We start from the raw sequence: 60,948 nt of genomic DNA on the forward strand, positions 1-60,948 counted from the left end.
AAGATCTGTGAAATTTTGTCTTTACTTTGTCCTTCCAAATCGGGGGGGTGGGGAAGTGACTTGCCTTTGCCTTTAATTTAGTTGTTTTTTCAAAGGAATTAGCTGAGACTGGAGCTCTTTCCTTGTAAAGACAGTCATCAAGGGGCAGATGTCTCCGGAAAAGCAAATGGTTCCCATTGTCCTTCCTGAAGGAATAACAAAATGGGGATAATTCCTTTTCTATGTCCTTGCCACGGGAGAGGAGTGGGAAAGGAAAAAAAAAAAAAAAAAATCTATCAGTTCGGATTCCTAAGTGGAAGAGCTACAGAGGAAACGTCATTTGATTTTCTTACATTTTACAGCAAATTTGGGGCTCTGGATTTAGAATTAGCTCACGGTGCAGGAGGAGAGGAGAGGAGAGGAGAGGAGAGGAGAGGAGAGGAGAGGAGAGGAGAGGAGAGGAGAGGAGAGGAGAGGAGAGGAGAGGAGAGGAGAGGAGAGGAGAGGAGAGGAGAGGAGAGGAGAGGAGAGGAGAGGAGAGGAGAGGAGAGGAGAGGAGAGGAGAGGAGAGGAGAGGAGAGGAGAGGAGAGGAGAGGAGAGGAGAGGAGAGGAGAGGAGAGGAGAGGAGAGGAGAGGAGAGGAGAGGAGAGGAGAGGTTGCCATGGCAGCGCGGATGCTTTCCCTTTCACCAGCATCTCATCTCTCGCAGCGCTCTGCCCTTACAGCCCCGCGGACGCGGAGCTCTCCACGCTTGCTGGAAGGAGGACCTGCGGTTCCACCCTGCAATTCCTTTCTACCCCTCTGGATTAATTTTTTGTGGGGCTGAACCAGGCAGGATGCAGTGTCCTCCTCACCGTTTGGGCGCACGGTGCAGCTGCAGGGCTGTGCAAGGAGCCGGCTGCGGTGCCGGCGGGATGCGGAGGTGCGGGGGATGCGCGGAGCGGCCGCGGCCCCGCTCCCGGAGCGCCGCTGCTCCCGGTCCCGGCGGCTTTCCCGAGCCGATGCCGCCCTCTCGCGGGCTCCGGGCCCGGCTCTGACAGCTCCAGGCACCCCTGCTCCTGTAGGGAATGAAAAAAACAAATTAATCCGGGCTGCCCGCCGCTCTCCAGGCGAACCCCGACCTTTCCAAAGGCAGGGCGTTCGCGGGTAGAATTGGCAGGAACAGCGCTCCCCAGTTTTTTATCTCTTTTCTCCATTTTGCATTCGCTGGTGTGTTTACAGACCTGCTTGAACGTGGTTCCCAAGGCAGGTGGGTGAGTACCAGATAACTGCTCGCACAGAAAGCTCCTGCCGGGCAATTAGCACAAGCAAACCAGCCCTGGGTCTGCTCTGCTGGTTAATTAGGGATCTGATGAAGACAACCCAAGGCACTGGGTTTTCCAGGCAGCTCTGCTGAAGAAAGCACTTTGTCTCTAGTTTCACACACCAAAAAGCCCTGCCAAAGCTGTCCTGCAGACCCAAATTGCACGTGATGTTCAGCAATTCTCAGGAGAAAGAAATTATCCCTCTGGCAGCAAGTCTCCAGGGAAGAGAAGCTGCAGCCAGTCTGAGATTTCAGACACTGGTTTAAATCTTGTGACCTCATCTGGTCAGAGCTGGAAAGGCTGAGGGTGTCCCTGCCGTGACAAAGGTTTTTCCTGTTGCCTTAGGCAAGGTTCCTGTTGTTGGGACTTTGCCTGAGTGCCAGGACAACTCTGGGATGCTGAACTGGGGGCCAGCAGCAAGAAGGATGTTTGCACCTCACCTGGCCACAGACTGCAGGGGACTAAGCAGCCTGGAGAGGCTAGAGGAGTGGGCAGCATTTTTCTCCACTAAATTAATCTCTCCATGGAAAAGGAGTGCAGGAGCTCCTAAGATTTCATCTCAAGGGCAAATCCTATTTGCTTGCTGTTATCCACAGTCCCCTTGGATCAGTAAGACCCAGCTTTCCAGCACATCTGTGCAGCTGTTCCTTGGAGCTTGGAGCAGTTTGGGCATGAGGAAACAGCACTGCAGAGCTACTGGTCTTGGAAGGATGATACCCCAAAATTAATGAGCATTGGTACAAAAGTCTGGAGGATTTAACCATGGCACTAGAGGGACCTGTGAGCATTTTACACTGAATTATTTTTCTGTGAGTGTAAAGGGTAAGAAGGCACCACAGAAACAGCTCCAATACAAACACTGACTTGTCAGTGCAGGAAGCTTTCCCTAAGTGCAGAGGCTCTTCCCAAGGACTTTATTGCATATCAGAGGAAATAACAATTTATTTCAGTGTCTTCACTGTTAGATATAATAGCCAAACAGAGGTATGAAAGACCCCAGCTGACACTCTGGTTAAAATATATTGCTTTGTTTAATCACTGTACAGCTGAACAACAAATCACCAGTGAGGCTATAAATTGTGCATTTGCATAAATAAATAGATGTGGTTTTGTGCAGCCAGGTTTCCCATTGCATAATGTAGTTTCTCTAAGACCCTTTTGGGGCTTCTGAGTATTGCCTCTCAAGCTCCCAGTTCTTCAGCTCATCAGGAATGTCAGTTTTCCTTCTGGTTGAAAAGCACCAACACTTTGTTTTACCTGCTCCAGAGAACATCTGTGTGCATTTGGGCTGATTCATTTTAAAGAAGGGGATTCAAATTGTGCATAAGAGGAAGGGTTTGGGACAAAAAAAAAAAAAAGTCCTGGACATTTGTGGCCATGAAATAATCACTCTCCTTACAAATTTAGGAGGACTCACCACACTCTTCTGCCTCCTCCTACCTCCAAACTAAAATCTCCCCTGCAGCTTTTCTGTGCTGCAAGGTTAAAAAGTTCCTGCTTTCCAGCCCACTGTGGATGTAATTATTGCTGTGTATTCTCATTTTAGCACAGTGTGGTATGTTTGGGAAACAAAAGTCAGGAAATGTATGTGGTGATTATGCACAGAGTTCATATTTTCTGGAGAAGCAGAGGGAGCAGTGAGCTCCTGATCACCTCTGTGTGAACCTTTACATTCTGTTTGCTCTGTCTCAGTCTCTTTGGTGTTCATTATTGCTTTTCCTCTTTCCTGCTTGATACGATGAAGTAGACCTGGATATTTTGTGTTTCCTGTAATAGGCTCAGTGCAGCAAAGTGCTTTCAGCTCACACATGCTTTTTTTGATTTCGGGGAAGGAAAAGAAAAGTTAAGGGCATTTTCATTAGTGGCTGTTTGCTGACTCAGTCTTTCCTCCAAATCCTTATAAGAATTTATTTAATAGTTTTTAATGTAGCTTTATAATCATGTTCTCACCTTAAAAATTGTCCTTTGCTACAGCGTGTATCTGCAGAGGGTGAATCTGCTTTTCCCCACATTTAGTGCCAGAATCTGCATTTTTTGGTGTAAATATAGAACAACAGAGAAAAACAGGATTGGGAGGTCACCATGAGAAAGATAGTAGGACAAAGGGATGAAAGACTTGGCAAACCTAAATCCCTTTTTTATTATTATTTAATATTTTAAATCTGATCATCTTGACTCTGTTTAGGTGTATGTGTGCATACAGATGATCTGTTTTCTCATATTGTTCACAACATTAAACATCAATTGCCAAATATCCATCCAAAATAATGAAATTTGACATTTAAAAGACATCTCATTTATTACTCTATTTCTGTGGACACCATATGGCCCAAAAAATAGACTCAATTTGTCTTCCTAGTTTAGAAATGGGTTTTTCAGACTGTCCAGCCCTCTGATCTGTGCCTGTTGTTCCAGCTACTGCCAGGAGTTACAAGTCACAAAAGACCTGATGACCTTCAAAGCCAGGATTGAGGAAAGTAAGTGAGTGTGTTGCTTGTCCCATGTTAAAGACATTTTTGTGTGCTAAGCCTTGGATGAAGTGATGGAAATTTCAGAAGTAAAAGCAATTTTCAACGGTTATTATTTAGATTTCCTACATAATTTACCTGAGCAAGTTTTTCCATAGAGCTCTGGGTAGGTGCTGCCTTGCACAAGTGTGACAAATCCTACAGCAAAATCCTACCTCACTCTGAACAGGGGGCATCAACAGCATCCTCTGCAGAGCTTGTGGCAATTAAAATACCAAAGCAATAATTTGTCCAGTCATTGGTAAAAGCCAAAATAAGGTCTCAGGTCAGCATCTCAGCTTCATCACATTGTGCCTTCCTGATGATCCTCTCCAAGGCCATTTGCTTGACCTATTCTTTCAGGTCTCTTTGCCAGCACTGGAGAGGTAGGATTCTGATCTCATTTTAATTGCCCAGTATATTTTCTCATAACACAGAAAAACCTCATCCTGTTTCTTCTTATTTCAGAAAAGGACTCCACTGGGAGCTGTATCAGAGCATGCCTTCTTTCAACCTGTCTTATTTTGCCTTTATTTTCACCCTGTGTCCACTAGATGTGGTCTGATGCTGGTTTAAGGAAGTCATTCTGTCACAGTCCAGTTTATGAATTCCAGCAGAAAAAACTCAGGAATTAATGCCAAACAAATTCTGCATGAGCTAGCCATGTGTCTAGAGCTCCTGCTGCCCTTAAACTCTGACATGTCCTCATTTCTCCACTCACAACTCCTTCCAATGGAGGCCACTCACCAAACAACACTGACCAACCTTCAGTCCATGTCCTCACAGGAGATCACCTGCAATAAACAAACTGGCCAACAAAAAGCACCTCCACACTTACAGATGTTGATGTAGTTTGTGTTGGGATTTTGAGTCATTCCATTGCTCAACTAAACAAGGAATATCCATCATTAATACTTTTGCTTGTATATAAGCCTCAGCTTGGCTACAGCTGTGGAATACTTTATTGACCCCTAAATTCTTTTGGCACACAGACATTTTTGCTTTGGGGAAAGTCAAAGGCTTGGTGCAAAGTCAGAGGCTTTGGGTTTTTTTCTATATTACTCCCTTTTCTTGGTAGTCCAAGTCATGCATGAGAAAAGGGTTTCAGCATAATTGCATGCCTAATGAAGCTTGAAATGATTGGTGATGTCCACTGATGAATGAATAGTAGAAATTGACCCAAATCATGGAGTTTAAGCCTTTTTGGTTCAGTTATTCATTAGCAGCAATTAGCACAGAGCGTGTGGAAGCCCAGGTGTTCTCCACAGCAGCAATCAGATAATTGTGATGCCAAACCCCTGTGCTTCTGCCAGACCCCTGGCCCAGGGAGCAGCTCTGCAGCACAGCTGGGCCTGGTCCTGGGTGAGCCCAGACCAAGGAGCTGAGGAGGAGAGAAACTGCAAGAACCTGATCCTGCACTGATGCCATTGATGCCTGTGCTCAGTGATGAGACTGCATCTAGCCCAGGCATCCTGGGCCTGTCCTTCCTTGCTCTGTTTTTTACCTTGGGCTCAACTGAGTGAGGAAGTGACCCCACAGACATCCTAAGGTGTTCAGTGTGGGGGCTCAGTGCAGCTGCCTGGCTGTGCTTTGATCTGCAGCAGATGTGTTCCCCCACACTCACAGGTCAGCACAGCATCATTTCCATGCCCACTGCCAAAGCCAAGAAAATGAGAGGACTCATCTTTTCTTTAGTTTAACAGGTATGAGAGCAACTGTTTCACAAAATATTTTGACAGTGCTGAAGCATTTGAGATGTGCACACCAAGTGATGTGCCAGTGCTTTTTCTAATCTCTTTCCCAGCAGGCTCTTGCCCTTTAACCAACCTCTATGAATCTTGCTGTCCTCTTACATGAGCAGCTTGCCCTGTTGGAAATGTATACCTGAATTTTGTTTCACGGAATAATTCTCAGTTAGCTAATGGCTTGGTCCATCATGGCCTGGCAAATGCCCATTTGTAATGTTTACACCATGTTTATCCCAATTAGAGCTCTTCCCACAAAGCTAACATTACCAAGAACCTCAAAAGAGCAGATTAGAGCAATTTAATTGACCGCACATGAAATACTGAAATCTGGGTTTGAAAAATAGTTCTTTGTTCCCTCCCCAGGGGAACCACTGATTTCTCTCAGCACTGAAAGATAACCAGCCAGAAATGGCCAGCCAGTTTCCTGGGCCTGCCCACAGCCCCCTTCTCCTTCCTCTTGTCTCCATTCACTCCTTGCACCCTGCAGCAGCTGGAGCTTGGCCATGCCAGATGCCTCCATCCAGATCCACACATTTTCCCTGCCAAGGGACGTGCTGAGGTTTAGGGACAGAGCCCAGCTCCAGCCAAACCCAGTTAATTGCTTCTTGTCTGCAGCATTCATTGTCCTGGAGTATCCACTAGTGGGAGTGTGCAAATCTCACAGCACATGCCTAAAAATACCCCCAGACAGTCTCTGTCAACATTAAACATTCTGCAGGTTTGTCTTAGAGCACATGAAATTTGTAAAATAATGTCCAACACAGAAACAACATTTCCTTTTTTAATCTAAAGGAACTAACTGCTCAATTAATTTGGAGTGGGGTTGAGTCAATTATATTGGAGGCTGGTCAGACCCAGCCTGTGAGAGAATATTTTGCCTCAGGGTGCTGCAGGTTATGGATGGGTGGGACTCTGGAGCAAGAAATGCCCCCAGAGCATTTCTGTCTCTATAGATTGTTGCCCAGTAGAAGCTTTGAAAATACAAGTTCCTAGAGACTGCCCAAGAGAGAAAAAATAATCAGATCTTTCAAAAGACATAAACACTTCTGAAGTTCTTGTTGCATTAATGATATCTTTTTAAGGAGATGGTGCAATTTTGTGTTTCAATACTTTTTATGTGATTTGGCTTTGAGCAAGAGCTGAACTGGGGAGTTCTAATATGTTAGTCTAACTGGAGGGCAGAGAAAAAAAAAGGGAGAAAAGAAATAAACATCATGTACATTAATGTCTAAAATATTAATTTGAGCTTGACATCCAGGAAAGTTGTTAAAGGTCCAGTACAGCTCTGGAGTTTTGATTTTCTGGTGCCAGCTAACCAGCAAGGAAGATGCTGGTGCCTTTATTGCATTTGAAAAGCCTCATTATAAAGTCCCATTCCTTATCCTTATCCAAAAACTGTCTGGTCCTGGGCTGGAGGACTTTTATCACAGTTGTGGAGTGACACATGAGGAAAGTAAATGCCTTGGCTTTTGACAGGCAGGCTGTCAGAGCTGGCATGGAGCTGGGTGACAGCCTGCTCAGTGGAACGTGGCTACCCCAGACCCAGCTCAGCTGTTTTCTCTGGAGAGGTTTTCCCCTGGTTTAGGGGCAGAGTGCCCAGGTCATCCCACAGGCTTCCTCCTATGAGGGTGTGTTGGATTGCAGCACAGGATGTGACCAGAAATGTGTATTCTGTCACCATCTGTTGAAGCTGGGTGGGGCAGTGATTTCCTTATCTCCATGGCACATATTACCTGCTAATGGACCACCTTTAAAACAGCTGGGGCAATCATCTTTATCTTTTCCACAACCCATCCTCCCTCCAGGAAGATATCATCTGCTGCTGGGCCATTGAGTCCCAGTGCATGACTGATAAAATTACATCATCCCACTGGGAAATGCTCCACCCAGGGGGAGGAGCCAAACATTTCCTACCTAGATAAAAACTGAGATTTGGAACACCAAGACAGCCTTTTCCACTGGATTCCAGAGGAAAGCCTGACCTTTTCACATCATCCCTGGACCTTCAGAGGCAAACTGCACCTTCTACAGGAGCACTGCTCCAGCTGAGCCACATCTGCCCCTGCAGGAGGATGCAGCCACCATTGAATGGGACTGTGCCACCACCCTGACTGACTGACAGGGTGTCAGGTTGGATTCTGACTCTGGCAGTGTTTTGGGTTTGTTCTTTGTAATACTGCATTTCTATTTTAATTTTTCTAGTAAAGAACTGTTATTCCTAATTCCTGTATCTTTGCCTGAGAGCCCCTTAATTTCAAAGTTATAATAACTTGGAGGAAGGGGGTTTACATTCTCCATTTCAAAGAGTCTTCTGCCTTTACTGGCAGACACCTGTCCCTCAAACCAGGACAGAGGGGCAGTGCCCTCCTTGCTCACAGCTTGCTCACCCCTCAACAACTGCATCCCTAAAGAGTCTGCTCAGGAGGGAGGGGTGGAGATGATCCAACCCATCCCTGATCCAGTTTGTGAAGACACAGACTGCCCAAAAATTAATCAGGAAATAGCCCCCACAAAATCAGCCTGACAAAAGGTGTGAGAGGAGGAGAGAGGAAGAGGAAAGAGGAAATTCCAAAGGAGCTGGCGCAGAGGAGTCAGTGAGTGTCAGGGAAGAGCAGTTGTCAGGGTGGGAAGGGGGAAGCTGCTGAGCAGCAGGGACAGCACTTACCCTGTTGAGAGGGTTTAAGTCGACTGCAAATCACAGACAACTTACATAAACTAGAAGGTAGCTCTGATAAATGGAGAGAGAGAGTCAGACAAGCTCTGAAGCTGGGGAAATCATCTAAAATACTCTATTTCATACCTCAAAGAGTGAAATGCTCAACAAATAATTTGTTCCTTTACTTTCCCAGAGTGCATTTTTTTTCCTTTTTGCTTTACTGCTTTTGAAAAGAAAGCACCTGACTTGAAAAAACAGGTGGCAGCTTTTACTCCTCCAGAGCTATTCAATGTTAACAAAGCTGGCATCTAGTTTGCACATCTATCCCTGGGCAAGCAGGGCAATCCCAGGATGGGATTGAGTACCCACCAAACTGGAGAATCACACTGTCCAGCCAGATCACAGAATTTTTGGTTGGAAGGGATCTTTACAAGCCATCCAGTACAATCCCCTTCAGTGAGAGGAAACATTTTTAATTAGATCATATTGCTCAGTTCCCTGTCCAACCTGACCTTGACTCTTTCCAGAGATGGGGGATCCACCACTTCTCTGGGCATCTGGCTCCAGTGTTTTCACCACCCTCATCATAAGAATTTCTTTCTTATAGCTAACCTGAATCTACCCTCTCTTAGTTTAAAACCATTTCCTCTTGTCCTATCACAACAAGCCCTGCTAGAAAAATCTGTCTCCATGAGTGGGAGTCAAGTACCAGAAGCTGGAGAGAAAGAGGCAGTGGAGTGACAGCCTGTTACTGTGTGATTTTATTTTCTAGCTTAGGCCAAGATATCTTCTTTACTTTTAATTGGCAGCTGGGGATTACCACCAAGTCTTTTATTTGTGTTTTGGAAGCAGGAGAATTAATTCAAGCCAGCTGTGTGGAACCACAGGAATGTTCTTTTTCTTAGCTAGTGAAATATCTGTAATCCACTGTTTGAGGTCTGTTACAAGGAGCACCCACAGCCCCTGATGTTAATTCTTTAGGTTAAGCTTAGCCAGCTTACAGCTTTATCTCTGAATATCTACATGTAAGCCACTGCTGTCTCAGCTGCAATGGTGGCTGTCACATCCTGCTCCCTTTCTCTGTCCAGATAAAATGGAGATTGTAAACTCCTTTGGGAAATGTGATCCAGCTACATCTTCATAGCTCCAGCCCTTTCTGGCATGGTTAAGGATATGAACTTTGTCACATTCCTGCTCATTGCCATGTTTTCAAAATGTCTCTGTGAAATGTCAGTGAAGTGAAGGAGTTGAACATCATTGTTTCAATTAACAAATTGTGCAGAGAACCAGCAATGGGCTGTGCTGCTGGTGAGATCAGCAGCCTCAGGAAGGTGATTCCATTGCTATGGCTCACAGTGTCTGATGAATTCCAACAGGAGCAGACATGGAGCTCCACCTCTGGCTCACTCTCCCCAGCATCTCCTCTCCTGTGCCTGGGCCACCACCTCTGCCCTGGACTCTGGAGCACACAGAGGAGGAGATGCTGGTGGCTGTGGGACTTTCCTCTGGTTTGTGAAGAGCTCTGAGGCTGGGGAAAAGCAGTCCCACACCAGAGTGGGATCAAACTCATGGCAGTAACACTTCATGCAGTAATATCAGTGTAGCTGGACCTGTCCAGGAGATGAATGTACAGGAGATAAATGAGCACAGTGACAAATTCAGTGCCCAGGGCAGCTGGATCTTGCTGGGAGACAGCCTGCTGTCTGTCAGGAAAGCAGCACCTGATTTATATCTTACAGTGCCAACACTGTGCCTTAACTGGATTTTGCACAAGTTATTTGCAAACATTGTACAAATGCTTCATATGTCACCCAGCCTGTGTTTTGGTGTGGAAATAAAAAGAGGAAAAGCATTTATTACAGGAGAGCATTAGTACAAGCAGTATGTAGGTGTGGAAGGAGATCTCTATACTTCTAATTGTCGTAAAACATCTTGTCTCCAGAAGCTTGTTCCTGAGGGTTTTTTACATAAATCATTATTCTTGGACAGAAATCATAAATACACTACTGGAAATGCTGTAAGTTTGTGCCAGCTGCCTCAGGCCTGACTGTAAAGAATCAAGAATAAAGAAAACAACCACTGAAAGCCCAGGATTTCTTTTCCTAGTCATGCCCAAAATTTCTCTGTTTTCTCTCAAAGTTACTACAACTGTTGGATTTTCCAACTGCCAATTCCTCTGCCTCCACCAAAAATCCCACTTGATGACACTTTGTCTTTAAAGCTTTGGATTGCGGGTCCTTAAGATTTATGGAAATCTTGGATTGTGCTGGTTTTAAAGGAGTGAGCTTCTGCTGTCCAGAGCTGCAGAGAAGAAACAGCACATGTAACTTCTCAAACACAGCAAAAGAAACAGCACAAATGTCTCTCTTTCATTTTATTCCTAACAATTCCTTTCTTTATTCATCTTTCGTTCCAAACAGTTTTAAGCCAATTTTTCTTTTTAACAGAGCCTGTCTGATGATGTTTGGCTATATGCCACCCCCAATCCTGGAAGCTCTGAGAATAAGACCATGTGTACCCTGTGATTTTGGGGTAACCCCTGCCCACATTGCTCCTTTCTGTCACCTGTCTCACCTCTGGTCATCAGACACAAACTGCTGCCTTCTAAATGGATTGCTGCTAGACAGTCAGAAAACACATTTGTTAACTACCTAAATATTCTTTTTGTTAATGCATTGGTTTATTTTTAATAGGTTTTTCCTTTTCTGAATTTGCATTTTCATTTTAAGGGCTTTGCCAGCTTCTGGTGTAATGGATTGTGGAAGTAGCCTTAGCATGTGAACTGTGTTTATCCTAAATTCCTGGTGAGGGGAGGCTGAGGTGTGCTTGAGATTCAAGGATTCTGTGTGCTCATGTTTGTACATTTATGTGAGAATTAAAAAAAAAAAAAATTATATGCACACAATTTGTTTGTTAAAGAATCTGGGAATGAGAAGGAGATTTTGGCTGCAGTCATCCCTGTCAAGAGCTCACTGCACACATTCCTGTCTGAGAGATTTTGTGCTGTGATTTTAGCAGATTGATGGCAACCATCAAAATGCAGGTCAAGCTAGAAGAATGAGAGCTGGAACATCACCTGAGCTGTCCACACGTCTCAAACTAAAACCCAGATGATCTTTTTTCATTTAGACAAACTCAGTGATGGGCTCAGGAGGAAATTTCCCAGAGGGAACAAATACAGTCAGCACATCTGTCTTGGGGGTTATAGAGTGGGAAATCTTTCTCTTGGGATCTCAACAACTCCCTTTGCAAATCTCAGCTATGCCAAAGAAGCACTGAAGTGCATAAAAACATAAGCAGGAGCCCTGATCCTGTCTCCTGTGCTCGTGCCTCTCATCATTCTGCATTCTGCAGTGAACCTGGGGACAGCAGCCCTGTGTGCTGTGCACGAGCTCATCTGCTCTGTGCCATTTCCTTTCCAGTTGCTGGTTTCTCCAAAGCAAAATTTTTATCTTTTTCTCCATTTTTTTATGTTTTTATATTGCCTACCACTGCCACACATTTACCTCTAAATGCAATTTAAGCAGAATGAGTTCTGCCTGTGGAACACACCCCACCTTCCCTGAGCTGTACTGACAAACTAAATTTCTTCTCATTAGGTGAGTCAAGAGAGTTGCATTGTGCTCAGAGCCACTCCCTGCTTGCTTGGCCTGACAATAAGGAATGCTTTTGGATATGGGTGTCCCAGAAATAGATTAGTAATGTGTTTTCATGTGCAGGAGGTTAAAGCCATGCAAGCAGAAGATCCAGCTTTTTTCTCCAGACTTGGAGAGGAAAATTCTGGAAGCCAACACATCCTGTGGGTCAGCACCTGCTCTGTTAGAAAGAAATAATTCTGTCACAACCTGCCTGCAACCTGCTTTTCTTGCCCTTGGTTACTACACTGTGGTTTTTTGTTTTTGTTTTTTTGGTTTTTTGTTTTTTTGGGTTTTTTTGTTGTCGTTGTTTTGCTTTTGTTTTTTGGGGGGGTTTGTTTGTTTGGTTTTTTTTTTGTCCCAGCAGAGGAAAAAGAAAAACTCCATGAAAACAAGCAAACAAAAATGTAGGTAATTGCATGGCATAACAGATGAACAGATATTTTTTCTTCTGTGGAAAATTAGATAAAAAGATCTAGCACAGTCCTCATAGAGGAATATTTAATAGGTGGGATTATTTCCCATGAGATTAGTCACTAAGAGATCTGGATGTGATCAGCACAACTCAGACATACCAGGATTCTGAGGAGATGGCAAAGATCCACTAGAAAAAAGGAGCTATTAAAATTACAATGAGCATGTGTCACAAGCTGGTGGTTTAAATAGGAATAGAAAATACACAGAAAACATAACAAAGTGTTCAGGGAGTGGTTCACACTAATACACATGTCCTAGCCCACAAATACACAGGAATTGTACACCTAATACTTTATTGTACCTTGGTTTATTCATTCTCTTTACACAAATCTCCCATTCATAGTCATTCCCTCACCACATAAAGGTTTTCTCAGAAAAAAAAAAAAAAAAATCTAGGTATTGTTTCTTTAGAAATATATTTGAATGCCATTCAAATTGCAGAAGAGGTGAAATTCTCCTTTCAAAGGACTCCATGATTCACCACTGTGTAAACTTCAATGCCTGCAAACACAAAACATGCTGCAGGTAAAAAGTTCAGAAAGATATGAAACCTCACATACAGGAGGCTCCCACAGTTCAGAAAGTGTACTTTCACACTGGAGAGCAAACACAATGAATTGTTTATTGCTGTAGGCTCCTTCTGATAGCTCTATGGCGTTCAAGATAGTAAAATTCAAACCTGCCAGAAGTCAAAATCCAAAGAGCACCAAATAAGATATTTGCTTACTTAAGCACTGTACAGTTGATACACAGAAATAATCTTTACACTGAGGCATTAGGCAAGGCAAGCACCCCCAGTTGCTATAGGCTGGGGAAGATGCAGGAACTTGTCTCAGGTGGCTCTGTCATGTAGAAAAGAGAAAAAAGTCCAGAAAGGGAAATCAGAGTACAGAAACTATGAAGTGAGATGCACAATCAGAGTTCTTGCTGGTGGTGCTTTCCCCTTGTGTCTTGGCTGAGCAGCTCAGCCTGTGCTGCATCCCCCAGGCTCTGCAGCAGGTGGAGAAGTCACAAGCTTCCTCAGGAAGGACAGAGAGTTTTGGAGACTGTGTCCTTCTGTCCCTTTTGAACACATTGCAGACACACAAGGAAAGCTGGATCACTCCTCACAGCCAGATGGCTCCACTCCCAAACCCCAGGGTAGAAATCCTGTCCCCTGGGCTGGCTGCTGGCCCCTGTCCCTGCTGCTCCCTGGCACTGCCTGCCCAGACTGGTGGGCACAGGGATTTCCTGGGCACAGCAGCTCTGTGGACTGTTGGATCACAGAAACCTGGGATTTGTGAGCTTTCTGTGCTTCCTGGCACTGACCCACAGGAGAACACTGCTTTTGACCTGAGGCCTTGGAGAAGCTTCCAAATTTGGGTGATGGAGATAAAGTCATGGGTGTGCAGTTAGAATAGAAGTGTGTGATTTCACACAGTGAAGGGTTTTAAATTTGAGGTTTTTATAATAAAGTAATAGGTATGGGACAAGATGGAGGGCTTCAGGTGTTTTCTCCTTTTGGTGTTCATCTTCCTTCTTCCTCATGGTTTCAGGCAGTAATTTATGGTTGGACAGTTAGTGCTGCATGAGGGTCACAGGAGTTTGGTTATTGGGTCAAAAGTATAAATAATATAGGTGGTAGTTCTTTATTGGGCTGTTTAAGAGACCTTGTAGCAGCTGGATTCTCCCTCCATTTTGCTCACTTTCAGCTGGTAGCTAGAAGTGTTGCAGAATTCTCTGTACTTTGGATAAAATATAATAAACAACCAAGCCTGAACACAAGAAAATCCATCTCCTTTGTGTTTTTAATCTTGACTTTGAGTGAAGACAGAAGAAACTGCAGACAGGCCTCTAATTAAGTGGTACAAATACCACCTTTACAGGGGACACTGATGGAGCTGTGCCTGTCAGGTGCCTTCTGTCCTGCCAACTCCATGTCAATGTGCACTCCCATGTGTGTTTTTCCCCTCAGCCCTCTTTTCACAGGTTTAAGGTGTGGTTTGAACTCATAATGACACTGTGGCTCATAATGCTGCTCACAAGATTGAAAACAACTTTTACAGTTCCTTCAGAAATATCTCCAAAAAATCAGGAAAATTGCACTGATCTCCCCATCTCTTAAATGACTCATTAAGAAGAGAGACAACAGACAATGCACTTTTCTAATGACTCAGGAGCACAGGTACCTGCAAGCCTGCCTGCTGCTGCTTCCCACACCCCCAGCTCTCTGGAGGAACAAGCAGCTCCATGGGCTGGTGACAGCAAGGACTTTGCCAACCTGTCTGGGCACCTGTGCTGGCACCAGAACTGCTCCTGCCCTGCAGTGTGTGCAAGGCACAGCACAGACACAGCTGCCTCCCTCTGCTGCAAATCTCACTTGGATCTGTGCTGGGGATTTTGGTTTGAGATAAATCACCAAGGCAAGGAGCAGGCAGCTCAGTCAGAGCAGCTCCCCTGCCCTCCCTCTCTGCCCTGGCTCTACAAATTGAGCTTTGATTGCTTTGCTCTGCTCCAGTTGTGGATAATCCTGCAAGGACCTGCAGACTCACCCTGCCTGCTCTCTGCAGGTGAATGCTGTATCCACACTTATTAATCAAGAAATTAATCAAGAAATTATGTGCAGGCAGGGATTTCCATTTCCCTTCTGGGACTGTATGGATTTTTTGTTTTGTTTTGTTTTGTTTTGTTTTTGTTTTTTAGTGGAAGCTGGCGGTGTCTGCTGCTAAACAGAGAAGCTGCATAAGGTGATGGTGGATTTCATCACAGGGTGCACTAGTTGTTTTACTTTTAGAGAAAGCACATTGGCAGACTTGATCAGAGATTATTTTTGGTTTGAGGGGTGTTTTAAATGCAGAACCAGATTAAGATATTTTTTCTCAGAACCAGTCAAAAAGTTTAATATGTTATTAAGTTGCATGAAGTAGAAGTAATCAATATTATTTTAGAGAATGTTTGACATCACCAGATAAGCAATAGTCACTATCTATTTATAAATACTGCTGAGACAGTATAGTTACACCACAGGTCGATGAAGTTACTAAAAATTCTCATTAATTTAATTTAACCAGTTTATTTACATTTTTTTTATTTATTTATGTAACTTTGCTTCAGCACTTCAGTTCTGAAGGTAGGAAATATGTGATATTAATTACCTTTAATCACAGCTGGCATTAATAGTGCTGGTAGAAAACCCACAGAAATAAGTACCATAATTATTTGTCTGAGAGCAGAAATACAAGTTTCTCTAGCTGTACACTTTTTAAACCCATTTTGCTGTAATTTAATGTAGTTATTGAATTTTCATTTTCTTCCAGATGCTAATCCCACACCTAGTTCAAATTATAAACCTAATTACAAAATCTGCTAGTTCATTGTTCTGTCCAATTTCTATAATTATTCATCCAAATTTGAGTGATTGTGTGAGGAAAAAGGATGCAGTTCCCTCTAAATCAGTTTTAGGAATAAGCACAATGTTGGGATCTGATATCCTCTATTTGGGTTTGCCAAAAGAAAAACAGCAATTAAATTGTTTATTTATTACAAATTATAATCATTATATGATTCCTTGGGTCACACTAGAAAGTGTCCTGTATCTATAGGGTAACATCCAGTGAAGGGCTTTAAAGGAGGGCTGAAAAAAAGCTCCGAAACCTCTGCACTAATTTGCTTCTCAGGAGGAGTGCTGAGGGTTTTAGGTGTTCAGTGAAGAAGTCAATTATCCAGGAGAGAGATGAAATTGTGCTCATGGCTCCAGTTCACTGCTTCCTATGCAGGATTTGCAGTGGAGAACAACTTATATTTCTTTTTGGATGTTTCTGTAGATTCCCAATGCTCTTTTACCTGATAGACAGTGAGAGGGCATGACAAATTTCTCTGATCTAGTTGTAGCAAAGCTTTTTGATGTTATTTTTTTATTTTGTTTTGTTTTGTTTTGTTGGCTGGGGTTTGATGCCTGTAAGTGGATTATTTATTCCTGATGTTTCTACCAGGCTTTTTTGCTCTCCCAGACCAAATCTTCTTTGCTATTTCAATGTCTACACTAATGATCTCCACTCATCTCCCCATATGCCTATAATGGATGTTCTGCTCCTGAAATCCTGTTCAAGCTGCAGCCAGGCTTTGTGATCTACAACAAATCCTTCATCTCCAAAGGTAGCATTATGTTCAGATTGTTGTTCCCTCTTATACAAGCTTTGATCTAACCTCAAATGATACCAGCAATCCATGAGCTATATACAAGCCACTCTTTTATGGAGCTGGTAATTAAAGGGACATTTAGTTAATACCACTGAGAGTTCATTTTAAAACCTGATGCATAAAAATTATCTGATATTGGGATGGTGGTGAAGGGCACAGAGAAAACTTGATAGCAGTAATGACACTGCACAGTATAAATTTGCTTCAAGTGCTTTAAAAACTTGAGCAAAGTTCAGGTATTTGCATAAAGTCTCATTCACTGTCTGGGTCACACATTGTGTAACACCAACCCTCCAAAGGTCAGAGGTGCTTGCATTGACATGGGGTCTAAAACCTGAAAAGGGAGTCTGGGCAAATCTAAACTAAGACTGGAATTAAGTCAGTTTAACATGCCTCAGAAAGACCAGTGAGAGTCAGAGACCTGGAATGTGCAGGTGGAGTGTGAAACTCATCCTGCTGAGGGGCTGAGTCCAGGAGAGATGGCACAGAAACCTCTCCCAATTTCCAGAGCTCAGGCAGCTCTGCCATGGCTGCTCCTTGCTGTCACCTGTGTCTCTTCTTGGGGTCTCTACATGACTTTTGGACAGAAATCTTGCAGACAACAGCTGGCAGCTATTTGGACAGCATTGACAGCAGCACGTGTGCTGCCCAGCAGGGTCTCCCCCATCAAAAAGGGATGAAGGAGTTCCAGGGGTTTGAGGAGTGCCTGGAGCTCTTCTTCTAGACCTCCCTTACAAGGTTTCCCCTACTGATTTCATATTGGTTATGAATATGGTTATATTCATTATATTGGAGGTTATATTGGAGCTGAAAGTGTCAAACAAAAAATAAGTCAAACAAAAGTTCCTGAAGGATTTATTTTATTTAAGCTTGTTGAAAACATTTCAGGGCTTCTTTAACTTGAAAGCAAATACAGACATATATATATTTTTTAAATCCTTATTACTGCAGTCAGTGACTATATTTTATCCCATAGTTATTATAATAAACTACTTTTGAAGGCAAATGAGTCATGAAGAACAAATTAGAAAGGGAAAGACTTCATGTCTGTCTTGACACTGGCATTTGAACTAATGCACATAATCAAAGACAAAAAATAGAGAGCTAAAGAGATTTAAAAAAAGTTACCAGAATAATCTTTTTAGTCACACATGCTCACTTTAACATGAATCACCTCTATTTATTTTGTTTGCAGGAGATGTATCTGCAGCTATGTTTCTTTCACATCTGAAAAAAACAACCCACTCCCACACAGAGGGATTGTACATTTTTGAAAGCAACAATTATATCTTGTGATCATTTTGCCTTCAGAAGATGTTTCTCAAGAGGTGTTCTGAAAGCTGTTGTTGCCACTGTAATGGAACTTGACTACCTATGAAATTGTGCAGACATCTAAAAATCACTGTTTTCTTTCAGAGAGGCTGTGTCTGAGCCTGAAGAAAAAATGGGCTTATTGTGCTTCATCTGCCACTTTCTGGAGCACTGTGTTCATGTCTTCCCACACCAGGAAGAAAACTCCTCAATCTGAACCCAACAGCCCCTTCTCTGTGTGACCTGCTGGGCACATCTGGCTCCTGGTACCTGGAGATTTGTGCTGTATTTCACCCACTGATGAAGTCTGCCTAATGCACATCAGTAGGATGCTCCAATTTTGAAAAAAAATGAAACATTTTCTTCATTTATAGGTATTTGACAATTTTGAGACATACAAACAGGATGTCTGATGTTGCTAAAGGATCAGTAAGTGTTTTAGTCAGACTGCACAACCATGCAGAGAAGTTACTTTAAAAATTTGGACGAGGTAATTTAGTCTCCTTCTCAAACTATCTTCTGGATTTTTGTACCCCACACGCCTAATTCTGTTGTATTAAACAATGAAATAAAGACTTGGAAATATTTTGGAAAATGAAATTATTGATGCTATCCCAGCAAAAAAAGAAAACATTTACCTAATTCTTTAGTGGCTAAAAAGTTCTTAAAATTTTATTCCACATTTCTGTAGAGCCAAAATATCTTTTGTCACCTTGAGGTAGCAGAACTTCATCCAGTGAGTAAATAACAGGTTTCTCTGAGGGGGTAGAAAGTTTCATGCATGTAGCTGAGGGCATTGCTCTTGTGGGAGCAAATCTCAAGTTTGTGTCTTGTTCTTTCTGTTCCTAAGTGTAGAGGAGCACTTTGAAATTTGAATTGATGTTTTAAATATATTCTAATAGATTTACCAAGGGGCATTGAAGTCATAGTAGTTGACCTTTCCATCATGGCTTTAAGGAAACTCCTGACATGCAGTTGCCAGTTTTCTCCACTGCAGAATCATGGGATGGTCAGGCTGGAAGGGATCACTGTGGATCATCTGGTCCAACAACTCTGCTCAAGAAGGGACATCCCACAGTGCATGGCCCAGGATTGTGTCCAGAGGGTTCTGGAATGTCTCCAGTGAGGGAAACTCCACACCTTCTCTGGACAATCAGTTCCACTGCATGGTCTCTGCACAGGAAAGAAATTCTTCTTCATGTTCAGGTGGAACTTCTTTCATTTTCTTCATTGACTCCTGTCCTTGGCACCACCAAGAAGAGCCTGGATCTGTCCTCATGGCAGCTCCCTTTCAATATTTATATCCCTGCTGAAAGTTTCCAGGCCCTCAAATGCAGTGAAGTCACACAAGAATGCCTTCTGCATCCAGAGCTGAGAGGAACTGAGAGCTGTGGAGCTGTGTAGGGGATGGAGAGCAGACAAGGAGCTCCTGCATCAATCCAGCACTGAAGAGCAGGAGCTCTGTTAGTGCTGGGGGCTGACTCAGAGCACCCCACTCCCCTCATCCCCTTCCATGTCCCACTGACACTGTCTTGCACTCAGGACAGGCACCACACCAGGAGGTTTGTGGGATGCTCTATTATTGGGCAAGAGAGAAACAAGGGTCAAGGAGAGAGTCAAGGACAGTGAATTTTTGTTGTCTGTGTTTGTGTATCAGAAGATTCCTGGTTGTGATTATAAGGCAAAATGAACTAATCAAATGCTAATAGCCATGAGTGATGATTATTTGCTTCCAGGTGCTTATTCATTGATTAGAGTTGAGAAAGAGCTGGTCAGGAAGCATGAGATCACTAGGACTGTTGAAAACATGCCAGGAAAAATGAACACTGATGAATGAAAATGCCACAGCCACCTTTGTGTATAAAACCATTTTTCATAGCAGTGAAGACTTTTCTGCAAGATCAGACTGGTGATGGTTTTCAGATGGTTTTGAATACACATCTGAGGAAGAAAATTATCTTGAAAAACTAAGAATTTGCATCCTAGTCTACAAATACAAAGCATAATACTCGAAATTGCCATCCAAAGTTTATCAATTTGATTCTAAAAAATTTTTGCAAATGTGTTGAACCATCTGTTTGTGAATCCCCAGCTGGGACCATTCCAGTGGATCTAGATAACTCTGCATTTGGGGAACCAGAGAGAGGTGAAGGGATTGTAGGAATATTCCCTAAGGGATTCACTGAGGGCAAGGTATCATGTTTTTTTATTTCAAGACCTACTCTGCAGTGTCATGGTTTTAATGCTTCTTGAAATGCCTCCAACGGGAAATTCCAAAACACAAAATTACCCCCAGCACCCTGTGACAGAACAGGGGCAACAAGCACAACCTGGAGCTACAGACAATGCCAACTCAATATAAGGAAAAAAAGGATTCCCTCTGGGGATAGTCAGACCCTGAAGCCCACAGAGATTATGGTTTTTCCATCCTTTAATGCATTCAAACTGCACAAGCCCTGGATCTGCTTTGGGCAGGAGTCTGGGTTACCCCTTGCTTGGTGTTAGTAAATAGACATTTTCACTCCTTCCTCTTGCACAAAAGCCTTGAAGACAATGATCTACCATTGCTTGTCTGGAATTTATTTCAGAGGAAAATACTCTAAAGCCTGGAACATTTTGTATATATTTTTTCCCTACTTATGATGTGCAATATTGTCCAAATACCATGTGCTATATGGTATTTCATGTTCTCCATTACTGATAAAGTTCTTGAGCAGGGAGAGAAGGGGAAGGGGAAGGGGAAGGGGAAGGGGAAGGGGAAGGGGAAGGGGAAGGGGAAGGGGAAGGGGAAGGGGAAGGGGAAGGGGAAGGGGAAGGGGAAGGGGAAAGGGAAGGGGAAGGGAAGGGGAAGGGGAAGGGGAAGGAAACCACCATCTATAAGCATCCTTAGCCATATAAATTACCTGTTGACCCTAAATTTAGCCTAAGATAGTCCAAGATACTGTTCCAAAATAGAAAACTGTTCTTAGAAAACACAGTATCACCTACAGCTGACTTCTGAAGTTGCTCCACACCATCTGCCCTGTTGCCCCACCAAACCACTCCCAACAGAACTACTCAGTCTGATGTCTGGGAGAGTTTATTTCTCACATTTTCTTTCCCATTTCAGCTTGATGCAACCCAGACTGCTAACTCTATAATTACCAGAATTAAAATGTGTGCGAATGCAAATTTCTGTGATTTAGGCTTTGCAAAAGGCTCTAGTGCTCCCTGGAAAGCTCATCTTTGTGCCTGCACAGGAGAGTGCTAATCAGCACAGATGATGACTTAATGGCAAAAATTTCAACTGACAGTAGCACTGAAGATGACAGGTTCTAGGGTACTTTAGAGGAACTCTGTTGGTATCATAAAGATACAAGAATTACATGACTTTAAAGGTGGCTAAATGGTGATAATTATGACCTTGATAATGACAATCAGTCTTCTAGGGATAATGAACTCTTCACTCACAGCACTTAGATTCTATTTACCTTGTACTAATCCATATATGTACAACAGATAATATATTTTATTTTTATTTTTATAAAAAACAATATATATATTTCAATGCTAGAGATTTCCCTGTGTTTTTGTTCTATTTTTTTGGATGCATTGGCAAAATAAGTAACATTGAAATCAGGAAGAAATGCAAAATATCAGTGTCTTTCACAACAATTATGACTGATTTTACACATCATTTGGGTATTGAGCAGACACAAAATAACACTGAACTGTGACTCTTGATGGCATGACCTGAGAAGTTTGACTTTCTTACATCAGTAGCTGGCAAAACTGACAGCAAAACACTGGTAGTACAATAAAAGACTTAGTGATGCCACTTACTTTTGGATACTTCATGTTCTTTGAACAACAAATTGATCCATTTTTGCCCATTCTTGGGGCTACCCAACAATTTTTTTTTGTTGCTGACACAGATATGATCTGAAGTGAAAGTTTTGTTCTTGATATTCCACTGTATTTCTCCTCAACTTCCCATGTTTTTTTCCCTGGCAAATTTGAAAATCTATGTCTGTGACTTTCTATACCTTCACATTCTGCAGGCTCAGCAAATTATTGCTACAAATCAATCACTGAGGCAGACATAAATCAGCTCAAGAGATTGCTAGGAAATTATTTCAGCAACAGAAGCTTCCTATTTCATCCTTCAGTGTTGTTCCCTTGTTTTTTTATACTGCATAACAAAGAGGGCCCATTGGTGAGCATTTCCTTCTTAATCAACTCTCCTTTCTGAGTGACAACTGATTTATTTCCAAATAAAATTTTATCTGCTTGGAATTTCCTCTAGTGTAAGATTTGGCATCCCTTTAATTTCTGTTGATTTCTGTAACATTTTAAATCTTCTTTCAAATGTGGTCATCACATTTAGAAGAGGAGGATCACTCTCAGTACAACACATCATCTTTTTCCTTCCCTACTTCTTGCTTTTTCAGCAATTCTGTTGGGTTTATCCTGTTGTTCTCAAGCAAGGCTTCAGGAATTTTTCCCCCCCTCCAAATCCTAGATGTCTGCAGGTCTGAGTTGGGAGAGAATTGTTCTGAGTGCTCTTATTGATGCCAAGAACTAAGCAATCACATGGTTCTGACAGGCATCACTACCTCTGGAATCTCTCAAAGCCCAAGGTAACCCTTGGCAACCCCTCAGGAATTTTTTCAGTCTGTTCTACAATGGTTGAGCTGGCAATTTGTATAATTCACACTTGGATATCATCTCTCATCATTAGAGCTGGTCTAGGTGGAACCACTTCAGTCTCCACTGCCCTTTCACAAGACACTATGGCTCCTTTTAGCACTGGAGATTTGTTGGCAAGCTTATCTATCAGCAAGTTATCTAGATGCACACAAGTTTCCTGCTGTTATCACAAAGGATGTTTTTGTTGCTTTCCTCCAAACTTGGCTTCTGAATTATGAGGGAGGTGCCCCTGGGTGAGGTTTTTTATTTGTCAGACTCCCTGTGACCTGATCACTGGAGCCAGCAGAGATGTGGGAGTGGGTGTCCTTATTTCCCTCAAGAAACAGAGATTGTTTTCCCCACTGAGCACAAAGTGGGGATAAGTACATTAGGTTTTCAGTTTCAGAATCCATACCACTCTCACAGCCTTGGTCTGGTCCCCTCGTGTTCCCTTTACCCTGGCAAGGAGCAGCAGCAATCACAGTGATAATGAGCTTCTGTGTCAGCAGATGATCTCCCAGAGCAGCAGGGATCTGTTGTTCTGCAGTGTCTGGCACTTCTGTGTCTGCAGATACTGCAACACACTCACTGAGCTCTGCACTTATACTTTGTAAAGTACCTGTTCTTGTTGGTGAAGAAGAACCATTATTCTGTCTCCTGCACCATTGCTTAGTGATTTATCAATGTTTTTGCATCCAGTCACTGCTGTCATAGAACCACAGAATAGTTTGGGTTGGAAGGGACCTTTAAAGCTCAGCCAGTCCAATCACCCTGCAATGAACAGGGACATTTTCAGCTGTTCCATGTTCCTGGCAGCAACCTGACCTTGAGTGTTTCCAGGGATGTGTCATCCATTTCCTCTCTGAGCAACCTGTTACAATGTTTCACCACGCTCATAGTAATATATAACAAACCTAAAGCAGCTCTCTTTTAGTGTAAACCTGTTATTCCTTGTCCTATTGCTACATGCCCTGCTAAGAAGTCTGTCCTTACCTTTCTCACAGTCCCCTTCTGAGTAATCAAAGGCCTCAATAAGGTCTTCTCTCCTCTCCTCTCCTCTCCTCTCCTCTCCTCTCCTCTCCTCTCCTCTCCTCTCCTCTCCTCTCCTCTCCTCTCCTCTCCTCTCCTCTCCTCTCCTCTCCTCTCCTCTCCTCTCCTCTCCTCTCCTCTCCTCTCCTCTCCTCTCCTCTCCTCTCCTCTCCTCTCCTCTCCTCTCCTCTCCTCTCCTCTCCTCTCCTCTCCTTTCTCTGAACAATCACAGCTCTTTTAGATGTTCCTCATAGGACAGGTGCTCCAAACATTTTTATAACCCTCCTCTGGTTCACACTGGCTGCTCTACACCTCACTCATTTGGCACAATCAACAAAAAGCAAAGGTTCTATGTTTTCTCTATAGAAGAGAAAACCAGATCGTTTCCAAGTACACAAGAAGCATTGCAGTCTCACTGGATTCATTGGTCATGCTCAGGCATGGAATATGATCACAGAACTCTCTGAATTACACTAATACTTAACATGAAACAGCATTAGGATTTCCTGTAATTGTGTGGACTGTAAAGGTCTCCTGTGCTCACTTGGAAGAGGACAGACAGGCTCTCTAGTTTTACCACACCACAGAAATGACATTTACACTTTGGCAATAAAACCTGTACGAGCTGTAAAACTCAAGGATCATCACAACCACCATGCATTCCAGAGCAGTAATAGTAGCTAAGTACGAACAGAATTTTGACAAGCAATTATTATTTCAGGCATTGTCTTCGGGAAGATATGCCCACGGAAAGGTTAACCCCTTGTTCCCCGTCTCATGGATCAAGTATGACTTGATTCTAGTGGGAGGTGAGGCTTGCAGGCTGCCATAACCTCCGGCTGCATGGATCTCCTCCTGCCCTGCAGTCACTGCGGGTCACTCGCAGTGTTCAGGGAGCACGGGCTGTTTCATTCCCTGCACCCTGCACCGGGCGCGCTGCCGCCGGCTGCATCCCCGGCACGGTGCGGCACGGAGCCGCCAGCGGTGCGCGCCCGGGATGCGGCATTCCCGGTGCTCCCTTGTTCCTGGTGTTCCCCGTGTTCCCTTGTTTCCGATGTTCCCTTGTTCCTGTTGTTTCCAATGTTTCCAGTGCTCCCAGTGTTCCCTTATTCCCAGTGTCCTCTTATTCCCAGTGTTCCATTGTTCCCGGTGTTCCTGTGGTCCCGGTATTCCCATGTTCCCGGTGTCCCCGATGTTCCCTTGTTCCCAATGTTCCCTTGTTCCTGGTGTTCCCTTATTCCCAGCGTTCCTGGTGTTCCCGACATTCCCGGTGTTCCCATGTTCTCTTGTTCCCTTGTTCCCGGTGTATCCGTGTTCTCTTGTTTCCCGTGTTCCCTTATTCCCAGTGTTCCCTTATTCCCAGTATTCCCTTGCTTCCGGTAATCCCGGTATTCCCGGTATTCGCGGTATTCCCGGTGTTCCCTTGTTCCCACTGTTCCCTTGTTTACGGTGTTCCCTTATTCCCAGTGTTCCCACTGTTCCCTTGTTCCCTGTGTTCCCTTGTTCCCACTGTTCCCTTGTTCCCAGTGTTCCCTTGTTCCCACTGTTCTTTTATTCCCGGTATTCCCGGTGCTGCCGAGCATCCCCCGTCCCGTCGGGCCGCGCAGCGAGCAGGGGGGGCGTGGTCAGGGAGGGTGTGGTCGGGGAGGCCCCGCCCCGGGCAGCGCCCATTGGTGGAATGTCGGCGGGACCGCGCCCAGGGGCGGGGCCGGGGCGGGGCTGGGGCGGGCGGGACGGCGCTGAGGGAGCGCGGGGCCGGGACGGAGCCGCGACCGTGGCCGGAGGCGGCACAGCGACAGCGGGGACAGCGCCATGGCCGAGAAATACGACGTGATCGTCATCGGGGCCGGCATCTCCGGTGGGTCAGGGGGGAACGGCGCGGCCCCCGCCGGCCTCCCCCGGGACATCCCCCGGGAGCGGCGGCGGGGCCGGGCGGGGGTGGCGGTGGGCGAGCGCCGGGCCCGGGGCTGCAGGTGCGCTCGGGGGAGCGGAGGGACACGGTCAGATGAGCGCTGTGGAGGGGACGGATCGCCGCTCCTCGCCTTGGTTTGCTCTGGGTGCTCGTCGGGAGGGAGCGAGGCTGCAGGAAAGTGACTTGGCAGCGCCCGCAGGTGCGGGACGGGGCGGGGATGGGGGATACGGGCTGGGACACGGGATACGGGCTGGGATACGGGCTGGGACACGGGATACGGGCTGGGATACGGGCTGGGATATAGACTGGGATACGGGCTGGGATACGGGCTGGGATACGGGCTGGGATATGGGCTGGGATACGGGCTGGGATACGGGCTGGGATATGGGCTGGGATATAGACTGGGATACGGGCTGGGATATAGACTGGGATACGGGCTGGGATATAGACTGGGATATAGACTGGGATACCGGCTGGGATATAGACTGGGATACGGGCTGGGATACGGGCTGGGATATGGGCTGGGATACGGGCTGGGATATAGACTGGGATACGGGCTGGGATATAGACTGGGATACGGGCTGGGATATAGACTGGGATACGGGCTGGGATATAGACTGGGATACGGGCTGGGATATAGACTGGGATACCGGCTGGGATATAGACTGGGATACGGGCTGGGATATAGACTGGGATATAGACTGGGATACGGGCTGGGATATGGGCTGGGATACGGGCTGGGATACGGGCTGGGATATGGGCTGGGATACGGGCTGGGATACGGGCTGGGATATGGGCTGGGATACGGGCTGGGATACGGGCTGGGATATAGACTGGGATACGGGCTGGGATACGGGCTGGGATACGGGCTGGGATACGGGCTGGGATATGGGCTGGGATATGGGCTGGGATATAGACTGGGATATGGACTGGGATACGGGCTGGGACACGAGCTGGGATATGGGTTGGGATATAGACTGGGATATGGACTGGGATACGGGCTGGGATACATAATGGATACAGACTGGGATACAGACTGGGATACAGACTGGGATTGGTGCATCCCAGAGGGTGCTTTTTCAGGTTGCCCACGTGTCAGTGGCATTTTTTGTTTGGGAAAATGCTGCAGAATAAACATCTGGGAGTATCTCCAGGTTAGGTTTTGTTGCTGTGACAAGAGCTGTTCTAGAGTCTTAGAAAACCCCGTTAATTAATTATTTTTATGTTACCTACGATGAGAATGTTGCTGTGTTGGAGAAAATTAGTGTTTAGGTTGTTCCTCAGGTCAATTTTGTGTTGGCAGCTTTGGCCAGGTCTCAGTTTTCAGGCAGTTCTTACTTCACTAATAATTCAGAATAGGTGTTTTGTGACTTTGTGACTTCAGTGATATTACAGCCATTATTGGTGTGGGTGAAGTTCAGTTTTATTAGTATTGAGAAGGAGACAGAGGCTTTCCTTTGGTGTAATCTGCAGTGAATTAATGTGTAAAACAGCAAATGGTTTACATAATTACATTATTTCATTTACTAAAAGAGCAGCAATTATTCAAATAATTATTTGTGAATATGCAAATATGCTAATAATCTATGGCATCACTAAACAGAAAGGAAGAGTGTGGACCTAGATTTCCTTGCTTTTTAGTTTTACCAGATGCCTGGCAATTTTCCTGCTAGCATGAGACATTTGGTTGTTCAGTCCTTAGGGTTCCTGTAATTCACACAGTGTCCTTAGGGAATTACCATCCATTCTGTGTGCAGCTGATGGTGAATATGGTTTTTAGACCTCTGAGAAGCTCTTGTTCCCTTCAGGGTTCCTCTTTCCTCCAGGTCCCCAACCTGTTGCAGTGTTTCTGAAAATGCTTTGAGATGTGGTATCTTGTCTCACTAGCACCAAAGCACTAGGTTACTTTGGAGCACCTACACCTTGGGCCAAAACCTGGTGTGAGGATTGAAATGGAGCCAAGCAGAAAATTTCATGGTGCTCAAAATCCCTGAAAATTGGTTTGGTGGGATGAGGAAGACAAATAAACATGTCACAGCACTCCTGGGGTACAGGAGCATTTTTCATGCAAATGGAAAACTCATTCCAGTGGCATAGAAATTGGTGTTTGCCTGTTATGAATTACAACAGGCATCATTTTAAGAAAACAGCCATTGAAAAATAAACAAGAAATGCCTTATTTAATAATTAATCTCTACACTGCTATTCATAGCTGGGGATTAAATTCTGATCAGCCTCTGGTCTGTTTTGCTTTTTTCACAGCTACTATTCCCTGTACCAATATATCTACACCACAGTTCTGCAAGAGCTTAAACAGTGCTGCTTTCTGGTCTTAATAAATAAATAAATAAATAAATAAAGTAATCAGTATCTAGAGTTCTGCTTGTGATGGAATACATAATAAATCATGCTCCACTATGGACAGGATTTCCCCTCAATGTTTCTCTGACTCCAGTCTTGACTTGCTATTTGTATCTCTGAAATTGAATTTGTAGTTGACTCATCTGGTGAGATTTCTGTCTCCTCTCCTACTGTTTTTTTAATTATCACTACCTGGTTCTTACAGAAGAGGATAGGAAACTCTGGGATAAACTAGTTCTTTACTAGAAATACATTAAATCTGCATGAGGTATAAGCAAGGTGCTTGTTCTATTAAGTGTGAACTTCCCAGCTGTGATGCTGTAGCTTTTAAAAATATTTGTCCAAGCTCAAATCCTGACAGGCAGCTCTGGAGTTGTCTGTTCCTCAAACCAAAGCATGGTCCTGAGAGGCAATTTCTGAGCAATGTCTAAAATGTTCTGCTCATCCATGCTCCTGCCTCTGCATGCCCACCACAGTGTGGTCATTCCAGGGACACAGAATCCACTCTGCCTGTAGGGAGCTGCAGTCCAGGGGTGGAGGGATCTTCTGCAAAGAGTGCTTTTGGAAAAAAAATCTGTGCTTGGGTGGCTTCTACCTCTGAGACTTTCTGCTGATGGAATCAAACTCATCCAGGCTGCATCAGCAAATGTCTTTGGAGCCCTACAGAGAGGGAGCTGGGGTAGATTCCTCTTTCCACTTGTGTTTGCATGTTAAAAATGTAGATTGTGGCCAGTAAAAGCCCCAGGTACACTTTTGTGTAACTCCTAATAGATAATGTCCCCTGTAATACAGTTAATATTAATTACAGCATTTTATACCCAAGTATATTAAATAAACTGATGCCTGAAGTTAAAGACTTTCCCAAAACCCACAGGAAGTTTTTATTTATATGGCTTGAATATTTCTCCCATTTTCTATTTATAGTGTTTTCTACTGAACTGAAGAATATTGTTTTGGATTAATTTTGACTTGATTAATATTGCTTCATATTCTTTTTGTTGAAACTCAGCAAGCTGATGGCACAAAATGTTGTAAGGAGATCCTGGATGTTCAGTCATTCCTCAGGCAGATTAACAACTGGACAGCATTAAGTGCTCCAAGAGTTTTGATAGAAACCTCAGATATTTCAGCTTGTCAGATCTGAAAAATGACTGCTGTGACCTGTAATTTCTCATAACTTTCTAATTGACCTTATTGGGGCATATTTTCACATGGATAACAAAATGTGCTATGTTGACAGGGTTCCCTCCCTGCCAAATTTCAAGTTGCTGCTGCAACTTCCAAAATAGGAATTTAAAAAGGCATGATTTTTTCAAAATCAAAGAATATGTTTTCCTTAGACAATTAGAAATAGATAGTCAATTTTGACCAAGATTTTCCAGCAGGAAAGAATTACAAAAAACCACACCCTGAAAAACACACCCTGAAAATTCAAGCTTAAATAGTTCCAAGTTTGGAAAGAAAAAAAAAAAATAAAGAATGTAAGCAAAATACCTTAACTTTTTTCATGGGAGTATATTCATGTGCCAGCCTCACCTTGTGTGGAAGCCAATTTTATCAGAAGATTGCTTGGAGAATTAATAATGTTTGTGTACATAATGCAAGCCAGAGAGGCAGCAGATATGGAGAAGTATGTCCAGAAGCAGAGAAGTCCAAAAAAATCCTGCATGCAAATACTTCTTGGAAGGAATCTCAGCACATTGTGTTATGAGTACAAAACACAAGGGAAAAACAGAGGTAATTGAATCTTACACTCAAGACTAGAATTCACTGCCATGTTGTTATTTCCACAGAAAAGGATGTTTGCTCTTATCCAGACACAAGGAGATTGCATGGTTCTGCAAAATCAAAGCTGAGATTTCCCAGCCATGTGCAGGAAGCAGCACTGTTTTCTGCTACCCTTATGGAGGAGTCCAAGGGCCACAAATTGTAGGAAAAGCTGGGATGTAAAAATAGTAGTGATTGATCTTTATATAGAAATTAAACATATGATATATTATTAAGACTTTTTTCGTTTTTCTCTCTGTGGAAAATCACTCTGTTGGCATCTGCAGCTCCACAGTGTGGGATTGACAGCCTTACCCCTGGAGCTACCCACGCCTTGGCTTTGGGCTCTGGGTGAGAGACTGAGCAATGAGGAAATGCAGATTTTCCTTGCTTGCCATGCTGGCAGCACAACTTCTGTTGTATACTGCCCTGTTTGTTTTGACAGCACACCAAGCTGCTGGTGGGTGGTGGTGTCAGATAAACTGTCAAACACACAGTTGTTGGTGTGAGATAGAATCAGACCTGTGTAAGTCTGGAGTAGTTTTCAATAGGGTTTTTTTTTCCATATTATTACTTCTGTATTTACCTAGGACTTGACCTATAGGGATGTAATATTTGATTCATAAAATGTATTCCCTGTTTATCACTTTGCATTTGCCCTGTGCTGGGCTCCCTCTACCCAATTCCTTCCTTCCTTCCTTCTGTATTCAACCAGAAAGCTGATAATCAATGATGCTGTCATTTAGTACCAGAGATTCCTAAAGTACAGTTTTGGGGATGCAGAAATAAATAACAATGTTTCACAGGTCTATGAGTTCCCAATGTACTTCTAGCAAGCTGACTGTCATTATGACAAAAAATTTACAGCAGGAGCAAAATTCCCAGAACCCCATACAAAGTGTAATGGATGCTTTATACAATGATTGCAACTAAGCAGAAGTACCAATTCCATTTGCCTCATTCTTCATGATGTGTTCTGCTGTTTTGCTGCTGAAGTCTTATGAGTGTTATTTGTCCCAACAAGCAAAATAAATAGCCAAGTAGTTAGGACAGATCCCTAAAAATACCTTGACATAACAAAACCAGGCATGAGACAGGCATTGTGCCTTTTCTGGGAACACCAGTGCTGATGTTATTGGTATTTGTGGTGATGACACTGATCATAATTTTGCAGCAACATTTTTTCATACATACTTTTTTAGTTGGACATCACCATTTGGATAACAGGAATTTATTCTGCACAACACTGACTAAAAAAAATTGTCAGTAGTCATAAATGTGTGTAATTACCTTGGTTGTTTCCATTACTAGGTGGTATCAAACTGCCATCATTTTAACTACTCATTTAAATTTTAATTTTAATGGGAGGAAAGATGCCTCGTTTCCAACCCTGGGCTAATACTCATTAACTCTTTTCTGCCTTTGTTTTGGGGGAAGACATTACTTTGGGGAAGGAATGTTTACTGCAAGAAGCTGTGGACATGAAAAATCCCAGTGGGTGTGTGCAGAGGAGTGGATTTGTCCTTGGGTTAGAATTCCCTCTTCCTGCCCACTGTATTCCTGTTAACATTGTCCTTGAGAAACTGTCTTTGTGCCCTTCAGAACAAGGCTTGCATTTGTAGAAAGCATTTAGACAGTGATGCCATTGAGACCAGTAAGTGGCTTGGTCTCATTTGGACAATCTACTCTGTAATAGAAAATATTTATTCTCTTTTGGTTAAGACCTTTGCTGAATCAAGTGAATTTTTTTTTTCTTAGAAGGGAAAAAATGTTAATGAAAAAGAAATTCAATTTATTTACCTGAAAATGACAAAATGCCTAAATTCAATCTCTCTCCAGTACCAAGTATTCTACAAGAAGAGATATGAAAGAAAACATGGCAAGATAAACTACTGTTTTTGACAAGCAGAAAATTAGTGATGTTATGTTATTAGGCAAAACTGAAATAGAAATAAATGTAGACTTGTGATCCACACTGTGCATTCTTGCTGTTTTGTGTGGATTTAAGATGCTGTTGCTGAATTGATAGCATTGTTGGTTTGGGTTTTTTTTAAAATATATTTTCAGTGGCAATTTAAAATCTTCAAATCCTTAGCCAGTGAAAGGAAACAGTCCTTTCATTCTCAGCTTTCTGTGTGTTGTTGCCCATTAATGGCTTCTCTGGTCAATCTGATATAACTGAGCACATTTTAACTGTGTTTTAAAACTTCAGTAAATGCTATAATGTACACAAAAATTCCAATGAAAGGGTAATCAAGATTGCAGGAAGATAATAAAGAGGTGAGGAAGGGAGATTTTACCCTATGGTCATGGCAGAAATGTTTTGCATCTCTCATTGACAGGTTCATTTTCACTTGCCAAAGGGATTTCTGGCTGGAAAAATGAGAGCTGATTTTAAGGTGTTCATTGCCATGTTTAATTACTCAATTGTGTTTAGAAAAAAGTTAGGGTTTCCATCAATAAAACAGTAAAAATAATCACAGTATTAGAATGTCATCACATTGGAACTTTAATAATGGCATATTGCCAATTCTCTTATTTTACTGATGTATATTAGAAAGAATGAGCAAAAAAAGTCTTAAAATTGCTTCCCCTCGCAAGATCAGAAAAATGTAGGGATTTTATAGGAAGATTTTTCCCCATTTCCTCAATTAAAGCTTGCTAGAACACTGCTGTTATGAGTTAATAATCTTTCTCACAGTGTAGCTATGCCATGCTGTGCACAGTAGGGTGGATTAATAAGGGTTTTATGAAGGAATTGTCTCTATTTACAGAGCCTAGATTTTGAGAAGTAGAACTCTATACTGTTAGTATACAATCACAAGGACATTTCCAATAAAGTGACTTTTTAAAAACTCTCACTGCTTGTGCTGTGGAACTCATCTCTGCTCATATGCCCTGTATCAACCCCAGTATGAGGCAACTTGGAATTATTCTCATAAATCTACTCTTATAAATACTTCCCAACCAAACAAGTAACCATTTTCCACATTATAGGATTCCTCTGGAATCAAGTTCAAGTCTTTTAAATCCTAGTGTTCATTACCTATGGAGTTGAACTTTTCTCCTATGAGGTAGAGATGGGCTTTGTTGTATTACAAAATTCAGTATTGTTCAGTATCCTTATCTTTCAGTCACGGGGTGTGTCTTGCAGTCTGCAGGTTGGCATCAAATAATTTTCCTTTCTTTTCCTTTTCCTTTTCCTTTTCCTTTTCCTTTTCCTTTTCCTTTTCCTTTTCCTTTTCCTTTTCCTTTTCCTTTTCCTTTTCCTTTTCCTTTTCCTTTTCCTTTTCCTTTTCCTTTTCCTTTTCCTTTTCCTTTTCCTTTTCCTTTTCCTTTTCCTTTCCTCTCCTCTTTTTCCAGTGTGTCCAGTGTTTAATGCACTTTAAAGGGCTTTTCTTGTGGTAGGATTATGACAATTTTCTGGCATGAAAGCAGCCACAGTGTGATCTGTAGCAGCAGCAATTCTGAATCCTAAATAGCACTGCAAAATCAATAGGAACAGAGCTTTCCTGCATGGCATCTTCAGAGGTGGGCAGCTGCTTGTGAGATTTCCATAGAAACCCTTGTGGAGGATGTCTTGCCTTGTTTGTTCTCATTTAACACTAAGTGAATTTCCACAGCCAGATACTGTGAACGAGGCATGGTTTTGGCAGGCTCCTTCCATCTACTGAGGCAAGCAGTGCATTTGTAATTCATGGGATTAGGGGGATATCTGGAAGGAGTTTGTCCAGTGATTTGGGGCTGTTTCCAGCTTTATCTCAAGGCTGCACTCGGGGGAGGTGGAGGTGTCTGCAGGAGTGTCTGCAGCTGTGGCAGGAGCTGTGGCAGGAGTGTCTGCAGCACAGCCACACCAACAGACCTGCAGTGTTTCCATTGCCTGGTCTGAGCACTGAGCCCAGTGCTCCTTTTGGCCTGGAATAGTGTGTCTGTAGGAATGGTTTGGATTGGAAGAGGCCTTAAAACCCATCTCATTCCACCCCCTGCCATGGGCAGGGACACCTCCCACTAGACCAAGTTCTCAAAGCCCCATCCAGCCTGGCCTGGAGCACCTGCTGGGATGGCACATCCACAACTTCTTCCCTGCTCCTTGGCAGTTGCTGAAGTTCATGATGTCCTCTGGGATGGAGATGTAGAGGAATTGAGAGGATAGCTCCATGGAGTCTGAGGGGAGCTGAGTAGACAGGGGTGGGGCAAGGAGAAGGTCGCATTCCTTCCTCTCTCATTCTTACCCATCAATCAAATGGTCACTCTCTGGTGTCCAGTCCTATCCAGGATACTTCAATAGCAACAAAAGTCTTGAAAGCTCAAGTTACAAAGAAGATGAAGGGTAAATATGCAGTGAGTTTAGTTAATTGTGTATAAAACACAGAGGCTTCATGACCTGTGGGGTGTTTCACATAAACCTGTGGAAGCACCTGGACCTGGTGCACTTCAGTCTCACCAGGATGGAACTAAAGAGGTGGGACCAACAGACATTAGAGATAGAGATACATAGACATAGAGGTGCTGTGTGCAGGTGTTGTTCCTAATCCTCTGTTTTGAAAGAAAATACTTCCTGTGCTTTGAGCAAATAAATATGTAGTAGTAATCTTAAATAAATATATTTTGTATTGTTTTTAGTTGTGAGTCATGCCCTCTCCCAGCTTCCAGTAGGCCATTGCTGTCTCAATTTATTGCTGTTTCTCAGTCTATGAAACTTCAAAGCCTTTTTTCTTCTTTTGGACCAGTTTCTCAGATGACCCTTGGGTTAGCAATAATGAAACTTGAACACCTGTAAGTTTGGAGTACAAGTACAGTTTAACAGGCAAACAGGTTAGAAAATCTCAGTCACATTACAACGTGTTCTTTATCCCTTAGCAGCCCTCTTTATTTGGATATATCCCATAATTAAGCTATAATCCAGTAGTGAGCTTACCTTCCAACCCAGGCCAGTGTGATCATTATTCTTCCTAAAGAACTGTGGCAGGAATAGAGCTGTTGTATTCAGCATAAATTATGGTCTTGGGCACCAAAGACTTGCATTTAATTTCTTTTTTTTTTATACCTAGGTTGGAACATTTTTTAGTTTCATGTTCAATTTTTTCAAGGCATGTATATCTATAGTAAACTTTCTTACAAAAGAATTACCCACTCATGTCTGAGTGCCCTGTGGTATTCACACAGAATAGAGAATTCAGCCTACATTTTGCACATGTAGGATATCCACAATTTTGTGACAAAACTGCATATTTTTAAAATCTCATTTTTCTGCATATAAAAATATATATATAGAAGAAAATATTGAAATTTGTCTTTTCAACATCATAGATTTGTGTCTTCCACATTTGTTTTGGGGAGGAAGAGAAACCATCACCCAATGGATTAAAGAATTAGCTTGAAAAAAATGTTTCTAGAGTTTCACGGAGGGAAAAAATTATCACTTAAATAAATTAGATCAATTTATAAGATATCTACTCCACTGAAAAATGGCTTGCAATAAAAAAAATTAGAATATTAGATAGATGGAAGAATTAAGTATACTTCTGCACCAGCAGTCTGAACAATGTGGTGCAAGAGTATAAAGTTACTTTTAGATGAGTATGAAAATTGTGTATATAATTGCTTCCTATGAATGACATTTGAACTTCCTCAGTTCTGATTTCTAGTGAATGGTGTTCCACTTTCCCATTAAAAGATTATATGCATAGAAGTTTATGATCAATTCTGTATTGCCCTTAGAAAAAGGAGTACATTTAACTCTTCCCAGAATAATTTCTCTCCCTTGATCTTTTCAGACATGCATTCTTTGTAGGCTCACAAACAGTTGATTTTAATCACATTTCAAGGTAGTGTAATAAACATGAGGGTAATATTGTTACTCCTGCCTGCAGGGTATCTTGGAAGTTCTGATCAATAGGGCTGCCTTTCTGTACTTAAGGAGGGGAAACAACTCCAAAGAAACAATGCTTCAGTGCCAAATTGGCCTGCAGGGCAGTGGGATAATCTGATTTCACCCACTCATGATTGCTTTCTACAATTTCAGCTTGCATCTGTCAGAAGCAAAGAGGTCTCCTGTCCTGTTGAATTTTCAGTTGTCTCTCGTGGCTCCATCACAAAGTCCCATAATTAGATGATTCTTGCTGAGACCATAATTCCTTTTATAAAGTATCTACATGCAGCCTGCTTGATTGTCATGGTCAAACTCCATTGCTGGAAATGAATCCTGACAGTGAAGCAGACTTTGCTTCTGCATGTGAATGAGGACAAGGGGCAGCAGAGGAGCAGAGAGTTGATGTGGGAGAGGAGCATTATTGATGCACTGTAGCACTGCAAATCCCCCAAGCTGGGTGCTGCCTTTCCATAGGCTGCACAAATGAAGAGTAAGATGTGTGCTTGTCCCTTAATAATTGAAGTTTTGCTGGTTTTCAAAGGCCAAAATGCCAACCCAAGGAGGAAACTTCAGTCTGTGAATGCTGTGAGTGGTTATAACATGCAACTAAACAGCAGCCACATGATTTCTGTGGTGAGATACCTTGCAAAATTCCTAACTTCTCCCAGGGATTTTTGAGAACAGCCTGTTGAAATCTCTGACCTTGAAGCTTTGGTTTAGTTTTTGGCCATTAATGTGGCTGATTGCTGCCACTTGCTTTAATGCACTTTCTCTTTTTTTTGGTAGGTTTGTCAGCAGCCAAATTGCTGTCTGAGGCTGGGGTCAGTGTGGTGGTCCTTGAGGCCCGGGACAGAGTTGGAGGAAGGACATTTACTATCCAGGTGAGTGTTTCATGACATGTGGACTCTCACTTGTGCTGGTCTATGATGTGTCACTCCTGTTATTTTGGTCCAGGGAACTACAATTATTGATCCAGGGAGCTACAGCTTCAGCTCAATCCCTCAGAAAGTGACAGAGCAACTAATCCAAAAGTCATCAGTCAGCATGTGTTCACCAAGAATTCCTGCTTGGCCAACCTGACAGCCTTCTAAGGTGCAATGACTGGCTTAGTAGATGAGGAGAAAATGAATATTGTCTACTTAGACTTCAATAATGTGTTGAAAGCCATCATCTGAGACCATGAGTGTCAGAGCATTTGCCCTCTTTTTCCCATCTCCCTTTGCATCCAGTAGCAGGCATAACTTAGAGCCATGTAAGAAGCAGCCTGAGCAGGACCAGACATCATTATGGCTCAGACATATGTTTTAAAATGTCTTAAAATTATCTGAAATAACACTCCTGCTTCTGTAAATGAACTGCATCTCGATTGCCATTAGAAAAAGAAATGAAAGAAATGAAGAGTCACTTGTGGAGCAGGGTAATGTAATACAGACATTACCTCTGCTTCCCACCCTGGAATTGAGGGAGGTGTAAATTATGTCAGATGCCATTGCTGGGGAACAGAGATAAACAGTGGTGTTCCAGCAGAAATCATTGTGTGTGAAACATGGAGTATAAACACCATCCTTCTGTGACACTGAGGATGCCAGGCTTAAAATACTCACTATAAACAGTGTTAAAAAGAGTTACTGTCTTGGGAGATCAGCCTGCTCTAATCCCTGTGTGCATCCCTGAAGCCTTCTGCTTTCTTCCCACTTCCCAAGTGAGTGGGGTGCCTGTCTGAGGAGTTCATTGAGCACCTTTCATGGCAGGTATGGCTGGGGGCCCCTGCCCAGACAGCAGCAGGCTGGAGCCATTGTGTCCAGTGCTGGAAAGGAGATTAATCTCCTGGAAAACTGCAGTGCAGTGCTCAGCATCTGCAGCATTAAGTCTAAGCAAGTATCTAGAGAGAGAAAACAGGCCTTGATGTTGGAGATGGTTTCAACTGCAGAAATATTTTGCAATGACAAGAAAAGTGATGTGCATTTCTTGAGCATCTCCAGGGGTGGTGACTCCCTGTGCAGCCCATTTCAGTGCTTGACAACCTTTTCCATGAAAAAATCCTCCTGAGTAGCACACAAATACATTCCATACACATTCAGTGTGGAATAATTCTTTCAGCTTCTAGATGTTTGTAGTGAGGAGCTTCCTGCACAGCTTCTGATTCCTGCACTGCTTTTCACAGAATGATAAAGTGAATTATGTGGATGTTGGGGGATCATATGTGGGACCTACCCAAAACCGGATTCTGCGGCTGGCGAAAGAGCTGGGGGTGGAGAACTACAAAGTGAATGTTGAGGGTGAGATGTTCCATCATAAAGGGGTAAGTATTGCATTTTTCCATGCTGAGCTACCCAAAGGTAGCACTGAAACTTGGGAATTCCTGACAGTCATCAAAAGGGTTTAAAACTCACCCTTAGTAATTCAGAAAGAACCTGCTTGAGGTGTCGTTACTCTGTTTTAACTTACTGAACTTACTTAAGAAGTTAAATTGTTCTTATTTTCTTCTTAAAAGTGTTCAGAAAATGCAACTGACAGCAACTAAAAAATCTGGGATGCATTTGGCACATTGTCTTTGAACATATCCTCCATAGAAAGTTTTGCCTGAAATTCAGGAAATATCCATAACACAAAGTATTATTTTAATTTGCAAAGACCATCACTTCCAAATTTTTAAAATATTCTTTAGTTTTGGTACTTAACAGACTCTGGCAGAGCCAGACTTGAAGCTTGTATGAGTCACAGTTGACATGCTTGATATAGACAAGCTATCCTATGTGATGGATCCTTAACTGGTTTCATTTTTATTACCTTCCCCCTTTTTTTCCTAAGAATTAGAGCAATGTGTTCACACTGCAGAATTTCGCCATCTGGTTCTGCAAGCACTCCTTATTGGGCAGAGTGATGCTATGCTCATAAAACAGCCACATCCTAAATAATTGCACAGCCACTCCATAATACTAAAAAAGTTATTTGTCACCCCCTCATACAAAATGGATGTAATTCTACAGCAAGAGGGATGGGCTGGTTTGTACCAGCAGAATGTTTGTCCTGCTCTAATTTAAGCTCAGACATGAATCTTTCAGCATCCTAAAAGGCACTTATCTTCTTTATGTTAAATAAAAGGCTCTAATGGGTTACATTACTTTGAGCCCTTAATGCATTTTGACACCAAAGCTGCAGCTTTTTATTGTCCCACATTGCATTATGCGCGTCCCTGCTAATGACCATGTAATTTTGTATGTTTTCTTTGAAGTGAAAGAATATTTCTAAGCAAGAGGCAGCATTATGAGCTATTCAGCTGGATCACTGGTTGTGGATCAATTCTGGATTTGTCATCATGGTCCTGCTGAGCTAATCAGGGTCCCAAAAGAGCTGTAGTTATTGGACCAGGGTGACAGCAAAGGGGCTTTAAGGACTCCCAGATTTAAGCACTGGATGAATAATAATGATGCTTTCCTTCCTGCAGGTCTCATTTCTCCCACATCCTCTTCCACTGCATTGTAGCCCTTTTATTCCATTTTATTTTCCTAAGGTTTTCCACAGCTTTTTCTCCTTCTTTTTCCCTGAGACATTGTGCAGTCACCATGCCCTTTGATTTAGGGATGTCTTGTTGAACCCTCTCTCGTCTCCCACTTCTAGAAGAAGCTTATTAAACTCCATCTGTGCAATCCTGGCTGTTGGCTGGGCTGCTCAGTGCCCAGGGCTCTTTTACTTGCCTGCTGCACACTGTTACAGGCTGGGTGGTGAGGTGCAGGTAGGGGTTTGTGCTCTCCCAGCTGTAGTTGCATCCCTCCTATTCATTAAAGATGCTCCAGGAACACAACCACTGTGGTATTTCCTCTATGGTAGAAAGTGTTAGCAAAGAGATTATTTGATATTAAAGGATCATATGCACCAGAAATTAAATATGAATCTGAAAGATGGAAATTTTCAGCTTTTTGGGCTAATGCACCATCAGCCATGGGCCACCTGCTGCCTTTCAGGTTTGAAAGGTCTGAAGAAATCTTCTCCCCTTGTGTCCCATTGTTGTTTCTGTGAGTTGGTGGCTGTCCAGGAGTTTGTATCCATGGCCAGACAGGAAGGTCTCCTCCTAAGAGCTTTTTCCAAAGTCTGCAATGTTGTGTGGTTTTGTCAGAGGGGAGGAAATGTTTTGAGCAGTGCCTAGCATGGCTTTAGATGCATTTGTGACATCTGTATGTAATCTCCAGCACCCTTGGATTAAGAGATTTTTGGTCTTTCCTTTACCATAACAATTGGTTCAGCTTTGTCTGAAGATTTGCAGGATACTGCTTTGATTGAGTTGGGATAAAGTGGGAAAATGGTTTATCTAAGCAGTGAAAGCAGCCAAGAGAAAGTGAAAATCCCCAGAGGGATTTAATGAGCTTCTTTTCTCTGACAGGAATTTTTCCCATATGTGTGTGGAAAAATTCCATGTACTGCAAGCTTTAATAACCAAGTTGCTTCATTGGTGCAGGCTTCCTTTGTAGTTGCAGTTTCTTTGAAAATTCAAATATATAACTATTGTTTTGGGTTTTTTTCTTTGTTCTTTCTTTCCCATCAGTTAGCATGGAAACATGGACTCCTTTATTGTCAATCAGGATTTTTTTTTGTATCATGTCCTTGTAAATCTGTAACTTTAAAACCTTTGTGTTTGTTATGAGTCCTCTTTCCAGCTAAATTTCTCTGTGTGGCTGCTGTCCATAATTCAGCAGGAATGCTTTTGGACTGAGAAAGGGCAGATGGAGTTTTCTGTTTCCTGAGCTGGCAAACAGCTTTTTGTTTTAACAGAGGTCCTTAAAGCTCTGTGCTGTTTTCACCTTTTTAGTAGAAGACCCTAGAAAATAAAGGCATTAGGCCTTGGTGTGGTATCAACCTTCTCATATAACTGCACTCCTCCAATATCTGGCAGCAGTACACAGCTCCAGGGTATATAACATGATTTAATAAGGAATTATGATTTTCAGATGGAGGAAACACTTGATAAAATATGAGGATTTCTATACAGTGCTTCAGATTAGATATCTAATCCTTTCTTTCCTTCATTTGCCTTTAGATTAAGAGCTCAGGGTGCTCAAGTAGGTCCGTGGCTATAACTCTGCACATCACCACAAACTTGCTATTAGGACACAGGAATCAGGAATCAGGGACCTTGCAGAGCTCATCTCTCACTGCCTCTTTCTAACCACTGAGGGATGGTGCTTGAGGATCTTGTTTTCTTTGGATTGGTGTGGGGTAACTAATCCAAGCAGGCAGCAGACTCAGATCTGAGGTCTGCAGGAAACCACTTGACACACCAGGAAATGAAAAAAAAAAAAAAAAGAGTTAGATAAACTCTGTGGGTCAGTCAGGCAGCCATGTGTTTGCATGGGAAGTAAGCCAGTAGGTTATTTGCCCTTCAGTTTAGAAAACAGTCCTTCTGAAAGTAATATATCCAGAACACTATAAACTTGTTTAAAAATGGAATATTGCAAGACCTTCCCTGTTTGCAGTGAGCTCCTCTGTGAAACTTGCAGCCAGAGCTCTTCTGCCTAGCAGGGAGGCAATATTAAAACCAAATAAATTACTTACCAGCCCCAGCTCATTCAGATTTACTAGATTTACTCCCTGCTGTGGAGATAGTTGTGCCAGAGAGAAAGTTGGAGAACTGATGTGTCTAAGGCTGATGGGTTCATGCTGCCTGATGGGAAATGGGAATTTCTTTCCTGGAATTTGTTAGAATTGGCTTTCCTCTGATCCCATCTCTGGTAGGTCCAGCCCTGCCACACAAGGGTCACTGTGTCTGTGAACTATTTCAGCCTCTCTTAATTCAGACTTAGCCCCTTCCAGGTCTTTTAGCACTATTATAATTTTCCAGCTTTTCCTGCCATTAGGCTCAAGTCTTACTGAAGTTGTGGGGTTTTTGCATGGAGAAGAGAGCAACAATAAGTTTAGATTTTTTTAATTGTCAGTTGGCATTTCTTAGTTCTCTGGATAAAATATATTCCCATTGTTCTCCCTGGGCTATGCCATTGGCCAAAGGTCTTTTAGGCTAAGCAAGCTAAGGATAGGAGAGCTGTTTGCAAGTTGCATCACTCTGCACAAGCACAGTCACTTATCAAAAAAACTTTTGAAAAGAGATTTTCACTTAAGGGTGAAAAACCAGGAACTTTCTGCTGTTGCTCCTGATTGGACACAGGCTTATCTTTTCCCTTTGCCCTCCTACAGTATCAACAGGGCAGAAGGGCAGTAATAACTTCTCTTCACCCTGATTTGGGTGGCCTGGCAGCATTGCACTTCATCTCTGCTGAAGGGCAGAATTATTGGTGTTAATGCATGTCAAGGAAAGACTGTGCATGGCACCTGTGTTCCCAAACAGAATGAAAAGACTAGCAATAAATGAATTTTGAGAAGCAGTGTTTGATGATCTTTTAGAAAAGCAAAATGTTGTGCAATAAGAATAAAATGATTAGTAGTATGTTACTGCTTGGTATCAGTATTTCCTAGTTTGATACAGCATTAGTTTATGATAGCAAAAGCTGTAGGATGCAATATATCCCTTTGCATGCACTGTTTGGACCTCTTTTCTGTGGCTGAACATAATGCTGCAGCCTGGCAGTGAGAAATTGTCCTCAAGTGAAAGGAGGGGCTGGTGTTGTTTGGAGGATTCCCTGCAGGGTGTTCATACAGGCATTTACTCTGCTCTTGCCATGGCAGAAATGTTTTGCATGCACATGTGCAGCTGGAGAAGGCTGAACCAGCATCCCTCCTGCCACCTTCCTTCAGTGTAAGTCTGAAAAAGAAAAATATAGGGATAAAAGGGAGAAAAAAGTATGTGGTACACAAGATTGAGATTACATACCCAGAAATCCAGAGGTAACCAACCACCTCCTGGTGACTTGAAAGCACAACATTTGTTGGAAATTAAAAAGCAACCCTAAAACATTAAACTTATGGATCTCAGGCTGAACTAAGTACTGAGATCACAACCCGGTCTGGATGGAACAGGAGGGGCTTTGCTGCTGCTCCCACTGCAGATGGTGAGGAGGAGCAGCACAGAGTGACCTGATGGGCTCCAGAGCTGGGGCACTGCTGGAGCCCTGCTCTGAGGAGACAGAACCAGCCAGTGTCAGCCAAGTTTTGCTGTGGTCCCTCACCCACATGCATTTGTCTCCCCTGCTGTACCTGGCCTGGGGCTGACATGTTCACCAAAGTGCAGGAATTTCAGTATTTTATTACTTTTGCCAAGTCTGAAAGCTCACTATGTTCTCTGAGTTTCATCTTGCACCCTTGAAGTGAAAAATGTTTTGCAGAATATCAGAAACCCATGTGTATTTACACACAAACACACAACTGTCAGTGGGGAAGATCAATAAATTCCCTCTCACCAAGTGTGAGGAAGGTGTGTTTGGCTCCTGCTTCATGTCATCTGTCCCTGGGTCCCCATTTCCAACATTTGAAGCACTGCAGCCTCTCTTGGTCTGTGACTCCCACCTGCCAGGTGTGATGGGCTGGCACAGGGTCCATGGCACTGAGAAGCAGGTTGCAAACTGCTTTAGCACCACAGCTCCTACCTGTCATGGTCAGAGCATTCCCTGCATCCTCACACAAACCTCTGACACATCTGGAAGGGCAGAGGACAGAGAGGTCTGGTGAGAATTTCATCACTGACTTCCATGGGGGAAGGCTCAAAGCAATTTAATAAGAGAAAATGTTACCTGCTCATCCCTTCCTCTTTCAGATTAAAGTTATCTCAAAGAAGCAGCTGCTGTTAGATTGTTTCTCTTATCATTTTATCACAGGATTATCTGAAGCAGTCAGTTTCAGATAATAACAGTTTCAGCCACTGCTGCAACTCTGTGTCACACACATTGTAAGTACTAACATAATTTTTGCAAGTGTACAATATTTTTCTTCCTGCAACCAAAAACTTCCTCTTCATACTTTTTTTATAGGCTAGGCTAGGTTTTTTCCATGGAATAATGGAATGCTTGCTTTTAAAGTGAGCTGTACCATAAAGGTGCTTAAACAGTTTGAAATGCATTCAATTTTAGACCTACACAAATTTCAGGATGCACATTTCAGCAGCAGGCAAATAGTAGATTCATTGAAATGTAATAATGAAGGATGCTTAGGAACAAGGAATATTACCTCTTTGGCCATGCTTGAGTTTCCTTAGCTCAGAATTTGACAATTTGCTCAGAACAAATGTGCCCCTCCCCACCCTTTCAGAACAGTAAGTATAAAAAGTGTTACTGTCCTTTTTGATGCCAGTCCAGCTGTTTTTATCCCTCCTACTTAGCAACATGCATTCCATTGCTTGCATACATTTGAAGAAAAAAAAAAAAAAAAAAAAAAAAAAAAAAAAAAAAAAAAAAAAGAAAAAACCAAAACCCAGCCAGGTCTTTTGGGACAAGAGGCCAAACATGATGACTGAGAATTTTGTGTTCTTGAAGATCTGCTCTGTTGTATTTCAGTTGTTTGTGATTTTATGTGAATTTCAGGGAAAGTCACGAAATTTCCCAGGAATTTGCCCTTCAACATGGAATCCCTTGGTTTATCTGGATTACAATCACTTCTGGAGAACCATGGACAAGATGGGAAAAGAGGTAGGCTGTGAAAATTCAGTGTTTCCTACAATGTTTATGTCACTGTGAATAAATTGGGTTGTTTTTGTTTTTTTTCTGGCAGGGTTATTTATTGCTTCCTCAATATAACAAAAAAACCCTCAACAATGAAACAAAACAGAAAGGAAGCATACATCAGAAAGGTTTCTGTATTGCCCAGGAACTGTCAGAAATGATAGGTCTTCCTCACTGAGAGGGGGATGGATTAGATGACTTGTAAAGGCCCCTTCCAACCCAAACTATTCTAAGAGAAGAGACAAAAAGATCTGGAGATGTCTAAGATATCTGAAAAAAAAAAAAAAAAAAAAAAGAGATTGAGCTCAGTGTAAATATTTTGTCATGACAGGAAAAAAATATTCCATGAGCTGGGAGATTAGAATGGGCTTTTTCCCCTTCCCTCATGACAGCATTTTGAGTAAAGATGATTTTTTTTTGTGGCTGCCTAAGCTGGGCTCCAGTTTGACTTCACAGCAACTTTATTTTTAAAGTTCAGATTATGAGCAGCACAACTGGAACATTATACTCTCTTCCAAATATTCATCAGTTTTCATATAATCTAGCAACAAACCAAGGTCTTTACCAGAATCTTCAAGCATAACTCACTGTACTCCTGCAAATTCCATTGGTTTATGTGGTTTTGCAGAATCAAATTTATGTATTATACTGCACATTTTTTTGTCAATAATAATTTTTCAAAGTTTAGGGATATGGTAGTATTCTCCACATCATGTTACTTACATGCAAAAGATTATTATTAAGAATTTGACTGCCTAAAATATTTCAAAGTATCTAGACATTTTTTCTTACTCTGCAATTAGCAAAGAGACAAGAGGGCCTTTGGATATTCATCTTGGAACTGACTGGAAAAAGAACTTTCCCCTCAACTTCTAGAGCACATCAAGAGATCTAAATTGCAATAACTTCTGGACAACTAAAAGCCAGATGAGTCCCACAAGGATGTGGTTTACTGGTCAGACAAAAACAGATTTGGTGGTTATGTTACAATTAATTCCCAAAGGTGTGAATGGAAACTATTCCATTTAGTGAATTTTTTCCAAATTTATATCCATGTGCAGGGGAAAAAAGAAACTCCTGGCCAACATATTAATTAAGTTTGTGCTGCTAATTAGCTCTGACCAGCCAATGGTGGAGTACGGAATCATTTCTTGGATATTTCACCTCTGTCTCCAGATTCCTGTTGATGCACCATGGGATGCCCCACATGCTGAAGAATGGGACAAAATGACCATGAAAGAGCTGATAAATAAGATTTGCTGGACCAAGTATGTAAATCTTTATCTGCTTTGAAATTCCAGCTGTGTAATGATAGTGTCTTTTTGGCAGGTTCTGTGGTACAGCTGAGTACAGATCAGGAGGTGTTTGAGATGGGCTTTGCTTGGCTGGCAAGGTGTTATCAGAGGTGCTGGGGGAGCTGGGGTTTGCTTCAGCAGGTCCCTGCACACAGCAGTGGTGGTGTGGACTCTTCCCACCATCCTTTCCCTTCAAACCATTGGATCATTGAACTCCAGCCAGCTCTCCTGTGGCTCTTTGCTTTACAGTACAGCTTCCTATGAGACACTGACATTCAGGTCCTCAAGGAGGATGAAATCTGCCCTTCCAAATTCCAGGGCTGCAATTCTGCTGTTTGCCCTACTCCTCTCAGGATCTTAAGCTCCACAGTCTCATGGCCACTGCAGCCAAGGCTGCCCTTCAGCTTTGCATCATCCCACAGGTTCCTCCTTGTTTGTGAGTAACAGATCTAAAATTCCACCAGCAATAGTTGGTAGGAAGAGGGCTCAAGGTGTTGTATCATCTATAAAATGATCAGTGTGCTTTCTGTGAAGGACTGCACTGTACAAATAAAAAAGGCCCAATGTTCAATACATTGAGGTGATGCCAACTGGAAATTTTCTTTCCTTTCTCTTTTCAATCATTTCTTTTTATAAGACAAAGAGAAGTGCTCTTATGAGTGCTCGTGTCCCCACTTGCTGTGCTGGCCCCTGTGCTGTTCTCTAGCACTCTCCTCCCTCCTATTCAGTGCCTTTCATTTGTGGGGTTGTGCTCTGTTTGCCCTTTCATTCTGACTGCAGTTTAGTGCTGTGCCTGCACAGCTTCCTGACCAAAACTTTCCATCTGAAATTCATTTTTATGGCTCAGGGCTTGCTCCAGCTCTGTGGGACATCCTGTACAGCCATTTGGATTTGCTTGTGCTCTCTGCGGCATTGCAATTTTCTTTGCAATTAGTTTTATGAGTCTTTTGCCTGCAAACTTGGTTATTTTGAACTGCTGTTGCAAGTGCACTGACTCTTCCTCTTCTAGTTTTTACTTCTGCTTTTAGCCATGGAGCTGGTGGAGCATAAGCCAGACTGGGTTTGTAGTGATTCCTCCTTTAACAAACTTCTCTGCTAGGCAGCTTCTACTCCCAGTGTTGTCAGTAAAACATCCAGTTTTAATGGATGTGCTCAGCTGAAATGCATTCAAAAACTCAGTAAAAACCCATTTTAGATCTTTAAGCCAAGCCACATTTTCTACATGCAGTTAAAAAGCAGTGCTTAAACAGAAAAGCTCTTCCACAGCATTTTCTGTCTGACTTGGCGCCAAGACTGCAAAATAAGATTTGTTTTTCCTGTGTCACAGATCAGCATCTACTGATCCTGGAGATTTTTCACATTTCTTAGGCTTGAACCTGTTGCAGCTGTTTAGTGTCTTGGTGCTCTCACTGGTGTCACAGAGGGTTCTTTTGTCCAGGCTGCTTTCATATCCTGGCTGATAGGATGAAATAGGGGTGAATGAACTTCATACTTAAGGAAATGAGGTTATAAAAGTTTATAAGTTACATATTTTAGCCCAGATAACTTGTAAGTTCCTTCTTTTATCGGATGATTATAAATTCATGTTGTTTTGTGAAGCTTCATCGAAGTCAAAGTCCTTTTACCTTCTTTGCAAAATGATCTCAATTTTCTTAGAAATCTGTGGCCACAAATGCAAGAAATGTGAACAGCCAGATCCTCTGTTCCTGCTGCCTTTTCTCTGTTTATGTTCAGTGAATGTACTGTGGTAGACAAGTGACCCTTTCCTTATTTTAATGGCAATGATTGCCAATTTGGTTTCTTTGTCTGGGTTATTTACCAAGTGTGGTTCTTGATTTCACAAAAGAGCAGTGCAGCAGTGTTAGATGTCAGGTGGGGAATGTCCAGGCTCTGTGGCTTCTTCAGTCCCTCAGGACCCATCAGACCCTGGAGCTGATGTGCCCTATGAGCTCCCCATGAGAAATGCAGAAAAGTTTCTCTAGCAAATTACAAAAATTGTTCTTCTGCTTAGAAGAATATTTATTCTGATGAAAGGAATAGCAGCTGGGAAACTATTTAACCAAAGTGAAATCAGTGGGATTTCAAATTAAGTGGGTAAATACTTTGGGAGGGAGGGAGGTGCTGGTAGAAACACGTTTAAGCAGACTCGTTCCAGACTGAAAAACTGAACAGATATTAATCATCTTGACTTTTCTGACTTTGGGAAAGCAGCCCTTGTTTAGTATGACAGATAAAATCCTGGAAGCAGTCAGGAGGTTGTATTTTCTCACATTTTCCTGGTCCTGTGTCTCATGCAGAGCTGTCAGGGATTTTGCCACGGTCTTTGTGAACGTCAACGTCACGTCTGAGCCCCACCAAGTCTCTGCCCTCTGGTTCCTGTGGTATGTGAGGCAATGTGGGGGCACATTCAGGATTTTCTCTATCACCAATGGGGGCCAGGTACAAATTATCTCATTTCCTTCCTCTTCTCTTGAAACAGTAAGGAGCTAGTGTAGTGTTGTATCCACCAAAACCCTGCATTTCATGAAAAGATGAGAGCATGTGGTACAGAGAGAAATGTGTTCTCATGGGGTGATACAGCCCTGTCAATTAGCCCTGTTTAATGAAGGATTTTATTAGTGAAAATATGGAACAAATTGGGACTATTTAAGCAATTGAAGGGTTTCTGCATTCAGTTCAGCACAATACTGTTGTTGCAGTTGTGTTGCTTTTTAGCCAATTTATTTTCTCTGGGTTACTTGGCACATTTGAATGTTTACAAGAGTTCAGAACAAGTGTACTTCAGACTGAAATGTGGGTGTTTTTTGGTGTTGAAGCCTCTAATGGCAAGAGTTGGAAGTAAATAGGCCCTTCCTTCTTGGGTCAGCTCACATGGCAACCATTTTCATCAACACTTGTCCCTTGTGGTAAGAATACACAACCACAAGGATGTAAGCAGTGCTGGTCTGTCCTGTGGTAGGAGACAGACCTAACTAAGAGCCTTCTTCCTCAGGTCCCCCCTCAATCATGTGTGCTGTCCTACATCACAACTGCTAGCTTTTGCAGCAGGAGCTAAAAATAAAATTAATCCCAAGATACTCATAGCTAAGCAAAACATGTGGAGAAGAGAAAGCTACCTGGGAAAAGCTCTTCCTTTTCTTTGTAGCTGGATGGGAAAAGCTTTCTTTGTTCCTATCATGCTTCCTTCTTCCCTCACCCCAATCAATTTTAGCTGAGCAAAGGCATTAAGGATTTCTGGCTTAATGGCCCTGACAAGTCTTATAAAACCTGCTTGAGCAGATATTTCAGTCTTTCAGCATGAGACTTTATGGATCCTTCCCTCCGTGCCAGTACCAGCATCTTACATGTAAAAATGAGCTTCTTTATTCCCTGCTGGTGGCTGGTAGATGAAAGAGGCTATAGTGCTTCCCCTGACCCTCTGCACAGACATTGCAGGGAAATGTGTGTCACAAATTGTGCTTTTTTCCTGACAGCATTGTCTTCCCAGGGACACAGAAAGCTCACTACCTTAAGACCAGACTCAGTTAAAGATCTGTCTTGCTTCTGGGCTGGCACAGTCTTTCATTTTACAGTTGGTTTCTTTGTCACACTTGAGGGCTTTGGTAGCACAGCGGTGGGTAAAATACTTAAAACCTGTTTTGAATGAAGTGATATGTTTATTTTTGCTAGACAGCCTACATTATATGTGCATGTTCTCTAGGCTTAAAGAGTCTTAAAGCCAGATCATTAGGGAAGCCATTGCAAAAGTGGTTTAGTCAGTAATCCCCACAGAGGCTCAGCTTTGTGCCCTCACTCTACTGAAAGTCTGGGTGTCTTTATGCACCCTTAGGACTTGAAGATTTGGCCTGGAATTTCATGATGGTAAGCAGAAGTCATATTCAATGTTGCTGTAATTAATGCTGTCAATTTTTTTGTTTGTGTTTCTTTTTCCTTTGTTGTTTTAGGAGAGGAAGTTTAAAGGGGGCTCCGGTCAGATATCGGAGAAAATAATGGAACGCCTCAAAGGCAGAGTTAAACTGGAGAGACCTGTGATCAGTATTGATCAGACAGGTGATAATGTCCTTGTGGAGACTCTGAACCATGAGATATATGAGGTAATTCAATCAGAATAAAAGTAGAGTGTGCATTTAGTAGGGGAATACATCTGCTGTAGCTCTTAGCCAGATGTAATCAGGAAGTACCCATTTGTGTGTGTCTATTTCTTGGACTGTGCTGACACTCCATGGATCCTGCTTTACAGATTTATTTATGACTGGCTCTCTTCTTGCTGTTCTGCTACTTGATTTCTGTTATTACTCTCACTTCTCTGCCTTAACTTTCTATGCCTTTATCTATTTTTACGTTTTAGTTCTGCATTGAGACCATTTCAAAGGAAGGAAAAATAACCTTCCTGTTTGTGTCTAAGTTTGTAGTTCACAGAAATAAAAAATAAAAAAGACATTACAAACATCTTTTGTAAGATTTTGTCTCTGTACTGTGGTGCTTTGAAATGCTCTATCAAAACATGGTTACCCACAGTGGCACCCATGGGGCAGCAGGAGCCTCACCAGCTGAGAGCACCTGAGAGCAGCAGTGTTGTGATGTAGTGCCACCCTACAGAGTCTGCACTGCTCCAGTCAGACCCAGGGCCTGTGAGAGGCTTGGAGCATGTTCAGGAAAGCTAGAACCACCATTAGTGTTCCTTGTCCTGAAGTAACATTCTGTGAAAATGCACAAATGTGATTTTTTTAGCATCTTATAATTGGGATAAATGTGGATCATATTTCTCTGGAGATGATAAAAGGCAGTTTTACCTAGGCCCTAGGATGTGTCTTGTCCCATTTCCCCACCTGTCTCCAGCCAAGTTTCAACTCTGGTCTGTTTTTTCCAGCTCCTTTTTTTCTGAAATGGCAGAATTGCTTTTGTCACCTGGAATTATGTGTGTGGGAAGGCCACCTAGCAGGGTCAGGTGTGGGAAAGCTGTTAGCAGCTATTAAGAGTGTCTTTCAAACACATCCTGTGGGATGAGCTCTCTGGGAGGCAGCACCTTGTGCTGACTTTGTTCTGCATTTCAGGGCAAGTACGTGATCAGTGCCATCCCTCCAATCCTGACAACAAAGATTCATTACAAACCAGAGCTGCCACCAAAGAGAAACCAGTTAATTCAGCGTTTGCCCATGGGGAGTGTCATAAAGTGCATGATGTACTACAGGGAAGCCTTCTGGAGGAGGAAGGGTAGGTGGGGAAAGCAGAGGACTTGGGAACTGTGACAATTTTGACACTCTGCTGTCTAAAAATCATGGAATAAATCCAAGGGGAGATTAAATCTGCAAAACCCCAAAATCAAACACACAGAAAAGTGAAAAGCAAAGCTCCTTAGAAAGCAGAACTCTTTCTCTGAGCTTGAGTGCATGCCTTGTCCCAAAGAAAAGTCCAGACCCAAACAGGATCCCAAATATCATTGCAGTTGCCTGAGGTGGGATGACCAAGAGAAGAGGCAATGTTTCCCTGGAAAGCTTTGCTGAAACCTGCAGAGCACAGCAGCAGCAGCTTCCCTGCAGCATCAGCTCCATTCTCCTGCCAGGGACAGTTAGGTCAGCCAAAGAGAATTTACAGGAGATGACAAGCAGAGCTTAAGGTGTAAGCAAGCCCTTTCCCTGATTTTAATCTTCTATTCTGCAGACTTGATATCTCCAAGGACTGGGAAAAGTAGGTTAGGTTTTAGTTTAGCTCAAGGTATTTTTTCCGTGCTGTAATATCTTGTTTTTCTCAGCTTTAGCTGATACCATTTTCAGAACTATTTGTATGAACAGATTAGTTCCACTTTCTTCCTAACAATATTGGGAGTGGTAAGAATATTTCTTAATCAAAGTAATATAATTTTTGTATGTTTCAGGACATAAACTGGACATTAAGAGTAGGCAGGAATACAGTCAGGTGTATGCATTGTTCTCTATATGAGATTTTTCTCATGTTCATCTGAAACAAGTCCTGATGTGATCCTGGATTAGACAGCCCATGCTTCTGCTGCATTGGTGTTATGGAGCACCATTCCTAATAATCTTATCACCAGCAAAATCAAAATAGTGTAAATTTGAGGCTACAGTGACCAGATATAATTACACTGGGTTTTGTTTTGGTCAAAGTTACTCATGGAGTGAATCACCATAGTTCTGACTAGATCAATTTATTTTTGATGTTTATTGTCCCCAAAAATAGAAAGCCAAAGGGACTTGCAACAGTCCACAGAAATTCCTTGTTAAGTAACAGTGGAATTTTAAAGATTTTTACAAGTCCGTCTGCACAATTTCCCAGAGTCGGAGAGAAGAGAGTAGAGAAACTGTTACAGAGACACTTCAGACATGTAGGTGTTATTTGTAATAATGGAATTACTGTACAATTCCTTTTATGGATAATTTTCCTTGCTCATTACTCTCAAACAGTGATCATCAAGAGGTTTTTCTAACAATCATCTTGGGGTTTCTTTCCCTTTAGGTTATTGTGGTTCCTTCATCATTGAGGATGAAGAGTCTCCAATTGGAATAACCATAGATGACACAAAACCTGATGGAACTTTCCCTGCCATTATGGGGTAAAAGCTGCTAGCCCACACTCACAGATGTGAATTTCTTCTTGTGAGAGTTAGAGGGCACAGGAGGGAGAGGGGAAATGACCAGGTTACATCAGTTTTTCCCACTTCCACAGTTTGTACAGATGGAGTTTGCACTTCTGTCAAACCTCTTGTGCCTCTCTAGTCCATATAAACTTTTGGTGAAGGTTCTGCTACAAACAGCCTAATACAAAGGATGTGGTTGGGAAGGAGTTGCTGAATTTGGCTGTAGTTTTTTTTAAGCTTTCAGTTCATGTGGGGGTTTTTTTTGCTGTGGAGTAGATTTAGAAATAAATCCCTCTCCAACCTATCTGTTTGAGCCTGTATTTGGCTTATGTTGGGCTTTTATGTTTACTGCCTGGTCCAAAACGACAATGAAATTGTCCAGGAAATCCTCATTTGTCTCCTCTCCCCACTGAGCTGAGGCAGAACAAGGAACATCAGCTGTTGGAGCAGGGAGGCAGCTATGTAGTGAAAAAAAGCTAGATTCTGTAGCAACTGACAAGTAAAAATGTTACAGTTTGGACAAACAGGTGGGAAAGTACATGACAGCATTTACTGGCTTTTAAAATAGCTGAAACCAAATGAACAAACAATCTTCACAAGTTTTTCCACCGTAATCTGAGGTGAGACTGCCAAAAAAAGGCCAATATAAATGTCAGGCAGCTACTCCTTAAGTGTCTGGCAGGAAAAGCTTCCCACTTCTACTGAACTGTACATGTTTATGGACATGTTCAAAGTTTAAAAGCTTCCATGAGAACAGCAAACCTCCTCCAAAGCCCATATGGCAAACAGTTTCCAGCCTTTTTTCTTCTCATGGATTTATGTGACTTTCTAAAAGAGTGTAGGAACCCTGAATATCTCCACTAGGGTCAGATGAACTGATTGCCAAATCTGTTTCCTTCAAGATGAATAAATATTAATCCCAGTTGTTGCAGGAGTGATCCATGGCACTGTGCAGTGCCTGTCAGAGCAGCAGGCTGCCACCCCTTACTAACACCAAGTGACACAGGCGGCTGCCTGCTGGACTTCAGAAGCTCAAGAAAGCTCAAGGTCTCAGTCCTTTTGGGTCAGACCTTCATAGGTGCCCTCTGGAAATGCACACCCTCCCTTTCAGTTAGCTCTGCAGGTTACCCTGCACAGACTTTTTCACCTCTGTGACCTGTAATTATTAAATGTTGAGGTATGATGACAAACATGAAGCTTATCACATACCGGTAAAATGCTTTGCCAATCCCTTTTTAGAGTAATTTTGAGCAAGAGCTTGCAGCTCTTGCTGCAAAAAAAAAATCAGCTAGGTTGATGTTCATATGCCTTATTTTTCTTTTCAGTTTCATCCTTGCCAGAAAGGCTGTCAAACTGGCCCATCTCAGCAAGGAAGAGAGGTAAGAGTTCAGAAGCTGTAGATATTCAGAAACAAATTGTTTCTCTGGGATGCTTCCCCACAGGAATGTGTGTGAATATGTTTGTGAATATACACATTTATACATGCTCAGTGCAACTACCAACACTGGAAAATGGGACAGAAATTGAGATACTAGCATAAAAAGGTGGAGACACTAATGCTAATTCATCCAGTTACGGATATTTCTAAATTTCTTAGTCCTGCCCACTCTTCCATGCTATGATTTACCAATTCTGGGTCTCTAAGTGAACAGAGATTTTTCAAAGCATGTTTCCAGACTACATCTCCTCTGAATGATGATTTAACCCAGGGATACTTTTGGGTCTCCTTGAGATTTGGACTGGGTGATAAAATATTTAAACTTCTGTGTTTACAGAAGTATGGTTTCCCCATTAGTCAGTGAAATGAACAAACAGTACTTTCTAAATGTGAATTTTGGTGCTGTGCAAGTGAAGGAGGAGCTCTGTTTAGGAATGTAAGCTGCATTCTTCAGCTCATATTTTATTCCCAGCTGTAGTAAATCTGTAGGGATTTAATTGATTTATATTGCTTTTCTTCTGGTCTTATACCAGCCAACATGAGAATGAATTGACTCTGTATCCTAAAAAAGCTGTACAAAGATGTATTTTTTTAGAGCTCATTGCCAAGATCAACCTTCATTTCCCATTCCCTGGGTCCATTTTAGATGTAACTTTTAGGCATCATCATTTGAAATACGAGATAAGTTAAGATAAGAACTTGAAAACAGATTTTAAAACAAAGCCTAACCCAACTTTCTTTCCAATGTGTTTCAATAAATTTGAGATTTTTATAAGAAAGATGAGAGTGAAGAGGTTTTCCCCCTCCACCCCCACTTTTTTTTTTTTTTCTGACTCTGATTTTATTTTCATATAGGAAAACCAAGATCTGTGAGGCATATGCCAAGGCACTGGGGATGAAAGAGGCTTTACATGTAAGGAATTAATGCTTGTTTTTGTCTCTGTTGTACAATAATGTTGCTCCTTTGTTCTGGATAATGAAGGCAAAGTTCCTGGCACCTAAATTGTGTACCTAAAATTGCATGTTGTACCATGCAATCTATATTCCCAAGGGGAGGGCAGGACTGAGTACAAGAAGAAAAGAACTGCCAGTCTCACCCTGCACAAGAAAAGAGAAGGCAGTGCATGTTTTAGTTTGTCCTGTCGTGTGCCCATGGGAGACTGGTGTTTCTGTAAAAGCACAAAAAATTGTTTTGTGCAGATGGATAGCATTAACCAGATGACATGGCACTCCTTTGTTAGGTATTCTTAGCCTGTTTTTTCCCTCTCTTCAAAGAAATACATTCTTTATTTCCAACTTCTCTGCCAGTGTTTCACTGTTTTCTCTGTTGATGCTCACAGCCTGTGCATTATGAAGAGAAGAACTGGAACATGGAGCAATATTCAGGGGGTTGCTACACAGCCTACTTCCCACCAGGCATAATGCATTCCTATGGAAGGTAAAACACAGAATGCTTTGCTTTCTAATTCACATTTCTTAGCTCATGTACAGTGCTATACCTTATGCAACACACCTATGGCATATTTAGAATATCAGGGGAACTTCAACCTTCTTTCCACTCCCCTATTCCCCAGCTAACAAGGATCTTGTTATTTACTTTACTAAGAGCAGAGTTTCTCTTGTGGCTTTCAAGGAAATGAAACACAGTTACAGAGGGACCTGCTAAAGCCACAAAACTTTTCCCCTCTGGATTATTTACAGTAGTTTGTGCTATGCAATATTTGCAATGGATCCCTGTAGAGACTCCCAAGCCCTTGAGGACACACATCTTGGTCAGATGAAGAGTCTCCACTGGCTGTATAGGTGGTGCATGAGGCTCAGGAGGAGCCCAGGAGTTCCTCAACGTGTCCAGCATGGAGTTACACCCTGTCTGAGCCAAAATCATGTGAGGAGGAGTCATCCCATGTGCAGTCTCCTCCTGTCATTTACCCAAACACTCAGGCAGTGATGGGTTGAGCTGTCTGGCCTGGGGAAGCTGCTCTCCAGCAGACAAGGAGAACCTAATGGGGGATTAGATGTGAGCCCTTAGACCAAGCACATTCCCAGTGGGAGAGAGAGCTCCACACCTCCAGCTGGGTTGGCTGGAGTGCTTGTGCAGCACTGTAGGGCTGAGGGTCTGCCCTTATGACCCTGGGGGGTGAATGCAGCTCCCTGAATGCCAGGCCTTCAGCAGCCAGGCAAGTCCAGCCTCCAAACAGAAGCTGATATTAGTGATCTCTCTCTGCAAAAATGTCATTCTCATTCCACTGTAATGGCAGGATAACAGCAAAGCTGCCATGCAGAAGACATAAATCTATCAGCTGCACTGCATTGCTGGAGGCTGTTAGGATTATTCCTTATCCCAGCACTAAAATAAGGCCTGTATTATTTTGCATGGAAGCTGGGAGCACTGATTTATGCCTTAGGTTTTTCTCTCTCTCAGATCTTGAATTTTGTGTGCAGAAGCAAGCAGGTGATCCTGCAGGGACAGCTATTGCACCTCAGCCCAGGTCTGCAGGGATTCCGGAGAGCTGAAGCCACGCGCTCCATCAAAGCCATAAATTGCTTTTAGAAGGATCATTGCCTTTTTGTCATTGCCATTTGTCACTGTCATTTGACATTGCCTTGTCACCTGACATTCTCCACTTGTTTTGAAGGATCATTCGCCAGCCTGTTGACAGAATCTACTTTGCTGGCACGGAGACAGCAACGCAGTGGAGTGGATACATGGAGGGGGCTGTGCAGGCAGGAGAGAGAGCAGCCAGAGAGGTACAGACCACTGCTCTGCTTTCTACATCTCTATCAAAAGGCTAGAAAGGATTAAGTACAGCTTGGAGGGTCTGATTTAGTGCAAAGGCTCCTAGAATTGATAGGAAGGATCCCAGAAAGCAATGTGACCTAAGTATTTTTGTTTTTTTAAATGTACTTGATTAGTTATTGAATAAAATGAAGCCAAGAATCTCAACCAAATCACCATATTACTGAACTGGAGATTTAAAATAAAGCTTATGCCATGTACTGCATATCTAAAGGAAAAAAAACCCTAACCTGATACTGCTTGTAGATACACTACCTCAGTTTCTAACAAATTAATCACTGCATGTTTTAAAACTAATCTCAGTAATTTCAAATGCTCACAGCTATTTCCTGTGCAAAAATCTGGAAATCTGAACATTGTTCCTGTTTTCGAGCTATCCCTTCTGCTGCTTCTTTTACAAGACAGTCCTGTTAGCTGAGCTTTATGAAATTGTAATGAGCAGATCTGATAATGTCTAAATCTCCTCAGAATGACACACATCGGGCTGGGATCCCAGTCACAGTGAAATCCCTTTACAATAATCTGGAGGGAGGGGAAAAAAGCATTAAAGGGTGCACATTGCAGTTACAACTGCTGCATGGCAAAGCCACAGAGTTGTTATATAAGGGAAAATCAGTCTTTTATTTTCATTTGACAGAATGTCATATTTGCCTTATAATCCTTATTACTTGCTTCATTTCAAGTCACCTAATTTCTCTTTTCTCCATTCCTGTGAGCAGTAGTTACAAAGACACTGAGCTGTCTTCTGGAGGCGTTCATTCGCCCCCAAGAATCCACATGATTGTTGCAATCAGTTTATTTTCAAGAAAAATCCTTAATGAGCTTTGTACTGCTTGAATAGGCGAGGGAGGGCTCCATAATTCAATGCTGTGAGAGCTCAGGGTTGCATCTCTCCTCTTTCTATATCCCAGAAGCATCACTCCTAACAGGTTCTGTGTCCCAAGTGCATGGCAGTAACCTCACCTTGGTATTTCTCAAACTGCCTTGAGAAAAAAGCATTTCTACTCAGAAAAAAACTAAAATGAAAAACCTCCCACAAAAATATTCAGAGAAGCTCTAATAGAAATCACTGTACATTTTCTGGTTCAAAAGACTTTCAGCTAGTCATAGTTATAGATTTTATTAATGTCATCTTTCTCTGACTTCCTCTGTTTCTCCAAAACTGGAAGTATTGTGGGTTATAATTTTTTTTCACGTGGTACAAATAATTATTTTTTCTAGGTACTGCACAGCATGGGGAAGATCTCCAAGGGTGAAATTTGGATGCCAGAGCCAGAGTCAAAGGTAAGCCAGAGTATCACTGTCACCCAGTCAGACATGTGTGTCCCTGTTTCAGTGATTCCTATGCACCCTGCTGCCAGGCAAGGATTTAGTCACCTCACATGCTGATGGTATTGATTTTGTTGACTTGTCCAAGGAATAGTATTGCCTGTGTCTGAAGGGTGGGTGATTAAGAGTCAAGGACAATGATATCAGAGCCTGAGGGACTGAAAAGTGCAGCCTAATTCTGCCCAGTCCAGTCCATGGTTTAAAATCAAATGGAACTCATTCCAGCCACGAGTAACTCAATCTTCACTGTCCTGTGGCTGTTCAGGATGAGAGAAAACACATCTCACAGCCATGACTCTTCTTCCCTGCTCAATCTGGTCCTCGGGAAAAACCTTCCCAATCTTGTGGGGGCCATTTGCCACCTCCCTGCTTGTGTGCAGAGTCACCATCTGTCTTGGTTTGAAAGACAGTGTTTGTAAGAAAGGGAGGAGCCTCTCTTGAAATGAACACTGTAAACCCCCTCCCTTCAAATTATTATAATTTTGAAATTAAGGGGCTTCTAGGCAAAGATGTGGGAATAGGAATAACAGTTCTTTACTAGGAAAATTAAAATAAAAATACAGTATTACAAAAAAAACCAAACCCAAAGCACTGACACAGTCAGAATTCAAGCTGACACCCTGTCAGTCAGTCAGAGTGTTGGCAGCAGTCCCATTAAATGGTGACTGCATCCTCCTGCAGTGACAGATGTGGTTCAGCTAAAGCAGTGCTCCTGTAGAAGGTGCAGTTTTCTTCCAAAAGTCCAGTGATGATGTGGAAAGGTCTGGTTATCCTCTGGGAATCTAGTGGGAAAAGACTGCCTTGGTGTTCCAAATCTCAGTTTTTATCTAGGTAGGAAATGTTTGGCTCCTCCCCCTGGGTGGAGCATCTCCCAGTGGGATGATGTAATTTTATCAGTCACACAGTGGGACTCAATGGCCCATTAACAGAAGATATCTCTCTGAGGGAGGATGGGTTGTGGAAAAGATAAAGAACATTGCCCCAGCCGGTTTTAACAGATGGTCCATTGGCAGATGATATCTCCCACAGAGATAAGGATCACTGTCCCACCTGGTTTTTAGTAGAGGTGATAGAATACCTACTTTTTGGTCACATCCTGTATTGCAGCCTAAGACACCATCTCCTCTCTCCCCCAGGATGTCCCAGCCCGACCATTCCCCACCACCTTCTGGGAGAGGAACCTGCCCTCGGCGCCGGGGCTGCTGTGCCTGCTGAGCTGCACCCTGTGCCTCTCCTCCGTGGCTGCTGTGGGGCTCTTTGCCTGTAAAAAGGGACTCATCGCTCGAAACTAGCGGCACCACGCCCCCTCTCCTCCCCTTTACCAGATGAGTGTTATTTTGGAGAAAAGTGGCATGGACAGCTGGAAAGAGCAAAAGTTACTATTCTCCTTGTGATTTTTCTTTTTAGTCCCATAATTAATGCATCAAATCTACTGAGGTTGCTACCAGCTAAATCTACTGTGGGGGTGTTTTTCAAATTTCTCCATTTGTTTTTGGTTGGACATGATAATATCAATGATGTATCCCTAATACAGGCAAAGCAAATGCAGATCACACCTTTTCTGAGTTGCAGAGAGGTCTGGGAGAACGCTTTTGTTCCCACTCAATGTTTCATTTTTCACTACATAAGATAGTAAATGCCCTCATGCATTCACCTCAGAACATCTGAGGTTATTCCCATACCATCCCCACTGCACAGAAGAGATTAGCATGCCGATCAGTCGTAGAATTGCCAAATTAATTTTCAGATGCATTTGATTAATTATTAATCATTGCAACATGAAACTTAACCCCGAGCTGGATGAGAGGAGGTAATTAGCACAAGGCACAGCACTGAACAGGGAAAGAGGAGGCATGGCTGGGCTTCATTCTGCCCACTGCCAAGGAAACATCTGTGCACATCTGCACTGCAGGGTGCCTGCCCTGAGAGCATCCATCCAGCCCAGCCTTGTGCTGCCACAGCACAGTGAAATGAATTAGCAAAGTTAAATTCCCCCGACTTGCAGCAGGTGCTGGCTGTTATTTTCCAAATGGCAGCAGCTTCCTGGCTCCCTGTCCATTTGCTGCCCCTCATTTCACTGCTAATCTGTAGCTCCTTCTTCCAATAAGGAGAAATGTATTTGAGGCTCGAATTACTGCCTTGTAAATTACAGTAATTGGATGCATCTGCTCTTATTATGTACATGATACACTTAAAATAATCACTTTAGTGTTTTACTGAAGTCTGGAATGTATGTTTCACAATGTACCATCATGATGTGGTCTTTTTGCCATGAATTTTGAACGTTGTACGTGTCCATGAACTCAACTGTTGTTCAACATGGGTGAAATGTGCCTTTCAATAGTCCTGAAACCTTGATCTTCTTATAAACTTTTCTTCAGATTCTTTCTTGCTTGGGTTTTTGTGAGTTACATGAATTGCTGATTGTCTTGGGGGCTCCCTGCTGAATGTGCTCTCTCCAGCTCCAGCCATTGCTGAGCAGGAATTCCTGTGCACACTACCCTGTGCATGCAGCCTGGCACAGCCACAGTGCCTCCTCAGGGAGGGAGCACAGGCTGCTGCTGAGCCTTTGTGGTGTGAAACAGTTCTACACTGCCACAGGCTTCCCCCAGGGGGACATTTCCAGAACTTCTGTGTGCACCCCAAATTATCTGCAATATGCCCATGAGTCAACACTGTCCAGCTTCACTTTTCACCTTATCCATGCACATTTCTATTGAAATTAGTTTGGGGTTTGAAATACCAGTGCAGTTCAGCTGAGCTCATCTCAAGCTGTTAAACAGGGCCAGGTACAACATTCCCCCTTCCCAGGGAAAGGCACGTCTCACTGCTGTGGGATTGGCAGGCGGGAAGTGAAATGAGAGAGATTGATTAAAATTGGCATTTCTGAAACTCCTGCAGCCCCAGGCACCAGGCTGCTGCAGAGAAAGGGCAGCGTTTGTCAGAGATTATAGACCAGTTCCCATCCTGCTTTAATGCCCTTTCTGACAATCACGCCAATTTCCCTGTTTAAACATTAAACATTTAGCTTAAATATTAAACAGCCAGGCATCTTTCTTAAACCAATTTTGAAAGAAAATGGGACCGAGTTTATCACCATTGACAACTCCCCAGCACTGAGCTGCAGGTATTAAAGCTGTGAGGATGAAGCACCAGGGAAACACCTCTTTCTTCTGGGAGCAAGAAGAGCCCTCACCCAGGCTGGGGAGTGGGAAAGTCTTTGGGCATCTTCCCTAACCAGGGGTGCTCAGTGCCCCAGTTTTTGGAGAAAGAGCTTTGCACTCCCTTGGCAGAAGTGGGAAATGTTCTGTCCTTTTCAAATACAGGGTGAAGTGGGAAAGGCTGAGGTCTACACCAAGTCCTTCAGCAGCAGTGTGGGAAGTGAATGTATTGATACCCCTGGGAAATGGGAAAACCTTAGGTGAAAGGGCTGCTGGAAGTAGAACAAAAATCAGAGCGAGCACTGGCAGAAGGGATAGCAGAGGGAG

The 60,948-nt window shown here is 42.7% G+C and overlaps 1 protein-coding gene across 1 annotated transcript; it reads left to right on the forward strand.

The window, feature by feature from the left end:
* The first annotated feature begins 25,216 nt into the window (after positions 1-25,216).
* On the forward strand, positions 25,217-59,845 carry LOC306806448 (amine oxidase [flavin-containing] A-like). Its single transcript, XM_079315239.1, has 15 exons — positions 25,217-25,352; positions 36,193-36,287; positions 37,571-37,708; positions 43,869-43,973; positions 45,183-45,274; positions 47,599-47,740; positions 49,246-49,395; positions 50,356-50,515; positions 51,776-51,872; positions 53,222-53,275; positions 54,190-54,247; positions 54,675-54,772; positions 55,971-56,082; positions 57,353-57,415; positions 58,597-59,845. Exons 1-15 carry the CDS (start codon positions 25,307-25,309, stop codon positions 58,750-58,752), a joined length of 1,566 nt encoding a protein of 521 aa, XP_079171365.1. The 5' UTR covers positions 25,217-25,306; the 3' UTR covers positions 58,753-59,845.
* Positions 59,846-60,948: the final 1,103 nt, after the last annotated feature.

This window comes from Erithacus rubecula (genome assembly GCF_903797595.1).
Source record: "Erithacus rubecula genome assembly, chromosome: 1".
NCBI lineage: Eukaryota > Metazoa > Chordata > Aves > Passeriformes > Muscicapidae > Erithacus > Erithacus rubecula.

Bases quoted from the DNA above. Each gene is read 5' to 3' on its own strand.
- LOC306806448 (XM_079315239.1), top strand. From the start codon at position 25,307: ATGGCCGAGAAATACGACGTGATCGTCATCGGGGCCGGCATCTCCG. The intron at 53,276-54,189 runs GTAAGAGTTCAG...ATTTTCATATAG, and splicing joins CATCTCAGCAAGGAAGAGAG to GAAAACCAAGATCTGTGAGG. The intron at 54,773-55,970 runs GTAAAACACAGA...CTTGTTTTGAAG, and splicing joins ATAATGCATTCCTATGGAAG to GATCATTCGCCAGCCTGTTG.